The sequence below is a fragment of the Benincasa hispida genome, chromosome 3, assembly GCF_009727055.1.
Source record: "Benincasa hispida cultivar B227 chromosome 3, ASM972705v1, whole genome shotgun sequence".
Lineage (NCBI taxonomy): Eukaryota > Viridiplantae > Streptophyta > Magnoliopsida > Cucurbitales > Cucurbitaceae > Benincasa > Benincasa hispida.
In genome coordinates, this window is record NC_052351.1 from 19,368,434 (window position 1) to 19,440,522 (window position 72,089).

General features: G+C 33.3%; 2 protein-coding genes and 1 long non-coding RNA gene across 6 annotated transcripts in view; 2 read left to right on the top strand and 1 right to left on the bottom strand.

Moving 5' to 3' along the window:
* The first annotated feature begins 29,928 nt into the window (after nucleotides 1-29,928).
* Nucleotides 29,929-31,991, top strand: LOC120074188. The gene has a single exon (XM_039027232.1). It carries the CDS (start codon nucleotides 30,107-30,109, stop codon nucleotides 31,874-31,876), a length of 1,770 nt encoding a protein of 589 aa, XP_038883160.1. The 5' UTR covers nucleotides 29,929-30,106; the 3' UTR covers nucleotides 31,877-31,991.
* Nucleotides 31,992-35,535: 3,544 nt separating this feature from the next.
* LOC120074534 (suppressor of RPS4-RLD 1) lies at nucleotides 35,536-53,022 on the bottom strand. The gene is made up of 24 exons (XM_039027688.1): nucleotides 52,680-53,022; nucleotides 52,449-52,558; nucleotides 51,101-51,765; nucleotides 50,980-51,024; nucleotides 50,735-50,836; nucleotides 50,580-50,660; nucleotides 49,231-49,297; nucleotides 49,027-49,127; nucleotides 48,815-48,922; nucleotides 47,791-47,861; nucleotides 47,593-47,649; nucleotides 44,520-44,628; nucleotides 44,356-44,436; nucleotides 43,715-43,801; nucleotides 42,292-42,498; nucleotides 40,899-41,230; nucleotides 40,649-40,735; nucleotides 40,481-40,580; nucleotides 39,302-39,393; nucleotides 39,182-39,220; nucleotides 38,997-39,087; nucleotides 36,707-36,804; nucleotides 36,321-36,630; nucleotides 35,536-35,824 (listed from the first exon to the last, which is right to left on the bottom strand). The coding sequence occupies exons 1-23, from the start codon at nucleotides 52,799-52,801 to the stop codon at nucleotides 36,342-36,344; spliced, it is 3,141 nt and encodes a 1,046-aa protein (XP_038883616.1). The 5' UTR covers nucleotides 52,802-53,022; the 3' UTR covers nucleotides 35,536-35,824; nucleotides 36,321-36,341.
* Nucleotides 53,023-68,900: 15,878 nt separating this feature from the next.
* The window catches only part of LOC120072870, a 5,582-nt gene continuing 2,393 nt past the window's right edge, over nucleotides 68,901-72,089 (top strand). The window contains exons 1-4 of one of the 4 annotated variants that reach the window (XR_005480616.1): nucleotides 68,901-69,216; nucleotides 69,329-69,503; nucleotides 70,424-70,631; nucleotides 71,504-72,089. The exon at nucleotides 71,504-72,089 is cut by the window's right edge and continues 196 nt beyond it. This is a non-coding gene — a long non-coding RNA (uncharacterized LOC120072870). Of the gene's footprint in view, nucleotides 69,217-69,328; nucleotides 70,632-71,493 lie in introns of all 4 variants that reach the window. The other 3 variants (XR_005480614.1, XR_005480613.1, XR_005480615.1) reach the window with 3 other exon arrangements.

A 72,089-nucleotide genomic window follows, 5' to 3' on the forward strand; every position in this document is an offset into this window, starting at 1 on the left:
TGAAAAATTCTAAGAAACTTAGGAGTCATCGAAGAGGCAAACATATAGAACAAAAATATCATTTGATTCGGGGTGATGTGATTGTCACAAAGATTGCTTTAGAGCACAACATTGCTGATCCGTTTACAAAGGCTCTCACGGCTAAAGTGTTCGAGGGTCATCTAGAAAGTCTGGGTCTACAGGATATGTGACACATTGTCTAGGGCAAGTGGGAGATGTTACTAGGTATAGTGTATGCCCTAATTTATTGTATTTTTGTACTTTATTTGTATTGTACATTAAACTCCCTAAGCTTTAGGACAAGTGAGAGATTTTTGGGATTGGTGTCCTAAATCTCTTTGTAATCTCGTAGTTCGTAAACTTTGTATAAACATATTATTGTTAATAAAATAAGTGTTATTTTATCATCATATACTAAATCCAATAAACTAAGATCTGAGGTTATTTCATGTAATTTAAACAAGTATGTAGAGACATAAAAGTGGAACTTATTTAAATAATAAACTAAACGGTCCGTAGTAGATGGATAAGGCTGGGTACCTTATTCTGGTGATACTACGGATACGACCCATTTTGTAGGTGTTACAAGTGTTGTAAAGTGCTACAAATAATCTAATCCTGATCATTCATGTAGAGACATGTGAGCGGGGGTATCCTATACAAAGAGTTTGTACAAGACCGAACCACGAAATGATTAGTCTCTTTATATAACACAGTTAATAATAGAGACTTACATTTCACTAGGATAACTATAGGTGACATGACCTGAATCCTGAGTGAGACGTGAACTCCTGCCATGAAGGCGGTCCTTTTATTTTGTATGGATGAGAATGGCCAAAATTGCCAACTCAACAAGCCTACCATTTTGGGATTCGTTCTGATTGGGGAGCTGGGAACACAACTAACCCTTCCCTGTTGTAGGGAAAAGTAGATAAATTATTCCCTTAAGGCTGATTTCGGGTCTTGAACATAGTGGCCCACACCCTCTTCTAACCCAAGAGGGATTTGGTCATAGTGGGACTATAGACTTATTTGTTCACTAGAGGAATCAGTGTACTTAAGGAGTTAGATGTAACTACAGGGAAAAATGGTATTTTGGCCCTGTACTTACGATCAATCTGTGAAAGTCATCGCTTCATTGATGATTATATTCAATGGACACAAAAATTTATCTGTAAGATCGAAGAAGTGAACTGGTCGGTCTTTTAGTAGAGTGACCGACAGTTAACGGATGTTGGGTAATTTAATTAAAGAGTTTAATTAATTATCCGAGTACCATTGGAGCTTCAAATCTATAGATCCATAAGGTCCCCTCTGTAGCTCAATAGGGATTTAATTGAGAATTAATTTTAGATTAATTTGAAGTGTTCAAATTAAATTGAGGAAATTAATTATATATAGATATAACTAAATTAAATTATATATGTGAATAGTTAATATAATGTATTTATATTTATAATATGAGATGAATTTGAATATGATTCAAAATATTGATTATATAAATGAGATTCCTGTAATTAATTTAATATAAATATGATTTATATTGAGAGGAATTAAAATTTTGGTATGAATCAAATATCATTTATATGGATGAGATTCATATAAGTGAATTTAATATAAATGTGATTTATATTAAATTTCATGTATGGTTGAGAGAAAATAAAATCTATAGTTTATGTTGTATTTGATGCAATATAAAACTATAGGTTATATGTTATATTTGATATAATAATATATATATATATATATATATATAATATATATATATATATATATATATATTAATATATAACTTTATTAATTTAATTTGAATAAAAAGGGAAAAGAGTTACAATTCCCTCCCCCATTCTCTGAAGTTAACTTACGTGGGATTCAAGAAGTTGAATTAATCATCTTCTTCCTTAATTCACTCAGAGAAAAAAGTGTCTCTCTAAGGAAAAACTCACAAAGAAGAAAAGTTCTTCTCATCCCTCTCCTCTTTCCATATCTTTCACTCTTCCAAGGATTCAAGCAAAGCCTGCAACTCTTGCTTGAATCCTTTATCCCAAGAGAATACAGAGGGTTCTCAAATGGTGGTGTCTAAGTGGAGAAGGAGTTTCGTTCGTGGCTTGTACGAGGGAGTTCTTGAAGAAAGGGTTCTTCAAAGGTAAGGGTTTCTGAAACACTAAGTATTTTATTTAAAGCATGCTATAATTTTAAGTAAATGCATATCTAGTTGTCGTCTACTGTAAAACTTTATATTCAATTAAAATGGAATTTTGGACGATCTTTGCTTCCACTTAAAAGATTTTTTTCGAAAAATTTTCTTCAGTATAGACATATAAGTGGATCATGTTTAAGTGATAATCTAAATGGTTTGTAGTAGATGGATAAGGTTGGGTACCTTATCCTAGTGACACTATGAATATGACCTGCTTTGTAGATGTTACAATTGTTGTAAAGTGCTATAAATGATCTGATCTTGATCATTCATGTAGTGACATGTGAGCGGGGGTGTTCTATACAAAGGGGTTTGTATAAAACCTAAGCATGAAATGATTAGTCTCATTATATAACATTTGTAATACCCCCGGAGTTTTTTTTTTCAAGAATGAACTTTCGAGGACGAAAGTTCTTTGAGGAGGGAAGAATGTAACACCCCACACATTTTTTTAGTAATAATGTAATTTCAGTAACTTTATTATTTGGAATTTCAGTAATTGGTATTAATTGGAGGGCATTTTTGGAATTTTGAACTTCAAGTGTAAGTGCGGGAATTTAATTGTGGCGTGAAATTATTCAAATTGGAAGTTAATGGCAGGAATTAATTTTCTTTTGAAACGAAAAGGAATTTAATAGTATAAAACGGAAAGGAATTAAATGTAATTATATTTATTTTCCTTTTTTGTTTTATTATTATTAATATAGTTGTTGTTGTTGTTGTTTTTTTTTTTTTTTTAAAAAAAAAAAAGTTAAACCCCACCCCCCTTTTCTTTCTCACGTTCGTGAGCCCGTCCGACGCCGTCCAAAGCCGCCCCGTCAGTTTCTTCTTCATGACCTCCGTCCACCACTGCTCAAGTGTCATTCTCTTTTGCTGTCACTGTATCTTTCGATTTGGGTAAGATTTCTGCCGTTTGGGTTTATTTTCGGTTGATTCTTGAATACTCATTTCATTCTGACATAAATTGGTTGATACCCATTGTGTTTCAACTTTGGATTCAAGTTTGTGAAGGTATTGAGATGTTGTTCATTAAAGTTGGAGTTTGTTTTAGCGAGTTTTGGTAAGTTCTATGCTTTGATTACCCTCTTGCGGATTAATTTTGGTTGTTGAGAAATTTTGGTAAAGTCATTTGGAAGTGATTTTTGACGAAGCTACATATGGATAATTTATTTGAGACATTGGTAGTGAGGTATGTATTTGATTCACGCTTTAATCATGTAAACCTAATTTCAAATTATGATTAGGGGGTTGATTTAAGAATTTCATTCAAGATGAAGAAGAGTTTGGTTTGCTAATTATTTGGGCTTAAAATTGGAGGTTTGGAAGGTGAATTCGAATTGGACCACACCTTAGGTAAGGTTATCTAGAAATATTTTGTAATATTTGGGTGTTTGGAATTTGGCCTTAACTATTAATTTTAAAGCTTGGTTATGTTTAGGCTTGATTAAGGATTCAAGAATTTCACAAAGATTCAATTGCTTTTTGGTTTGACCTAATATCAAGGTAAGTAATCTTACTACTGGAACTGCCCACAGGCCAGGCATTAGATGTATGCTAGCATGATAAATGTATGTTATGGCATAATGTTAGCATGGTGGACTGATAGTATAATATGATCAAAGTATGTTTTGAAACGAGATTTGAATTATTTATTTATGCACATAGACACTTGAATGCTAGTATGAGATAGTATGTGCTTCCATATGGTTGTATTTGATATGATGATGTTAAGGTATACATGTATGTTGTAGAACCATGATGTTGAGGTGTATATGTATGTCATAAATTCGTATAGTGGTGATTATGATGTTGAGACTATGTAAATGTCCTTACTGATTAGTTAGATGCCCATTAGATTTTGTGTTTCCTTTGGGATTCATCAGTTTGTGTTTCCTTCGGGATTCACCAATTTGTGTTTTCTTCGGGATTCACCAGTTTGTGTTTCCTTCGGGATTCAAAAATTTGTGTCTCCTTTGGGATTCACCAGTTTGTGTTTCCTTCGGGATTCACCAGTTTGTGTCTCCTTCGGGATTCACCAGAGGTATTGGGCATACTTAACTAAAGTAGGATAGGACTCAGTCTTCTTCTTTCATGTGCATATGTGTCCCATGAGGACTAGAGAAATTTATATGTTTCACCAGAGGTGGGTATCTAGAGGACATAGATACCCAGCCTGACCCCAGTAGTGGGGTTACTTACTGAGTATTTTATACCCATTCTTTCTTATGTTGTTGTTTTAGGTAAGGGTAGAGATGCACCGACGATGGACAAGCGGAATTCGTGATCAAGCCACTGAGACTAGTTTTTACGCTTCCGTATCATGAGACTTAAAGTTCTTTTTATGTTTCTCTTAACTTTTATTTTTGATATTTAAAACTTACATTTAAGAATTTTTTTCAGACTTATTTATTGTCCTTTATGATTTATGGGTACCCTACTATTGTTTTAGTATTTGAATTTAATGAAAGTCTTTCGAACTTACCTTATTTAATTAACATTTATTTCGCCATAACCGAGTGTCGTTTTGAGTTCCATGCATGCATGTATTTAGTGACGGCCTAACTGAAGTCCTAGGGGGTCGGGTCGTTACAACGTCGTTAATAGTAGAGATTTACATTTCACCATGATGATCATAGGTCATATGACGAATCCTGAGTGAGTTGTGAACTTCGGCCTATGAAGGCGATCCTTTGATTTGTATGGATAAGAGTGGCTAGATCGCCGACTCAATAACCCTACCATTTTGAGATTCATCTGATTGGAGAGCTGGAAATAGGGTTGGCAAAAATTCTGTCGAGGCGGGGAATCCCTGGATTGACCAAGAAGGGGGAACATATCCTCGTCCCGATCCCACCCCAAATATATATATATAACAGTAGCTTTAAGCTACTTTTTTTAATTTTTTAATTTTTTTAAAATTTTATTTCATAATATAATTAATTTTAACTTTTTATTAAAATTTAAAATAGTGAATGCTAAAATATTTTTGAACCTTGAACAGGGATTCTCCAACCCCGATCTCGACTCCTCTAAACGGAGAATGAGGCGGCGATAGGGATTAAAAATCCCAGTAGGGACGGGAACGAGAAGTACATCCCCGGCCCCACCCTGCCTCGTTGCTAACCCTAGCTGGGCCCGAGAGGGGTTTGGTCATAGTTGAACTATGACTTATTGTTCATTAAATGAATCAGTGGTACTTAAGGAGTTAGATGTAACTACAAGAGGAAAATGGTAAATTTGGCCCAGCTCTACTTAAGAGAAATTTGTGAAAGGTCATCACATTGTTGACTGGTTATATCCAATGGACCCAGAAATATACTTGTAGTGCGAAGAGTGCAATTGTCGTATTAAGGATATGATTCATTATATTTGGATATGATTCATATATTAATTGTAAGGATTAGATTCATATAATAAGGATATGACCCAGAAAATGGTATTAAGGGAATTAATTATATATGATATAATTAATATAATGTATTTGATACATTATAGTATACAGTTTATTTTGAGAGGAATTAAATATTTGGATATGATTCAAATATTAATTGTAAGGATTAGATTCATATAATTTAGTATAAATGTGACTTATATTAAATACCATAAATGATTGAGAGAATACAAATGATAGATTATATTGTATTTGATACAATATAAAAACTATAGGTTATGTGTTATATTCAATATAAAATATAGTTTAATGTATAATATATGATAAGTTGGTTATCATATATATATATATTTACTAAATTTGTATTATTTAAATTAAAATTTGAATTTAATTTAGGAGAGAGTTATAACTCTTTCCCTCTATTTTTTTTCTCTCTAGTCAGACGTGTGGAATGAGGGAAGTTACATGTAGATGTTCTTCTTCTTTTTGCTTTTTACGCAGAGATATATTCTATCTGTTACCTTTGAGAAAAATACATACTCTCATAGGCTTTTTACTCTCCCTCTCAAATCCTCCCCCTCTCCCAAAATCATAGCAAAACCCACATCTCTTACTAATTCTCTATCCAAATGAGAATACATAAGGTTCAATTTATGGTGGTGTCTCGTTCTTCAGTTCTTGGTTTGAGAGATTGTGATTGTTCGTGACCAATTGGAGAAGAAATTATGTGAAGATTGTTTCTTCAAGGATTAGTAAATCTTAACATTATTTCTTCTCTAATCTATTTTAAAGCATGCTATAAAATTCCTCCCGATATGCATAATGTGAGTTCTGTATTTTAATTACTGTGAAATTTTAAAATTTGTAACAATCCCTACTTCCGCATTGGACCTCACAACCCTTTACATTGGAGCTTCAATCTTAGGTCCATAAGGTCCCCTTGTGAGCTCAATAAGAACCAATGAGAATCAAATTAATTTTGGTTTAATTTAGATTATTCAAATTAATTAAATGGAATTAATTGTATAAGATACAATTAAATAATTTATTTTGATACATTATAATGTATGTATAGCATTATAAAGTATAATGTATGTTGATAATTATATAGTTTTATGTGAGAAATAAATATTTGAATATGCAAATATTATTTATATGAATATGATTTATATAAAAACTATATCTTAAAATTAATATAAATATGATTCATATTAAATTTATGAGAGAAATAAATATTTGAATATGATTCAAATATTATTTATATGAATATGATTTATATAAAAACTATAGGTTAAAACTAATATGAATATGATTCATATTATATTTATATAGTTTTATGAGAGAAACAAATATTTAAATATGATTCAAATATTAATTATATGAATATGATTCATATCAAAACTATATGTCAATATGAGTATGATTCATATTAAAACTATATAGTTTCACGAGAGGGGTTGTTATTTGAATGTGATTCAAATATTAATATATATATATATATATATATATAGTATATTATATATATATATATATAATTTTTTAAATGGATTTTCAATTTTTTTAAATTAAAAAAAAAGAGGGAGTTTTTTCATAACTCCCCCAATCCTCCTTTTTTTAACCACCCTTTCATTAACATGATAAAGAGTGAGAAGATCTTCATCTTCTTGAGAACTCTCTGTATAATTCTCTAAAAAAAAAACATGATTGTTCTCCCTTATACTAAAATTAAGAATTAGAAGCCCACAACTCTCTAATGATTCTCATTCTTAAGAATAACAAGGTCGGTCTCGTGGTGGTGTCTCCTTCCTTGTTGCTGGGTTCGTGGTATCGGGTTCATGAGATTGGGAGAAGAAGATTTGTTATGGAGAAGAAGTGAAGAGACGGTACTTCAAGGATATGTGATATCTTTTTCCTTATTCTCTCTGTACTTTCACAGTATCAGCATGCTTAGGCCTTTATTTATCCTTAGTTTCCGTCACTATATTTTGTATGTTCTATAAAAAAAAAAATAGAGACAACTGCATTCAATTGCTTCGTTGTAGGGAATTCCAATCCCTTCAGTCTACTGAGTGATAACTATAATAACTTCATTGTTACTCCACAACAACAATTACTAAAAATTGTCAAGAGATAAATGAACATAGGAGATTGGTAACCCAGTTTAGTGTAAACCGCTTACGTATGGGGGGCAATGTGCCTAGGAAAGATAACTTCACTAATATCAATGATAAGCAATGACAATATAGTACTTATCTGTAATGATAGCACAATTATAATGACTCTCGAACAACTTTATCACTCAATCGTACACCCAGGCTTCTCCTAGGTTTGAGACTCCCTCTCGCAGAAACTCAGACTCCCCCTAAGTAGTAGTATCAGTAAAAAATGTCTTATGCTTTCCCTAAGATAGAGACTCCCTCTATGCAAGACTCGAGCTCTCCTAAAGTTGTGAGACTCCTTCTCACTTTGAATCGTATCTTTCTTTCTAAGAACAAAGTCCCCTCTGCTCGAATGAATTAGGCTTCCCCTAAGCTTTGAGAATCCCTTCTCAAATGAATCATAATACACTAGTAGTAAGTAGATCGGAGTATGTCTTCAAGTGATGGCACTTTCTCTTTCTTACAAACAGGATCAATACAATTACAGAACTGTAACACAATGTTGTTCAAGCAAAGACAGAACGACCAACCAAAATTGGAGGACTAATTGTCCTTTAAATATGCACAGCGGGAACAAGGAAAAGCAACCGTAACTTCCAAAACAGACACACACTGAAAAAGGAAAAGGATTGAAAAATAATGTTGCACAAGAAAAATCCCGATAAGGAAAGAATTTTGCAGAATCTACACTTCCGAAGAATATCCATTTGCTAGAAAACCACCAATGCAGAGACAATTTAGATAACATTTGTGTCACTTAAACAAATATGCTCAACCACATAATATCTAATATTAACCAATTTGCATAACTTTTTGACAAGGACTAAGCTAACATCAAGAGTTTTCTTGTAAAGTTCTAGAAGAAGAAGAAGAAGAAGAAGAAGAAGAAGAAGTCTCATCATCAAGGAAGACCAAAGCAAACATTGATAAAAAGAATGAAAACGACTAGATCGAAGCTCATAAGAATGAAAAAAAAAAAAACCGAAATGGGAGCGAAAGCAAAACCAAATCTTTATCGAAGCAGAGTAAGAAATCTCTAAATAAAAGCAGATCTAGAGAGAGGATCACACGTTGATAAGTGAAGAAAAGAAATAAGAGAAGGAAAATGGGATAGACAAGTGAGGGAATCAACGACCTACTCTCCTTTTTTAGGCCCAGTCTCTCTCAGTTGTAAATGCGAGAAAGTGAAATCGAAAATGGAAAGAAGGAAGGAATGGAAGAAAGTGTTCTTTGGTCGAAGTGAAATTTCTGGTGATTTACTCACCTCGCCTTCATGATTAGTGTCGAACTAGTAGGAGGTGCAAAAAATGTTAGGATTTATGTTATAAATCTTGTAGTCTATGTAAATTTGTAAAAAAAATATTAATAAATAAATAAAATATTTATTTAATGAATAAAGTATTCTATTTGCATAATTCAAATTCAATAAACTAAGATCTAAGGTTATTTAATGTAACTTGAACAGTATGTTGTTGACATATAATTGGATCGTGTTCAAGGAATAACCCAAAAGGTCTATAGTATATGGATAAGATTAGGTATCTTATCCTAGTCACACTATGGATATGACCCACTTTGTAAATGTTACAATAGTTGTAAGTATTACAAACAATTTGATCCAAAGCATTCGTGTGATATCATGCAAGTGGGAGTATCCTATACAGTGAGTCTGTATAAGACCAAACCACGAAAATAATTTCTCTTTGTAACAATGTTAATTGAAGAAATTCATATTTCAAACGATAACCATATAACTCGATCTCAACCCTGAGTGAATTATGAACTCCTGCTCATAAGCGTCATTCTTTGATTTGTATGGGTGAGAGTGACCTTAGTTGCCGACTCAATATGCCTACCATTTTGGGAACGATACCGAGTGAGGAGTTGGGAACATAGCTACATAATATGAAATTCTCTCCTTCCTGACTTTAGGGAAAGTCAGATTGTTCCCTTAAGTGTTGACCCCGAGACTTGAACAATAAGGCCTCACCCTCTCACTGGCCCAAAAGGAACTTTGTTTATGGTTGGATCGTAAATATAATTATTTACTAAAGGATTAGTGGTACTTAAGGTACAAGAGGTAATTGCAGGGGTAAAACATTAATTTGATCTAGTTGTAATTACGAACAATTTGTAAAGGGTTTGCTTATAAAATATGTTTAATTCAATGGACATATAAATTTACTGCAGTTTCTAGGAGTGCAGCTATGGGTTTTTAGTGGAGTATCCTATAGTTAATGAAGGTTAATTAATATAATTGAAGAGTTCAATTAATTAATCTCGAATCATCAAAGCCTATAACTGTAAGTCTATCAGGTCCCTCTGCTAGCTCACAGTAGGTTAAACAAAGATATTTAGTATTGAAAGAATTTGAAATGTTCAAATTAATTAAGGGAATTAGTATAATGTAGAAGATTCATTATAATATAAAGTTGATTTTTTCAATTTAAAAACTTTATAATATGAAAGTATTAATAGTTGGATATGATTCAAATATTAAATTAATATGAATTAGATTCATATTAAACTATAAGTTAAAATTAATGTGAATTGAATTCATATTAAATCTATAAGTCAAGAGAGAATAGGATTCATATATACATTAAATTAAATATATGATATTTAATTAATTAATTAATTAAATTAGATTTAATTAATAAATAATTAAATTAGATTTATTTAATTAATTAATTAATTTCAATTTAATTTTTATATATTAATTAATTAAAATAATTCCCCGGCAAAGCAGGGGAGTGGTGAGTGGCTTATGGTAAGTGGGGTGGGGAGTTACAGACTCCCCTCGCATATTATATTATGGGATGAGATCCCAAATAAAAGTGCTACAATTTTTGTCCAAAAATATAAAAGCCTCTTAAGTTTTGCTCTCAACATTGCTCTCATTTTTCCTCAAAAGAAAACTCTTTTTTCCTTTCCCTTTCAAGAGTTCCCACAAACTCATTTTTATCCAAGAGAATTGTAAAAGAGTCCTTTTGATGGTGTCTTGACTGTGATAAGAATTCGTGATGGGAAAAAGAGTACATAGCGAGTTCTACAGTTGACCAAGAGAAGCTACTACAAAGTATTCATCAAAGGTAATTTATTTTTCTTCCTTAAAAAATCTCTATATTTATGTTTAATTCTTGATTGTATCATTGTTCTATATGAATTTCCTGTAACAAAATTAGGTAAAAGTGATCATCGCTTCCTCTATGAGATTCAATCCCTTCCAAAAATACATGCATTTTTTTATAAGTCATTTCGTGAAGAACTTCCAGCGCTCGTATTCTCATAGCTCAACACTTGGGATCTGTTAATCCAGAGAGAAGGGACAAGCAATAGAAGGAAGAAGATAACCTTTGGGCTTAGACTTTAAAGAGAATAGAAAAGCGTGAAAATGAAAGAAAAGAGAGAAACATTTCATTTAAGGTTTTTTTGCCTTTTTCCGCTTTCTTTATGAAATTTTGAGCGTTATTTTTGCTTCTTTTTTCTACATTTTTTTCTACCATTTTTAATAGCTTACTTTAGGAAAGACTATCTTCAAAAGCTATAAAAAATGATATTTGTTGTAGTGCTATAAAGAGAGATTAATCGTGGTTTGGTCTTATATAAACTCTTTGTATAGAATGTCCCCACTCGCATGTCTCCACATAAACGATTTACTTATTTGTAACACTTACAACTCTTATAACATTTACAAAGTGTGTCGTATCTATAGTGTCACCAAGATAAGACACTCAACTTTATTCATATACTACAAACCATTTAGGTTATTACTTAAATATGATCCACTAGTATGTCTATCATATAATGTTCAAGTTACATAAAATAATCTTAGATTTTTCTTTAATGGATAATTGAATATATAAAATAACCAACCATTATTTTAAATAACTTATTAACTACGAGGCTTTAAGGGCATGCATCCCAACAGGGGCATGCATAACACATCTTTGTTAAGCATTTGGCCAAGGCCCAAGCTAACCTCTTTTCTTAACCCATCTTGGTCTTAAGTTGCCACTTTCAACTCATATCATGCTTCTTCTTCACTTTATGTTTCTATTTTTGCTAGATATCAACTATACTAATTGATCCAAAATCACCCATAACGACATAACAACTAAATTTCTCTTCATCTCTTCTCCTTCCTCTCACCTTCGAAAACATTTCAAGTACCACAGTAGTATGAAAAAAATTCCTTACAACCTTCATTCATTGTTTGTCATAAAATTAATATTTAAGGATTATGTGGAGTCCATTATCAAATAATTTATTGAACCATTTGATGACATGCCAAATAATGAATGAAAGTAGTAGATATTATAATAGTATGATAAAAATTTCTCGCCGTCTCCCCACGGCAGATGCTGCAACTGGAACTCTTACGAAGTTGTTGTCATTCATGAACATTCATCTTCTTCAGATCTAGAACATCTTTGATGTTTCACGTCTGCTTCATATTTGGACCATCAAGAAGGAGGAACTTTCTCATTTGTCCATATTTACCATTAATGAATTTACCAGTTTATTCACGTGCGTTGTTGATCAATGAAATAAAACTAATGAAATGGAGTTTTATTGCATAATTATCATCCAGTGGGCCTTAATTGTATTTGGGTCTTAACTGGGCTGGATCAATTGATCTCATTCAGAACTTCGGCTTATGAAATGACAAACCGATGGACATAACAAGTAAGCATAATTTTGGCTCATTTCCAAGGCTGAATGAAATAATAAATAAATGGGACTGTTGCAAACCAGTCCAAAATACTTTTAGATATAGCACAATAGGAAATTTTTTTTTACAAATATAATAATATTTAGACTTCAGTTCTTACAATTTATTAGGGATAGAACATATCGCTTCGTAATAGACCATATTGCTATTAAGAAATTGTTTGGGAAATTTGAATGTAGTCAAAATTATTGAGAATCTGAAGGGTATTAGAATGCATGAGTAATAGAATACAGAACGAAAATGAGATCGTAAAATGAGAAAATTATGGGAAAAAAGGTTGGGTTGAAGACAGTGAAAATGGAATGTATTTAGTATTACAAATGGGACTCAAAATCATCAATCAAAACATAGATTTTAGATTACATTATATTACAAACTCATTCAACTACTATCTTCATATAATCTTTAGAAGTCTATCACTAATGGAATTTATTATATTTATAATTTTTTAAAAATCATTAATTCTAAAAGTATTATACATTGCAATCATCTTAAATTAAATGGTAAAAAGAAAAAGAATATTAGAATTTTATATACATATATACATATATATATATATATATATATATATATATCCAACTGTATTTTTGTAACTTACCTGCCCTTGGCTACACCTCACTAGAAATGTGGCCCATTCTTATGGTGCCACATACTAACCCAACTTTTTGTTTATTTTTTATTTACAAACTACTTGAATATTTTCAGGCAGTATACTAATGTCTAAGATCACTATCAATATCAATGTCAATTAAAATATTGAGGTCTCAATTTAGCAGAAAAGTCAATAAAAATATCGACATCATTGATATTTGTAGAAAAATTACAAAAACAAAGATTAAAAAATGATAAATATATTATAAATATTATGATAATAGATGTTCATTAGATGCTCATGCTTAGTATTCATTGGCTAAGTGTCATGCCCGATTTTTCAAAGTGTTGTGCATATATCTCAACGTTACATTATTAGTGTCCATGTAATTCACCTTCTACTTGCCAAATTGCTTATAAATAGTGGCGTTTTGTGGGTTTTGAAAGACACACATTAGGCAAATTCCATGAAAATTGGAGAAAGTAGAGAATTTAGATAAATTTCTTCTTTTACATTTTTCTAATTTTTCTAATTTATTTTATTTTTTTATTTATATATTATGTTTAATTTATTTTATTATTATATTATATTTTATTGCTATTTGTGTTCCCGTTGTGCTCCTCAAGTTCACAACATGTTATCAGCACGAGTTTCTTTCATTTCCCCCGCTGAAGGTAGGTTCTGAAGGTACGTCGGTTTTTCCCTCTTCACTATAATTAATAAATTAAATGTTGTTTTACATATCTTAAATTTCTAATATAAATATAATATTTTGTAATAGTGTTACTAAGAAAAATATTATAAAATTGAAATTTGTAACATTTGATATTAATGGTAATACTTATTTGTCATTACTATTTGATGTAAAAATACACCTGGATGCCATAAAAATGTGACCATCAGAAAACAATTTTTCTTCCTAAAGCTCGTCGTAAATGGATGCACTTGAGGCTCCAAAATTTTAAATCAATATGTTAAAGAATACATTTTTCTACATTTCGGATATGCTCCTACAGTAGCTATATCGAGAGAAATATTTTAAAAGTATTCTGCACTCATCTGATGTCTTCTCGTGGTTGAATGAAATAACGAGTCATTGATTTAAAAAAAAAAAATATGAATCTCAGCCAACTAGAGCAACAACATTCCCTGAAGTGAATGTTGTAAATTTTTATAATCATGGATGAAAAATCATGAACTTCGACCAACTGGAATAACAATATTCCCTGAAGTGAATGTTGTGAATTTTAATAATAATCGTGGTCGAGGTCGTGGTCATGGTCGAGGTCATGACAGTGGCAGAGGAAGAAATAATTATTATTTTCGTGGTGGTCGTTCTAGTCATTCAAATTGCAAAAGAACCACACAAAATGATGATCACGAAGGAAAACTCCACAAGATAAGAGTTCAAAAGTGTTGAAAATAAATGTTTCCTATGTGGAATGACTGACAATTGGTCACGTACTTGTCGTACATCAAAACACTTAGTTGATCTCTATCAAGCATACCTGAAGGAAAAAGAAAAAAAAATGTGGAAGCAAATTTTGCATACCAATATAATGACATATTTGAGTCATCCCATATGACAAATTTGGATGTGGCGAACTTCTTTGAATCTCCTAAAGAGAAAATTGACAGAATTGATGGAACATCAAGTCACTACAAGAATTTTGGTTATTCTCGACGAAACTTTTTTTTATGCCAAAAAAAGCATCGAGCGATCTCATTTCTCCTGACGATACATAGAGGCGTCAGAAGAAAATCCAATCCCGACGGAAAGTTCACTAGCATCGGGATAACCAATCTATCCCAAAGGTCGATAAACCTACCGTCAGACTTGTTGAATTCGCCCGACGGTCCCAAGATCATCGGAAGTTGTTTGGTTTTTAAAAAATGAGAAAACTACAGTCTAATCTTCTCTCGATGGTCGGAACAACACCGTCGGGGAGAAGCTCCTTTGCCCGACAGTTCAGAACCATCGAGAGGTAGCGATATAGAAAATTAAAAAAAAATTATGGGAAAATTGTAAAACTATCCCGACAATCCTCGAGCGACCATCAGGAGTTTCTACTTTCGCCGACGATGATGCAATTGTCGGGTGATTCTTAATTTAAAAAAGAATTTTTTTAGATTTTTTGTTTGCCTATCCCGATGGTTTAGGGAATGTCGTCAGATGAGTTTTAAGTTTTAAAAAATAATAAATATAAATAAAAAAATTATGAAAATTTATCAAGTTTTTCCCGATGGTATGTAAGCACACCGACAAGGTATAGTTGAGTTCGCCCGACGGTATTCGACTGACCGTCGGGAGTTCGTATTTCAGCCGATGGTAATCGAGCGACCACCAAGATATGGGTAATTGTAAAGTTATGCCGCCAGTGTGTAAGAACACAGTCAGAATAAGGTTGAGTTCGTCTGACGATACTCGAGCGACCGTCAGGAGTTTTTAATTAGGCCGATGGTATTTGATTGATCGTCGAGATATGGGTATTTATCCCGACGGCTGACCAAACAACCATCGGAAAAAGATCGTTAGAAAACCCTCCCCGCCACCCATAGTCTCTTCTTTTCCTTCTTCTTCCATTTTTTTCTTCTCCTTCATTCTTTCTTCTCTGAAACCCACAATCAAGATTCACCGTCTTGCCGTTTGCTCATTATCTACTTGCCGTCCGATTTTGGTACCATGAACTTTTTTTCCCTTTTTTTTTCTTTTTCGTTTTTCATTTTTCTTCTTTATTATTTGTTTGTTATTTTCCTTCTTGGTTCATCTATCATGTTTTTACAACTTTAAGCACGAGTTAAGTTTGGTCAAATTAATTTGTGTATTGTTTCTTTTTGTTTGAAAAAAAATAGAAAAGAAAGTGGTTGCTCAATACCACATTGGCTTTGGTGATTGCAAACTAGTTAGTTCTTAGTTTTGGAAACTAGTTTCTTTTTTGCTTTGAAAAAAAAAAAGGAAAGTGATTGTCAAACTAGTTAGTTCTTAGTTAAGTGAGGTGGTTCGGAATAACAACTCACCTAATGCATTTAAAATTTTCACATTTCATGATTGGTTGCATACTATTATCTATTTCAATTTTCTAAGTTGGATTTTTTAGTGCAACAATTACAAAGATGTGAGGGATCATATCTATGATCTCAAAGGAGGGAGTACATGTGTTAATTATTGCTAAGTAGATTGTTTTTCTCTAATTTGGATTTTAAAAGAATTTAAAAATTAGTTGCCACTAGTTACATCTAAATGTGGTTTAAACATATTGATTAATCATCATATTCTTAATTTTTCTTAAAAGTTTTATGTTTGGATTCTAAGGACTCTTCTTTCACTTCAATTATTATTGGGTAAAAGATTCAACCATTACGCTTTTTATTGTGTTATAATTGAATATCCTTTTATTTATTTGTTTTATTCTTTTAGTATATACCATAACTAGTTGAGTTATGTTCAAGTTCAAGTTGGTTTCTACTTTTCGTAAAAGTCATAGAAATATCATATTCTTACTAATAAAGGATTAGCATAGTCAATTGTATAAACCATGATTTATAAAAATAGCAATAAGGGTATGATTTATATTAGGATAATTGTTTTAAATGGGAAAATTGCTAAAAATATTTTTAATTTTAGTAAAATATACTGTTAGACTTCTATCATTGATAAACAGTGACATTTTGTTGAATTTATAAATACGTTGGCTTATTTGTTCTTATTTGAATTTTTGATAAAAGACAATAAATATAGAGCAAGGATTAGGATTATAATTTATTTGTACTTGGGCCTTCAACTACATTGAAGATGGCCTGATGAAAGAAACCTTTTTTGGGCTTTTGGGCCTCTTCTAAATGGATTACATCTTCTACACATATATCAATTATATGATTGTCTAAACTTTTCTAAAATGGAATACAAGACTAGTCAAAGATATAACTAATTATGGAAGAGTAAATAAATACTCACCTAATGCATGTTACAACAACTTAATTAGGACGGGGTTTAAAAAAAATAAACTTCAACTATAATAACTTAATTATGATTATTTTCTATAATGAGCTCGCTAGTAGTAGGCTTTTCAAATTTCCTTCGATGGGATTGAAAGACATAAAATAAGAAGTTTTTAGCTTTTAGGACTCAACGGTCAAACAATGGACCTAGTAGACTTATTTAATCATACACATTCTAAGAGTGACAATTTGTTTGTTAATCCGGCCGCTAATGATGCATATGTAAGTTTTTATTCCACAATATAACTTTATTTATATACAATTGTCATATAATAATTACTCCTAATTATTGATGTAGAGTCGAATTGTCGAGCTGAGAGAAGCCTGCACCCAAGAAGGGTTTGAACCAGTACTAGAAGAAGAAATATGTGAGCAGGTTTTGGGCACAGGAGTGAGCCTTGGTAGGACACCAAAGGGTAAAAAAACAAAAAAAATAAAAAGATAATTGTCCAGTGCATCCTCATCGAAAATTATAGAGGAGCAACAACAGAGATAGAATCCTTAAAGGCTAGATTGGGAAGAGAATAATTTTGAGATGGGATATATGCCATATTGAGTTTCTAAAAAGGGGGGGGGGGGGGGGATGGGGAGTTTAAAATGTGTAAATACGAGTTGGTTTGAATATTAAGTTATTTGTATATTGAGATTGACAATACTTTTGAGATAGGTATATGTTACATTGAGTTTGTGGTTAAAATATAAGTGGGGGGAGGAGAATGAATAAATTTAGGTTTGAGATTGAAATATGTAGATATGAGTTGGTTGGGTTTAAGTTGGCTTTTAAGTTCTATATTAGGTTTGAGATTGAAATATATATATATATGAGTTGGTTGGGTTTAAGTTGGGTTTTAAGTTCTATATTAGGTTTGAGATTGAAACATGTGTATATGAGTTGGTTTGTTTCAATTCTTAATGTTCTCGATTGAGTTTTAGGTTCTATATTGTTGAGAATAAATTTGAGATGGGTATATGCTATTTTGAGTATGTGGTTAAAATAAGTTGGGGGAGGGAACGGGGTGATTGTCTAATTATGTTGAGATTGTTATTTATATATTGAGTTTAAGTTTAAAATGTATAAATACAAGCTGGTTTGAAGTTAAAGTGGGTTTTATTTGTTAATGTTCTTATATTGGTTTTAAAGTTGGTATAGGGGTAAATGTATAATTATGATAAAATTTAAGTCAGGTTTTAAGTTCTACATTGAGTTTGAGATTGAAATATGCAAGTTTGAGTTGGTTTGTTTCAATTCGTTAATGTTCTTAGTTGTGTTTTAAATTCTATATTCATTTTGATATTGTATATGGTATTTTGAGCATTAAATTTATTTAAAATTGTATTTTGTAGGTATCTTGAGATTTATGTTGAAGATACCAACAAGCGTAGTTAAGCTGTAGAATTGTGTTTTATAAACAGTTTGTTATCATGTAATCTTATTTTGGAGTTAAGGAATTGTTTCAATTCAAATATGTTCTCTATATATTATTTACTATTGTAGACATGTACCTGATTTTGGAAATTTTTATTTTAGTTTGATTGATATTTGTAAGATTCAAATAGATATGACATTTGAAAAAAAAAAGTTAAATCCAATGGTTAAATATATAATTCCGACGATTCGAGAGGTCGGGAAAAAAAACATAATTTTATGCATTTTACCTTTTTTCGACTCTAAGAAACCATCCCCCGAAGGTTCAGGGATCGGGAAAAGTCACTAAATCCCGACAATGGGAACACACCGTTTAGGCAAGGCCACTTATCCCGACGATCCTAATTTATAAAGACCATTGGGAGCTAAAACTTCGCTCGATGGTGTAAACACACAGTCGGGTTAAATGAATATAGCCTGACGGTGACACTAATTTGTCACCGTCGGAAGATATTTAGCTCTCGACGATCTTTATAAATTAGGACCATAGGAGGTTGGCCGTTTATCCCGTCAGCTTTGTTTAGTGTCGGTAAGAAAGTCCCATCCTCCATTCGTCGAGGTAACTTTTTTTCCCTACGACATGGATTATATATCGTCAGGGAAGGTTTCACCAACGAAGCTTTCCCAACGATTTGGCCGATGATTGTGGGACCATCGGGAAAGGTTTGGCTTATAGTTTTTTGGACTAATGCGGATAGTTTTCAGCGTCGAGAAAGACCTAAATTATTGAAGTGAGTGTTTCCTTTGATTTTGAATATATCTTGGTTTAATGTAATTTTTTTTCCTCTTAGTAAATGTTAACCTTTATATATTAAAATGTTGTTTTTCTTATTGGAATTATTTTCTTTTAATGAAGAAACCTAGATCATTTTCATATGTTGGGTGACTCAAAAATGAGTAAAGAAGATTTATATCTGATAGACAGTGCAACTACACATATAATACTTACAAGTATAAAATATTTTTCCAAATTGACAATGTTGGAAGCAAAAATCAATACAATATTAGGTTCTGCAAACCTGATTGAAGGATTTGAAAAAGCAAATATTATTTTGCCTAGAGGAACAACATTTACAATTGACAATGCATTGTTCTCTAGTCAATCAATACTTTGTTTTAAAGATATACGTTACAATACTTGTCATATTGAGACTGATATAAAGTATAATATGAGTATCTTTATATCATATCTACTGTCTCATATGAAAAACATATATTGGAAGATTTGTCTGTTTTATCTTCTGGATTATATTGTACTCATATACGAGTAATTGAATCATATGTAACAATGAACCTGAAATTCATAAATCCATACATATTTACAATGTGGCATGACCAATTAGGTCATCCAAGATTTAGAATGAAATGGACATCTATTGAAGAACCAAAAGATTCTTCAATCTAATGAATTATCATGTGATGCTTGCTCTCAAGGCAAATTAATAATAAGACTATCACTAGCTAGAGTGGGAATTGAATCCCCTGAATCCAGACATATTTACAATCTGGCATGACACTAGCATTTAAATATTTTATGGTATTAATAGACGCATCCAACAGATGGTCACACATGTGTTTATTATCAAGTTGAAATCTTGTATTTGCAAGATTACTTGCTCAAATAATTAAGTTAAGAGCATCTTGAAGCTCATGTTCATATACAAAATAGTTTAGCATAATCATTCATAAAATGTTTGCAATTAATTACAAGACCATTGCTTTTGAGAGATTAATTTCCTTCATCTATATGGTGACATGATATTTTGAATGCAGCGTCACTTGTACACATTAGGCCAGTAACTTATCATAAATACTTACCATTACAATTAGCTTATGACCATGAACAAAATATTTCCCATCTGAGAATTTTTTGATGTGCGATATATGTTCCAATTGCTCCACCACAATGTACTAAGATGGGTTCTCAAAGGAGGTTAGGAATATATATTGGATATGATTCCTCATCAATTATTAAATATCTTGAAACCCTGACGGGTGATGTATTTATCGCACGATTTGATTATTGCCATTTTAATGAGACAGGTTTTCCACATTAAGGGGGGAATTAAGAAGTTGGAAAAAGAAATTACATGGAATGCATCATTATTGTCTCATTTAGATCCTCGTACAGATCAATGTGAACTTGAAATTCAGAAGATGATTCATTTGTAAAATATAGCAAACCAGTTATCATATGCATTTATAGATGCAAAGAAAGTAACTAAATCACATATACTAACTACAAATGTTCCCTAAAAAATTGATATCCCAACATAGTAAGTTGTCACTAATGAGTCTGGAAGACTAGAAGCGTGGTAGATCAGTGGGTTCCAAAGATAAAAATCCTCGAAAAATAAAAATAATAAATAGTAAAAAAGACTTAGTTGAGGATGCAAAATACCCATGAAGAAATCATTGACATGACTACAAAGGAATGTGAAATACCTAAAGATAATAATGAGATTTCAATAAATTATGTCATGACAGGAAAAAGGTGGAACCGAACTCATGTAATTATTGACAACATTTTTGCGTACAATGTTGTTCTTGATATATATTTGAAAATGAGGATTTTGAACCAAAATTTGTTGAAGAATGTCGACATGGAAAAGATTGGCTTTAACGGAAAGAAGCAATCGAGGCAGAATTAAACTCACTTTCAAATATTAGATTTTTAGACCAGCAGTCCAAACACTTGAAGGTGTCAAACATGTGGGATACAAATGGATATTTGTGAGAAAAAGAAATGAAATAATGTGGTCATAAGATATAAAGCAAGACTAGTTGCACAAAGTTTCTCACAAAGACCTGGTATTAATTATGAGGAGACATATTCTCCAATGGTGGATGCAATTACACTAATATATTTAATTGGGCTGACTGTGTATGAAAATATGGACATGCATCTTATGGATGTAGTCACAACATATTTATATAGATATTTTGATAATGATATTTATATGAGAATCCCAAAAGGATTTAAGGTACTTGAAACATATAAATAAAATTCTCGAGAATTATATTCAATAAAGTTACAGAGATCATTATATGGATTGAAACAATCAAGACGAATGTGGTACAATTGCCTAAGTGGATATTTGTTAAAAGAATAATATCAAAATAATCCAAAATATCCATGTATTTTTATAAAGAAATCACAATTGGGATTTGCTATTATAACTGTATATGTTGATGATTTAAATATAATTGGAACTCTTGAAAGCTTTCAAAGGCAATAGAATATCTTAAGAAAGAATTAAGATGAAAGATCTCGAAGAAACAAAATTTTGCCTTGGTTTACAAATTGCATTTAGCAGATGGGATATTTGTTCGTTAGTCAACTTATACAAGAAATTTTTTTAAAAGAATTTATATAGACAAAGCACATCCACTGAACATTCCAATGGAAGTTCGTTCATTAGATGTGAGGAAAGATATATTTGATCTCAAGATGATAATGAAGAAGTCTTTGGTCCCGAAATACCATATCTTAGTACAATTGGTGTACTTATAATCTTGCTAATAATACAAGACTAGATATTGAATTTTCAATAAATTTATTAGTAAAATATAGTTCTTCTCCAATAAAAAGACATTGGAACGAAATTAAGCATATACTTCATTATCTCCGAGGAATAATTGATATGGGTTTGTTTTATTCAAATAAATCAAATTTTGATCTAGTTGATTATGTAGATTTTGGATATTTATCTGATACACACAAAGCTAGATCTCAAACAAGTTATCTATTCACATGTGGAGGAACTGTTGTATTATGGCGGCCAGTGAAACAGACCATAACGGCTACTTCCTTAAATCATGCTAAAATTCTCACAATTCACAAGGCTAGCAGAGAATGTGTATGCTAAGATCAATGACTCAGCACATTCGTGAAATATATGGCTTGTTTTCTAATAAAAATCTTCCAACAATATTATACGAAGACAACACAACATGCATATCTCAAATTAAAGGATGATATATTAAAGGAGATAGAACAAAGCATATTTCACCAAAGTTTTTCACACTCGTGATCTTGAAGAAAATGATAACATCACTGTACAACAAGTTTGTTTGAAAGATAACCTAGCAGACTTATTTATAAAGGCATTACCTATCGCAATCTTTGAAAAACTGGTGCACAACATTGGAATGCAGCAACTCAAAGATCAAGTGATGTATCCATGAGGGGGAGTAAATATACTTTTTAGAAGTATAAATTATATGAAATATGTACTATTTTCCCTTCATTAGGATTTTTTTCTCATTAGGTTTTTTCTTAGTAAGGTTTTAACGAGACATATTTCATATATAAAATGAGCATCTAAGGGTAAGTTGTTGGATTTTATGTCCTAAAACTTGTAGTTTGTAATATCATATTCTTGTTCAATAAAGCTGTTATTGAAAATCTTTAGTAAATTTAAATTATATATTCATGAATCCAATAAACTAAGGTTTCGAGGCTATTAAGTTTAAGTTTGAACTTTATGTAGTGACATAAATGTGGATCAAGTTCAAATATATATAGCCAAAATGGCCTATAATATATGAATAAGGTTGAGCGCCTTATTCCGGGGACACTATGGATGCGGCCCATTTTGTAGTTAGTACAAACGATGTGATCCTAAACCGTTCATGTGGAGACATGAAAATGGGGGTATCCTATGTAAAGAGTTTACATAAGACTGAACCATGAAATAGCCACTTGTTTCGTTTTAAATGTCGTTTAATGTATAAAACTGACTATTTCGTTAATTGATGACCTAGGTAATTTAATCTTAATCCTGAGCTAACTATGAACTCTTGTTCACTCGGAATTATCCTTAGATCTACATAGGTGAGGGCAGCTCATTATCACTGGCCCAATAAGCCTCTCATTTCAGGGGTAAGATCAGGTGGATAGCTGGGAACATAGGATACAAGACGGAATTCACTCCTACCCATTATAGGGATAGTAGATAGGTTGTTCCCTTTAGTACTAAATCCAAGTCTTGAACAAGGGGCCCCACCCTCTCATTGGCCCGAGAGGGGTTCGGTTTATAGGTTGGACCTTAAACCAATTGTTTATTAGAGGATTTGTGAAACTTAAGGAATAAGATGTAGTCTCGGGGGTAAAACGGTTTTTATGACCCAGCCGAGATTACGAACAACCTGTGAAGGATTAACTTACTAATCATGATTCTATCATATGGACACAAATATATCTATAGTGAGGGGAGTGCAACTACGAGACTATAGTGGAATGACCCGTGAGTTAACGAATGTTGATTAGCTTCATCTAAAGAGTTTAGCCAGCTAATCTCGGATCGTTGGAGCCCATGATCTATAGGTCCATTAGGTTCCCCTACTAGCTCATATAGAATAAACTTAGTACAACATGATAGAATAATTCGAATTGTTCAAATTAGGTGAAGAGAGAGAAACCGACAAGTATATATGCTATAGTGGTTGGTTTTTTAATTTAGAGATACAGCTTTAATATTTAAATGTGATTTAAATATCAAGAATATAAATACGTTCATATTCGGAAGCTCAGAAATAATGGAAATAGTCAAAGATGTAAAAAGTCAAAGAGTTGACTTTTGACTTTGAAAAGTCAAACTTTGACCGACCTTATATTCAAATGTGATTTAAATTTCGAGAAAATGAATGCAGATTCATGCTCGGGAGGTCAAAATTAGTCAATACGAAAAAATCATAAAAAGTCAAAACGTTGACTTTCTGTCAAAGTTTGACTTTGACAAAATGACTATTTTGCCCTTTAACTAAAGTTAGTGGGAAAATCCAAACTTTTGTTGGATAATTTCACTAACAAAATAGTGGTCTAGGTGTTGCCTTATAGTGGAGACATTAAGCCCACTTAGATAGTGGATTTTAGGTGTTGGATTTTTATGAAGTTATTTCATGCAATTTTGCATGGTTCTTTTCTATAAATATGGGCTTGTCATTTTGGATTAAAAACTTTTGGACATTTTACAAAATTGAGATTTTAAAAATAGGGCTGAAAAAATCCAAACCCAACCCAAATTTCACTCTACTATTTCCATCTCTTTTTCTCTCTCGGATTCTTCATCCATCGGGTCCCACAACCCGGTTCTGAGTCCAGAGGATAGTAAGTCAGCTCTAGTGGTTGTTCGGTTTGTGTTCGAGTGGAGATAGGCGAGTTTCGGGAGCTTCAAAGGTAATGTTTCTAAAAAACCCTAATTAACTAATTTAGGGTTGTATGTTTAATTTATGCAATTAGAGTAAAACTGATCCTCAATTCCGCTTCGCATGCCTACTTTTCCATCAGAAGTATTATAAATATTATGATAATAGATGTCCATTACATGCTCATGTTTAGTGTCTATTGATCATGTGTGTTATATCCCGTTTTTCAAAGTGTTGTCCATGTGTCTCAACATTACACATTATTATTTAGGGTTGGCAACAAGGCTAGGCCGGGGCGAGGGACTCCCCATCCCCGGCCCCGCGGGGGGTATTTCCCACCATCCCTATTGGGAAACAGGTCCCCGCGGGGACCCATCCCCTTATATATATATATATTAAAAATAAAAAAATTAATTGGGGAAGGGGATGGAGGAGGGGCGGGGATACCCTCCCCGTCCCCGACAGAGGACTCGATTAGGATTCCCAATTTAATCCCAATCCCGGTCAAACCAGGGATTCCCCGCCCCGATCAGGGTGGGGACCTGCAAGATTTTTGCCAACCCTATTATTAGTTTCCATGTAATCTATCTCATACTTGCTAAATTGCTCATAAATAGTGATATTTGGTGGGTTTTTGAAGACACACATTGGACAAATTCCATGAAAATTGGAGAAAACGAAGAATTTAGATAAATTTCTTATTTTATATTTTACTAATTTATTCTATTTTGTTTATTTATATATTATGTTTAATTTATTTTAATATCTATTTATTTTATTATTATATTATATTACATTTATTTTAATATTATATTTTATTGGTATCCATGTTTCCATTGTGCTCTTCAAGTTCACAACAGAATAAACATTTATATTTTTTAAACAACATATATATTATATTTATTACGACATAATAGAGATATTTATTTATCTCTTATAGCGATGTCAAATTTACAAAAATATGAAACATATCAATAGAAACATCGATATATCGATAAAAATTTAATATCATGATTATCACGTGTAACATCTCAAATTTTAGAAAAAATTTAAGTTAATTATCTAAAATTATTGAGTTTAAATTTTCCTTTCATTTGAAAATTTGAGGTTAAATTGAAATAATTGAAAAACTTTTATTGAATAAATTGAATTTAATTGATTAGATATTTAAACTGATTATCTTGAAAATATTGAATTTTGTTTCCCTTTGATTTTGGATTTTATGGCCAACTTAAAATAAAAATTAAAGAGATAATCAATTTCATGGTTTAATTGATTTAAATATTTGGAAGGATTTAATTTGTATCAAATGGATGGATCTTTTGCCCTTTAATTTTGGTTTTTGAAGTCTGAATTAAGATAATTTGAAAAGTTAATTGATTTCTAAATTTAATAGAATTTTTGGAGATTTTGGAGATATTTTGATAAATTATTTTATTTATCTTTTCAAAATTTGAAAAAAAATAAAAGAATTGAGATTTTTTTTCGAAATCAAACGAGAGTGAAAAGAGGTCAAAAATTGGGGAGAAAGCAATTCGATTTTTCAGCGACAGCTTGCACAAAATTGTTGATTGCTGAAGTTTGAACCGTTGGATCGTGCTCAAATTTGATCAGTCTAGTTGAGACATATAGAGTTTCATTTTGAACGGTTGATCATTGTTTGAAGCTCTGGTTTGTTCGTAATCACTGTTGAATAAAATCTGTAAAACTAGAAATTCTCTTCTCCCTCACTCTCGCAAACCCTCCTCATACAAAACTCTCACTACTATTAGCGAGCCTAAACAATTTATGTCGTCCGACAGAAACACCCGCTGCCTATCTATGGTAGCCACGAGCCGACGCGCCATCTACCGCCACTGCCCGATCTTTGTCGGAATCTTGAGAAAAACCTTGGGTAAGACTTATTTTCCTTATAATTTGGAAGGTGAAATTCACCCATTTGATTTTGGGTTAAATCAGTAACCTCTCTTTGGTGTGAAACTTAGATTCAAGATTTAGAAGTTTTGAGGCATTGACCATCAAGCTAGAGACCATTTTGTTTTGCAGAAAATTGGTGAAGATCGGTAAGTTTTGTAAGTTGTTGGATAGTTATTCTTTTGGATTGAAAGTAATAGTGGAAAATTAAGTTATTGACTTTGGATTTAATTCTTGATCAGATTGGCTAATTGAATCAAATTTTGGAATTTGTCTTAGACCAAGCCACAACTTTAGGTTGATTCAAGTGTGCTAAAGAAGTTCTAAGGAGAATTTGTTTTGCATTTTTTTACCAAGTTGAGATAAGTGATACTATTACCGGTGCCTTCGTGTCAAACGACCTAGATTAGACCTATAAAGTTACTTGGTGGACTCTGAAGCATGATTTTGTTTGTCATTATGATTGCGTGTTGCATGGTAGTTACAAGTATTATGAGCATGTTCAAATTTCTAATTAGTACTGATATTATGTATGTGATGCATGAATAGACCAGTAGAGTGGTTTATTGTCTCGCCTTGACGCATGTTTTATTTCAGAAGACCTACGGGTCTAGTTTTATGTTTGAAGGTGTGCCTACGGGCCGCTAGACATGCGTGAACCGACAGGTTTACGTTTATGTTATTATCATGTTTGACGGTGTTCCTACGGGCCACTAGACATACGTGAGCCGACAGGTTTACGTTCATGTTATTATCATGTTTGACGGTGTGCCTACGGCGACGAGCCTACGGGCTACTAGACATGCGTGAGTCGACGAGTTCACGTTCATGTTATTATCATGTTTGACGATGTGCCTACGAGCTGCTAGACATGCATTTCAAGGTAAGATAGTATGTCTTTTGGTTTTCCTTTCATCATCAAAAACCGATGTAGCTGTATGAGCCACGGGCTATTTTTCTTTGCTTGTGGATGCATAGCATGATCCCGGTAATGGGGTCACTTACTGAATATTTTATACTCAATCTTTCTTAATTTATGTTTTTCAGGTAAGGATAAGAACGGACCGGCGGGTGACGAGAGAGACCTGTGATCGTGCCATATGGGATATGTAAATCGCTTCCGCTCAGTTTATGTTTTCAAGCTATTTAAAAGTTTTGATTTGAAACTCGATGTTGGTCAAAATTTATCGTTTAAGTCATTTTTTCTTCATTATTTTAGGGGCCCCGAACAAAGGTTTTACTTATTTGTTAATTATTTTGGAAAACTGTCTTTATTATTTTAATAAAATTTATTTTCCTCAATGATCAAAATGTTTTGAATGTAAATATGTAATTATGAGTAACGACCCTTATCAGAGTACTCAAAAGATCAGGTCGTTACTAATACCTTCTCATGAATATAGTTTTCTTTTTGCTTTTAATTAAAAAAAAAGTTACTTTATGAATATACTTCGAGGTGCATGCGATTTTCTTGAGACTCAACCCCATTGTACTTTCATTCCTTTTTTATAATTTGTGATACATATACACATATATTAGGGATTGCTTTGCTTTTTCAATGCCTTAGAATTTAGATCTTAATTTGACTTTTTTTTTTTTCCATCTTTTTTCACTTTTACTTCTCGAGCCAATTTTTGCTTAATGCTAAATTTTAATTCGTACATTATGTTTTAAAAATTTATAGCATCAAGACTAAAAAATAGAAAATTAACCATAAATTAATGGTATAGGACAATAGGTAATTTTAAGATTTAGTACAAATATATTGATTAAATAAAATTTACACATGTGAAAGTACATGAATTAAAATATAACAAAAGTTGAATTGCTTATTTCTTTAACCTCTCTTTTAGTTACCTTTTTACTATATATTATCATTACTAATGGTTTGATCAAGTTTCTTTCATCTTTCAAAAAGTTGTATCAAACTCATTTTTAATTTCACTTCATTGGTTGTTGTAATGTAGAAAATGGGATTCATCATCACAACTCTCTTGTTCTTAATTAATTATTTCCAACTTTTTACATGCCTATAGTCTATAAAATCATACACAAAACCAAGTTGCAATATATACTCTCTTTTTTTCCCCCCTATGTTTTGTTGATCATTATTGCATGTTTTCTCTCTAGTTTCTGCATATTTGGATGGTTGGGTACATTTAACCATATAAAGCCATCTTTTAGAATTTGTTCATGTTTTAATTCTCATTGGTTGTGCTACTGCTAACCATGTGGAAAATGAGGCTATTAGAATTAGATTACCCAAATTGTTTTTTTCAAGTTTGAACTCACTGAAAAAGTTCATAGTACAGCTTTTAAACAATATAGGCTTTCAAATATATACACACCACATTCATATATTAAAAAGTATATATATATATATAGTAACATAGATAAAAGAAATAAAGAATGTGGATTTTTTAAAGAAAATATTTCATTGAACAGAACAAAAGATGGGTACAATCAACACTCCCACAAATTAGAGAAGAGAACCAAGGGAGAACACAGAGAACCAAAAGAAATAAGCTTCTAGAAGCCTTTTGATCATTTTAAAGTTAGCAGCTTAAGTCACTTCTATTAAGCAAAATGTTCTTCCAAGAAGCTTAATAGCTAGACCTATGAGTGAGTCAGTTTTTTTTTTTAATCAAAATTTTGGAGCGAATTAAGAACGGATTCAAATCAAACTAATCTATTTTTTAAATAAGGGAACCAATCCTATGTCCAAAATGAAGGATAAAATTAATAGATTGTTTCTATTCGGTTCACTTTATTGTTGGTTTGGTTCTTGGTATTAGATTTTTCTTTTTTCTTCCACAATATTGAAATTGGATATTTTTGTTTCTTTTGTTGGTTTTTTTTTCAAAATAATAAACGTGTATGCACCATAATAATTTATTTTTTTTTCTAAATAACAAGTTACATGCACTATAATAATTAAGATACTAAAGATGGATTTGAGTTTATTTTTAAGAGTACTCTCAATAGTTTGGTGCGGTTTTGAATAATTTCTCGAATAAAAAAATCGGTCCAAACCAAGGATTTTTTTGTTTTTTTGTTTTTTTGTTTTTTTTTTAAATATAAAGCTGTCCAATTATATACTAAAAAACCAAAAAAAAAAACCTGATTTGGTTCGTTTTTTGGTTTTGTGTTGGACTCCTAGCCTAGACCCCTCTCTAATTACATAGTTGCTTAAATTCTATTTGATGCGTTTGACATTTGAAATACTCCTCTTGAATTGATTTTTCGTGAGGTTGAATTTAGTAGTTAGTAGCCTTTAGGGTTTAGATACAAAACCCAAAATATTGAATGAATTATTTTAAAAAGACGACCCAAAATCTTAAGTTGGGGAGTTTGGGCTGACAAAAAGCAAGAATGTTCTAACTTTTTTGAATATTATTAAAGCTTATTTGATTTCTGAATTTCTCAAGGCATTAACAAACAAAGGATCACTTCTCCTTTCTCTGTTTCTCTCTTTAAAAACCATCCCATTTTTAGTTTCTTTTTCAAGCGAAAGCTTCTTAATCCTTCGTCTCTTCCGCCATGAAAGCTCTTCGCCACAAGAAAGATCACCCCACCAAATCGCTTAATTGCGCAGTTCCTTTCTGTTTCTTCTGCACGATGAACGAAACAGACCCATTTCTCAGAACCTTCAAAATCACTGAATGCTTCAAAGAAATGCCATTGAGAGATGATCCAGAGTCCGTTCTTGCACTGAGTGGACTATGGAACATTGCCATGACCCGACCCGATAACTCGGAATTTCCAGAGCTTGGGATTTTTGAGTGTATGGCAAAGCTTATTTGCAGAGGAATTAGAGACAGGGAATGGCTGTTTGAAGACCAGAATGTTTATATTCCTTATTATGCTGCCCATATTATTGGGTCCTACGTCATGAACAGAGCTGAATTTGCACAAATTGCTGTTGAATCTGGAGTGATTCCGCCATTAATGGAGCTTTTGAGAGGAAAAATCAGCTGGGTCGAGCAGAGAGTGGCAATTCGAGCTCTTGGTCATTTAGCAAGCCATGAAAGGACGTTTGAATCAGTTGCTAAGATTGGAGGTGAGACCGTGGAATTGGCAATGGAAATTGCTTCAACATTTGTCGAAAATGTCTACACTCAATTCCTCTGTATCAAACAGAGATTGAAATATCAACGAACTTTGCTCACGAGAGGCCTTGGAGGGGTCGAAATTGAGAACAGAAAAGCAGAGGAATGGGCCATTCAAACACAGTGTTGGTCTCTTTATCTTATCAATTGTTTCGCTCGCAAAGAGAGGCATCTAAATTTAATCTGTAAAACGAATTTCTTGAAGAATTTGTGTGGAATTTGGGGTGGATTGATAAACCCAGAAGCCCCTGGGGGAATTGGGCTTTTGAGGACTCTCTGTAAAACAGAGACTGGAAGAAAAGCTGTGGCCGACTTGGAAGAAGTCTTGAATTATCTCTGTGTTCTTGCAAGATCCTCGCATGAATGGCAGATTATGGCAATTGAATGCCTTTTGAGTTTGATTAAAGACCCAGAAACAAGATACAGAGTTCTCGAAACCTCTGTTTTTTCTCTTGCTGATTTGGTAGAACTTGAAATTAGCAGAAATCAAAGGAGGCCAAAATTGGGAGACACTTTAACACGAACATTGTTGCAAGATTACCACAAAATCAAATACGGAAATAAAAGGCTTCACAGTGAAAGAGCAGAGAGAGCATTAGGGGAAATTTGGGATTTGAAAGTTGAGAAGAAGAGGAAAGAGAAATTAGTGTCAGAGAAAGAGGTGAAAAAGAGGACACTCTTAGTGGGTATTCTCAAAAGACAGGGGAATCACAAATTTAGGAGTGGAGAGATTGAAAATGCTGCAATGAAATACACAGAAGCTTTGAATATAAGCTTACCCAAAATGAGAAAACAGAGATTAGTACTTCATAGCAACAGAGCTCAATGTTTTCTACTGCTGAGGGACCCAGAAGCCGCCATTAGTGACACGACTCGAGCTCTGTGCTTGTCGAAACAGGGGACTCCTCACATGAGAAGCCTGTGGAGAAGATCACAAGCTTACGATATGATGGGATTGGGTAAAGAAAGTTTAATGGACTGTTTGGTTTTTGTTAGTTGCAGAATTAAGTTGAAACACAAGATTCCGTATTATGCGGCTCGGATGATCAACAAGCAGGTGAATGCGACGTGGGTATTTGGTTCTGTGAAATTAAGAACATTAAACAGAGATGAAGAGCTTGCTCGAGAATCGCCAATGGGGGAATGTGAAGACGGGAGGATGTTGATGAGGAAGATGAAGGAGAAGAAGAATGGCTACTGAACATTGTGTTTAATTAATGTGGGGTTGTAATAATTCTTGGGAGGTGGCAGTGGTACATATTAATTAATGGAGGGATTGAAGAGAGAATGTGATGGTCCGCTTTGAAATTCATGTAACTAGTCTCATTTTGGGTAATTTTGATTTAAATTCTTGTTCATTTTCGCATTTTTAATGTTTTGGGTTTTTCTCTCCGTTAGAAGAAAATTTTATTGGAGTTTTTTTTAGGATGACTCAAATTTTAGGGAAAAATAAATTTTGTTTTTAAAATGAATTCACGTTAGGAAAAACTCATTTCAATCTCTTCACTTATAGATCGTTCTCGTTTCTCTTGTCGTTTTGTTTTCTTATCCTCTCACTCTCGCTCTTTCTCGCTTTCTCGTTCACTTGCCCTCAAGTTTTGTTGAAATTGGTCGGAGTTACTCTCTTCTTTCGCAGTCGAAATTGGTGAGACCATAGAAGAAGAGGGAAAGAGGAAAAAAAGAAAGAAATTTGAAGAAATGGCAAATGCGTAACTTCACTCGTCGACATCAACGGAACATTACTTATCATTAATTTAAAAAAAGTGAGTCATTTTTCATTTTGGACAAGTGAAATAGGTCAATTTCTCAATTTTATTGTGACAATTTAGAGAAGACGATGAAGGAAAAATATGTCGAGTAATAGATCTCTTTCCAATCCCATCTCCCAATCCCATACCAAATTGAGAGACAACAATGTGACAGTTTTGAACAAGTTACATATATAGATTTAGGGTAAAAAAATTTTGAATTTGAATGGACAGGCATTAGAGTTAGAAGCATACAAACAAAAATCTGGAAAATACGAAATTAAATGGGATAGTCATGTATTTTATGTTTTTATTATTTATAAATATGTTTGGCATTCTATTTAAAAATGGGATCTAATGTAAAAGTTGTTCAAAATGTGTTGACAATATGTTTATAAACAATAAAAATGGTTTCGTTTTCTCTTTTTTCTAATATAACGAGTAGGAGGGATTTCTACCCATTACGATTGAGTTATACTTATTTTGACAATAATAAAAGTATGTATGCTTACGAACTAAATATTTGTAACTTATAACCGTACTTTATGTTATAAATTTTTATAAGTATTATTACATAATATGTTATGTTAGACATGTTCTAATAGTAACAAAGTTTATAATGTAAAATTGTATAGTTATCAAAAGAAAAATATTTAACCATGCATTTTAAAATTGAAAATATAGATGCAATGAGAAAATAAAGACATTTTCAAATTTTCCACATGTCTTGATTATTCAATCTAACAACAAAAACAAAATAGAAAATTTATGCTAAACATTCAAACAAGTTATACATTTAACATAGTACCCACCCAAACCTACTTTGTAGACCAGCTGAAAACATATTTTTGATTTTGTATTTCATGTTTTTTTATGTGTTTGGTAATAAATCCGTCGATTAAATTCTAATTTAAACAAATTTTCAAAATATGTTTAATGATATATTTATAAATTATAAAACTAATAATAGTTACTAAATATTAGATTAAATATAAATTATCACTAATTAATTTAGGAACTTATTTAATATTCAAATTTTTATATAATAATTATTTTGTAATATCGTATAATACATAATATTTATAGGGTTGTATTCAAATGTAAGAAAATGGATCAATTTAATTATAAATATGTCATCTATCAATGATAGACATTGATAGATGTTTCAGTGTTTGTCATTATCTATCACGAATAAACATTGACATTTTACCATATTTAGGAATATATCCCGCAGATTTTCCATTTAAACCAATTACCCTATATTATATAATACATATTTTAAATTTACAAAAATAAATGAGTTCTTAATCTGAGATACAATATTTATTATTGTTTTTATCTTTTCTAATACAATGCTGTCTTTTTAAATTTAAAATTTAAAATCTAAATACATAGAAAAAATAAAAACGTTGTTATCAGAATTCATCGATGTCGACTAGTGGAGCTAACCTTAGCTCTCGATAACCAATTGAGTTTTTCTCAAGTTTAAAGAAAAAAAAGGATCGAAATCTATAAAATGAATTGGCCAACTACACATTTTCGATAATTTGACAGTGATTTTCCCTATTCTATTTTTTATTCAGAAAAATCTGTAATGATATTGAAATTGGGAAAATTGGGCCGTAAACACTTGTGTTACGTTGTAAAATGCATAAGTTGGTTAAAGTTGCAATAATCTTATTTTATTTGCAAATGGGAAAGACTCTGAATGAAGACGAAACTTACAAAAATCTTTCGACACCATAATCAAATTTCAGATCCTACCTAACACAGCAAAACACAAGCTATTTAGGTAGGCCATATCTAACAAAACCATTATAAAATTACCAAAAATAAATCTATTCACTGAATTACAGCATCGTCATGTATATCTTTTAGTTGACAAAAATTAGAATTGAAGGGGTTATGGACTTTATAGCCAACTCCAATTATAGAAATTATCAACATAAGTGGTTAGTTGTCCCTTTTTCTCTCTCTCTCTCTCTCTCTCTTTTTTAGTGTAAATATAAAAATGAAAAAATAGGTATGAGTTCCATTTGCAGATCTAAAGATCTTGTCCATGATGTTTGAACATAACAAAATTTGATAGCCCCCCTTAATCTCTTAGTCTTGATCCATTTCTTTTACGAAACATCTCTTTTCAAATCTCATCGACACATCGTCTGTGTGTTTCCGTTGCTTCAAAAAACAAATTTTATGATATCCAGATATCATTGATATGAAACTACCTTGCAATTTCAAAGATGTCATCATCTCTTTTTCAAAAAAAGAAATTAAGTTCTTCCATTTGAGAGTAAGAATGTGATCTAAATTTCTATATGCTGGGTGAAAATGGCTCACAAAGATGCCCATCAACTGACGTTAAGAATTTAAATAAAGCCCGAGTACGATATACATATAAACATGAAAATTCAGATCAAAACCAACATAGAAGTCTAACAGATGGTAAGATCCCACTTGAAATTGAATCAAAGTGCGTGCTCTTTCCCAAAATTAATAATAATAATAATAATAATAATATACTTTTAGTATTGAGCCAATTTAATATAAATTATGTCATATTCTCTAAGATATGCAATAAGGCTATAGTATGGAATAATTAGTTCTAAGAAATCTCCATAAGAATTTTATAACTCAGTACAATAATTAAATTCTTAACCAAATTTCAAAAACAAAAACTTTTTAGAAACTACCTATTTTAGTTTTCAAATTTAACTTTAGTTTTTTAAATTATTGGTAAAAGACAAATAACTAAGAAAGTTGAAGATAAAAGTAAGGTCTATAGGCTTAATTTTTAAAAACAAAAGTCAAAAACTAAATTATTACCAAACGGGACTTTAATAATTTGTTTTCAAATGCGAATCTATACTTGTACAATCACATGAGAAGAAAAAAAACATATCCAGTCTTAATTTATCAAAAGGTTTGGTTAAAAATCTTGTAATCCCTATAAAATCACAATTATATATTTCTGAAAACCAAGATTTAAACGATTTGTGAAATAATAATTTTAAAAAAATAGAAAGAAAACGAACTACGTAGAGTTTGTTAACGACCATACCTGCCAAGCAATAGACAAACAGATACTAGAATCATGAAGATCTAAACAGGATTTACCCATGAATACAGGGTACATCTGCAAATTTTATTACCAAAAGTTAACTGTACCGTAAGTAAATATAATGAATTTTACACAAGAAAAATGAAGGGAAACTCAGAGAGAGAGAGTCAGTCTAGAATGTTATACTCCTGTAGGGGCTTTAACGACCAAATTTGCGTGTATGTGCTTTCAGTTTCTAGCTACAGATGCTGAGCCATATGTCTACTTGATTGACACAGAACGTACGGTTGATTAAAATTCAAAAGAAACGAGTCTGAATTACAAAATCACATCAGCGTTCCTGCACGGGGTCAAATCTGGTCAGATATCTTACGGTTTGGAGTACTGGTTAGAATAGGTGCATTTAGAAAAAGAGTGCAGATTCTTCATAATTGAAACATTTCAAACAAACATATCATAACTCATAAGGCGTTCTTACAGATACCTTCAGCAGAATACAGAAACAAAAGGGGCAGATATAAGAACGTGTATTGTTTCTAAATTCTACTATAGTTCCACCTTGAAAAAACTAAAAAAAGAAGAGAAAGCAAAACATAAGAACGGAGGAAAGAAAAAAAACGAAAAACAGTGCGTGGATTCCCAACTAAATCGTTGTGCCACAGTTGTACATGTGGCACCCAGTGGGAACTACCGTCAAGTCCATTGCAAGTAAATTTTTTTACATATAACAAACTGCCCTTGGAAAATAAAAAGGAGAGCTACCTGTATTTTTTTCTTAGATAAAGAAAAGAGCTTTTTCATGGAGAAAAATTAAAAAAACACAACGGACAACTCACCATAATTAAACCTTGAGGAGCTCAACCATCATAAGAGCTCAGAGCAGCAACAACTGACCCCGTTGTTTTAAGAGTTGATGTCACATCTGGATATTCTTTCCACGATGTTGTCATCTTGAGAGATGGATACAACCAGCTCTTCACAGAATCAACAAAAGAATTTGGATCGAAATTCAACATGGCTTCCCAATCCACTTGCAGTCCTTGCGGAATGTTCCCACAGAACTCCATGTTAGCTGCAAGAAGCAATCCAAGCAAAACAACAAATCCGACAGCAGCAGAGCCCCTTGATAGTGGCATAAAATTGTACCTAAAATGCAGTTGAGTTTTTAGAACCCTGCTAAATTGACAATCGAACTAGTACCACAACAGCAGAAATATTATACCAGTAATAGACCATCCTTAGAATTGCATCCCTCACAGGTTCTAGAGTACTAAAATCCATAGATCCATAGTTTTCTCCGCAATAAGCATTGCATATGCTCTGAAAAATCAAGTTGTGAGAATAGTACACTTAAATTCATTATTGAAAATAAATAAATAAATACACACACACACTGCACACACACATATTGGCTTTCACCATGCAGAGTTTACACTAGTCTTAGCTAGATCAAAATCAGAGTTAAGAAATTGGGGGCCCTGATTAGATAATTGAATCAATTCCAATGCTCTGATATGTAAAATATTCCCTCATAAATCAAATTTAACTCGAGAATTATGTGGTTAAATGTGATGCCAGACTAGGAAGAAGGAGCCACCATGCTGTTCACCAATTAACGTTCATGTGTTTGTGCCATTGAAGTCATTGCATGTAAGAACATAAAAATTTCGATTATCTACTTGGAGAAAGAAAAAGCATATTCTCTCTTCTGATATGCCGATCATTTATGCACCACAGAACAAGATAGAGAAGTGGGACCTTAGATTTTTAGTTAGCATGTGGGCCCTACTAGTAACTAATGTAATGATGTAGGCAAATGGGGAGCATCATGAAAAGTAAAATAGTATTAGCTTGATAGAGTTGACGCGAGAGGATATCTAGTTGGTCAGTGTAATATGGTATTTTGGGATAGGTAAGGAAGTTGTTGAGTCATTCTTGGGCTTGTATCCATTGTTTATATTAGATAACATGGATTCCATCTCAAACCTAATTGACAATGAGAGGAGTACATCATCAATCTTATAAAGAGAATGAGGTCCCTTGATTTTTTCAATATGGGATACTCAACATCCCCCATCAAGATGGTACCTCGTTTGGGTTCACCATTCTTAAATCAAATCCCATTTTTTTTATTGGACCAAACACCCATTTGGACTATAGGCTCTGATATCTTATTAGATAGCGTCAAATTCCATCTCAAAACCAATTGGCAATGAGGAGTAACCCATGTGGGGTCCCTTGATTTTTCAAATGTGGGATCCTCAACGGTTAATAAATAATATTATCTAGCTATATCATCATCTTATAATCAATTTGTCAATGTGAGGGGACGGGACTGAGGCTAAAAACATGACATGAGACCCTGGAAGGTAGAATTCCGAAGATATTCCCAACGAAAAGGCATAAGTGTTGAAGATCATGAAAATTCTGAAGGTATATAAAGCGCCGAAAACCAAACTTACATATAGTAGAAACATTTTTCTTCTTTTTTTCCACAAATGTAATAAATGCAAGTAAAGTTATATCAACATGTCTAAGGTGGCATATTCCATAAAAATCTTACGCTATGTTTTCATGGTTACATCAAAAAGAAGGGGAAATGTCAAAGGTCCGAAACAGACACATGCTAGGAAGGGTACAAAAGGTCACTGAGAGTCTGTTAGAAGAGTAAGAACGTATAATTATAGGGAGTTTCAGAGACGCAGACTGTAGGCAATCTTTTGTTGGAGCTAAAGATGGCTGCATAAACTCTTGGAGAGTGGGATACAGGAAGATGAAATTCTTTTGTTCTATATTTCTTTAGGTAATCGGTTTCTACCAACAAGGCACAGCATAGGAAGGAGGTGGCTCAAAAGGAAACGGATAGCAAGGGGGGAAGGAATAGAGAAGGAAATGGAAGAGTAAGTCATGGAGCATCCAACTCAAAATGTGGTTTTTTTTTTCTTCTTCAAATATCCGTGAGTGTGCAGGCCAACTTGCACACACTTTGACTAATCCCGACAAAATGTGGCTTGTCTGTTGGTTGCTCTCAATGATATGCACAAAACCATGGCTACAATTACCAGTTACAAGACTTGGTGGAAGGGGAAATGATTCGATGCTATAGATATATAGAAAGCCCTCAGATATTGGTTCAGCAAGGAAACACCGTAGAAAAACCAAACTAGAGGAACAGAATGCAAATAGTGTTCCTAGGGATTACGTGTAATGTAGAGACTAGCTCTGACATCAGCACGGCAGGCACAAAACTGAAAGGTGGTGGAGAGATGGAAATGACGACATCGATTCAAGCTTCAAGGATATCTGACAATATATTTAAAGAAACCCGAAGCAAAAGAAATTCACCCACAAGTCTCCCAAAATCTAAAATTACCAAGAAGTATACCCATTTTCCAATGTTTTTTTTTACCATCCTAAAAAGTTCATAATCTCTATGCAGTCGGTTCATGTTCATATCATCAGGTAAATATCAATGGCAACAGGCTCATACAAGAGGTCTACAGCTAACATACTTCCCATGCCATCGTCATCTCAACATCAAATTCTTCCCATCTGGAAGGTGTACATGGAGTTCTGATTGCAAAATCAAATCCATGCTCTCCCCTGAAATGGTAATATTGGAGAGTGAAAAGGTTAGAATAAGATAACATAAAGCATAAAAATTACAAATAAAGCAGTAAAGATGCGACTAATTTACATCTTGACTAGTGTAATCCTTGTTCCTTCAAGTTGCTTCCTGAAACAAGAATGAAATGACAGAAAATAGGCATTAGAAGACATTTAAAGAGTTCAAGGCAATTATTTGCAGGTAGATTACCCCTCAAAAGCAGTACTGTTGCACCACGTAGCCAACCAAAAATCCTCACCAACCACTTCATAAAGATCAGAGCACGACTTTGCTTGCATAATCTGCAATAAATGAACATTACTAACATGTGTTATCTTCTTCTTTTAACTGGATAACTAACATGTTATCTGAGGAGGCAACAAATTTCGGTCAGAATGGAAATGAAGAAAGTAAATTCAGTACATAACAGAACTTTCTTCCTTTTGGAGTATCTGTTATAAAGAATCTTGTAATCGGTGATTTTTTGCATATTAATGCCAATTGGAAATCCTTTTTGTAACCCTTGGCTTTTTGGGTATATCTCATCTCCCATCTTTTACATATGCCTTTCTATCTAAATACAATTCTCAGCTTCTTATCAAAGAATAAAAAATAGATGATATGAGGATGTACTCTAAATAATTACAAAAGAAAATGGGAAAAAAAGTTGGGAGTCTTGTACACTATCAAGGGGCTAGATCAAAAGAGAGAGTATATTCTTTTGACATTTGTTCTCAAATTGCAGAACATGCCGAGATTCCTAATCCACAAATATCTTATTAGAATTCTTAATATCGTTCTGAGTTTTTCATGTTCGTTGTCTATGCTACTATAAAATATGAGAAACTTCCAAAGAGGCAACAGAGTGATATACTCATTATTTCTAAACTGCAATGTAATACCTTGACCCAACCAAAAACACCTTCGGGATGCAGGGCCATACAGGGAGATACCAAGTTATTAAAACTTCTCAACACATTTTGCTTGGTTACACTCTAAACCTTGAAGGTTATATTTTTCACAACCCACTAATCAAGAAAAGTATTGTCTCCCGCCAAGTCCTTTTCCATGAAAATGTCTTCCCTTAGTCCACTCTACCACACCTACTCCCACCTCTTCCTCTAACCTCATCTCCCTACTTTCTACTCTGTTTCACCTTCAGCACTCTACATCGGTCCCTTCCTCCTCCCGATCCACAAACAGAAAGGCGTTCTAAAATAAAAAAGGGCCAAAATTTACAAATGAAAAATATTATATCTTATAAATGAAAAATAAGAAAATAATCACTGGATTCTACTAAACATTCAGTACAGAGAACTGCGAGATAGTCAGAAATCCCGTTGAAATTTTTGAAATTTTTCAAAAAAAAAATGAGCATAAAAAACTCACATTTTGTAATTTTCCATCCTCACTCAGGTCCACCATCATGTCTGACTTGTTGTACACAAAGGATTTGTGCTTAATAACCATTTTCGCAACTTCTAATGTCCTGTAGACCCAACAATTATTAGTGCAGGCCAGCAATATTTGTAGGAAGAACCACTATTTTCTTTTTACCTCTCAAAATTTGGAAAGTAACGAACCACTTTTGCTTGGCCAAGAATCATCGGTGTATGAGATCCAAATCCACAATTGAACTCTTCACTAAAATAACATAACATCCAAAATTTACACTGCTATAACAGTGAATTGGTGTTCCACATTCACAACAAGACATGAATAAAATATTGTTTTTTTTTTTCTTTTCTAAAATAGCATATTGTTAGTTAAGTGCAAACAAATTACAGGGACATTTGTTGAGGAATACCTGAGTTTGTTAATCCACACAACAGGATCACAAGGTTCAGAAATTTGTCTCCACTTGACAGCTACAGAGAAGATATCTTGCCATGAAATAAAATTATGACCAGATAATCTATCTTCTAGCTGGGAACTTGAAGATGTTTCTGAAAAGCTACTAGTACTACAACCTGCACCACCTCTATTCTGGCTGGATATACTGGGCCTTTCTCTTCTCCGAGCTCTTTTACCATGCTTGGAGTTACTTTTATTGGAACATTTCCATTCTGCTTGCAGTGAACGCCAAGTTCTCGAAACCTTTTGAGCAACATCAATGACAGCTAATCCTGCCATGCGATGCTGGTAAACAGAGAGATCAGATTTATACTTCTTTGGAACAAGATTCTTTTTAATTAATTCAGAGAAGTGACATGCATTAGAAGAGAGAACAATGGAAGTAGCAAGTGTGGATAACCCAAAATACATAAGTGAAATCAGAAAAGAGATGCATACACAAAACTAGGTGAATACAATTGAATCTAGATGTTGAAATTTATTTGAAATTTATCATTTTATTTCTAAATATCAAATGAGTGAGACTACTTTCTTGTAAATCTGAATTTGATTTCAAGATTAAACACTGCAGCCATTTATTGGATGGTGGAGATATCAACTCCAGCACATCCATGTATAAACAACATGAGTTTGAAGACTTTCCATTAATAAAATGAGAAGAGATTAATGCTCAAAGTACAATGAAATGAAAATAAGACAAAAACAAATAGTCATTACAACCAAAATAATATTCCCACCACTGAAGATTAGCATTAGCTTCATATTATTTACTTTTATATCTTAAAAATTAATTGTCATCAGTCAACCAACAACCTTTGTGCCATCTTTATTTTCAAGTAATGTTTGTCGCATACACATCTGGGTCACAATAAAATCAGAGATGATAGTAGCAAAAGGCACATGAAGTCATATCTTTCTAATTATAATGAGTGAAAGTGATACATGATGATAACATAATACAAAATATAGCTCTTCTTACTCTGATGTATTTTTTTAAAGGAAACAACACTTTTCATTGATATAATGAAAAGAGTTGAAGCTCAAGATACAATATTACATGAAACAAAGATTACAAGAGAAATAAATATCTAGGCTGAAAAGATAAGTGCACTACAATTCAAACATATATCTTGAATAGAAAAAAAATTAGCAAATAATTTAGAGAGAACACCAGGATAAGGCCTTGTTCAGAACTTTCAAGAAGCAATAAAAAAAAAACAGTATGATTTTGTAGAGAAATTTAGCAATCAGTATGACATAAATGTTTAGTGGAATAGGTTGGAATATCAGATATGCTGTTGGACATTTTCATATAATTTTCAAATTTATTCTTCACACTGAATCACCTGACGCCGGTTTGACAAGAATCCAGGACAATCATACTGGATTTTTCTCCCAGTAGTATCGGCAGCCAATAGAAGAGATATCTTCTGCTTTGTCATCCCATGTTCTTGCTTTCTAAGTCTACCTTTCTTTAAAGACTCGTGTATTGGAGGTTGTCTGAAAACCTTTTTACAAACATCCTTTGGATGCAATCGTTTGCACCAATACTCCTAATATGCAAAAAAAAAGAGACATGACCGCCGCGAGTTAAGAAATTGTGTCAAACTTAAATGCACAGCCCAGATGCATAGAATCTGAAAATCAGTTTTGCACATTTGAAATATTTCCTATTAAGTAAACTATACCAAGTAAAAGTTACAAACTGATAGGCAACAATTTCCATCACTTCAGGAATACATCATTAGTATTTCTACTTCATGATACAAACATATTATCTAAGGAATACCAGATCACCAAAAAAGATAATTAATGTAAATTAATAGGAGGTGGTACTGCAAGGATATAGAATTTACTATTAAATATACAAAAGATGAAAAGCATCTGCTACAGTTCTGCTATTTTTTATTCTTACAATGTATCATTTCAAAATCACTATCCTCAAGGACAAGAACAATCTTCGGTGTCTTAAGTCTGCAGAGAACTAAGTTCAAACATTCACTTCCTCCAAGAGAACTTTGCGACTGTTGAAACCTCGCCCTAACTAACTTAAAAAGGAGACATGAAGTAAGTTGGATGTTCATTTCGTGCAGTAATTTGGTAACAGATGAACCAAAGACAGACTTGATGGGGTCACCACCAATGGTACTCTTTTCGGTGAGTTAATAATTAATAGTTCCTGAACATATTTTGTTGACAAAATCTATTTAATATTTTTTTTTATATATATATAAAAGAGAGAGAGAGAGACAAAAGGGAATAATCTAACTAAAAAACTAATAGGTTTAATAGAAGAGGCCGTAACCCTTTTCTAAGGTCTAAGAATATAATAGATCAAATTAAAAGTTTAAGGACGGCGACACTGTAACTTCAGGGTGGATTTTGCAAATAATTCCCAATGTAAGAAGATAGCCTTTTCTTGTTTCCTTCTTAAAAAATAAAATATATAATAATAATAATAATAATAATAAAACTAAAAATAAAATAAAATAAGACCCAAGAAGATAGCCTCTACTAACTTCCGTTGACATGTTTATCAGAAATAAACTTTGTATTAGGTTACTTCTAGCTATCCATGTGCCTTTACAAAAGTGAGTAAGAAGTCATGATGTTGGAAAACTTGCAAGCCTATGAAAACTTAATTAAAGCTTCAATGTACTGAAGCTGATAAGGAGATGATTTTTAAAGGCACGACAAGAAGACATAAAGAAATAATTCAGTACAACAAAAGAAAAAAAAAAACCAAATATAATTGAGAAGGAATTGCACCTTGAATAGTGGATCAATATCCCCATCAATATCAAACCAACAAAATTCACTATTGCTTTTAGATGCGGTGTACAAAGCAATTTCCTTCTGCAATTAGTGAAAACAAAGAAAAATTATATACTTCAAATATTAAACTTGTCGAATGTGTTTAAAAGGAAAATCAATCTTATTTGAAAAGCATTTTTTTTCCAAAGTTATTCCAAACGCACTATAAATAAACCAAACAATTAATCTATAAGTAATCAATTTTATTTCAAAAGCATTTGGCTGTTTGGGTCGTTGGTTCGGTTGATAGAGTGGCTTCTCCCTATATATTGGGAGCCTTATTTGTAAACAGGGAGTTTTTTTTTCCCTCAATGAAGAATTTTTCCAGCTAGCTGATTGCACTACTCTAGCTGGCCGTACTTCATGAAGCTAGAGACAAGGGTTCTAAGGAAATGTTTGTATCAATGCCCGTCTCAACCTTGTTCTACCCATATCCTAAGTGAGGATAAAGGCAACCAAACTTTTCAAAGCAATAAATCTCTCACCCTTTTTCCTATTTACGAGGTAGAAAATAAGAAATTGCCACCTATTTCTACAATACGGTCGTGGAAATTCTGGGAAGAATTGCCATCCCTAGAATTCATCTAGAAATCAACCTGATAGAATGCCAGGCATTGAAGCACAAATTTCTCCATGGAATCTAGATCCAAATCCAAGGTAGCATCATAGTCCTTGACCTGCCATAAATAGGACACCAAGTAAGACAAAATGGCAAGATCAATTGAAAATGAAAATGAAATAAAGCAATTGATTACTGTACCGCAAATCCATATTCTCCAATAGCGTGGTAGCAGGAAGCTCGCAAATACAAACACTCGATGTTGGCATTCTCAATTTTCAACCCAGTAGACAAATCCTTGATAGCCTTTCTGCATGTGTCGACTAGGTAATAGATTAGAAAAGATGCAAAAGTAACATGATGACTAGACAATCTTACAACATGTCACATTTGTTTTCAGTACCCAGAAAATTCAGGTTATCACATAACGAGTCAAAAAATTGAAAGCTGAGATGTCACAACAGGTTAAGAGAATTGATGTTCATATTTTATGCTTCGGCAAGCCTGTTGGCAAATAGGTAAACTGTCCATTCCAGCAAGTTCATTTTTTATTTTCCAGTGTCTGTTCTTGGTTGGTTTTATTTTATTAATTGGGATTTAAGCTAATTTACCACCCACGGGCATGAAGCAGTAGACTGTTAAATTGCGTCATACCACCAATTAGCAAACTTACAAATTTGAAAGGTAGCAGTAAGAACCAGAGTACTCAAATATATTAGGATCAAAATTGCATCCTATTAAAAATCATTTGTATATGAGCAACGTTTAATTTCATAAAGCTTTATCCCTAAGCATAGAAGGAATTATATGCCAAATAGAAAGTCTAATCAGAAATGACCTCAAAATTCAAAATCATAATCCCTTATGCTTTCAGGTCTGAATCTCACTAGGAGCAAGTTTACATTTCCACTGGCTCGAAGGTATGAAGTAGCTGATGGTGGTGGAAGCCTTATTTATAGTTTCAGCATTCGTTCGCAAGCTCTCAAGTTTTTTTTTAATGTTTATTTATTTTCATCGCTAATCTCTTTATGGTTGTATTTTCTATCTTTGTTTTTTCTCTTTTCACTCCATCTAGAAGTTTGTTTAATGCCAAAGTTCATGAGGGGTACATAAATGAATTGAAATTGATATCACATCCGAATGAGAGGAATCCTGAGGACATGAAAGTATGGTTAAGAAAGACTTCAAAGAATTGAATGTTACTACCTAACTCAACAAGGTGCACCTTGCTTTTCGGTAGCTCAATCATAGGAACTCAAAAACTAAGCATGGTTTGCTTGGAGCAATCCTATGTTGGGTCCTAGAAAGCATGTGAATGAAGACAAAGCATGCTGAAAGGCTTGTGTTAGTTTGTCTTTTACTCTTGGAAGCAGTTTAAGACAAGTAGATAGCGAGGCTAGGTTGCGGAGGATGCAAGGGAATGTCGGGCGATTGGTTACAACCCATTTTCAGTGCAGAGATTTTTCTAAAAATATGTAACTTCAGAATCATTATGATTTAAGAGAGTTAGAGATTAACCCTGAAAGTGACCAAAAATTTGGAGAAACATTTGGGAAATTTTCTGTGGAAAGGCAGCAAAGAGGTGAAGGGTTATCGCCTCCTAAAATGGGATGCTGTCAAGATTTGATTGAGGCTGGTGGACTAGAGAATAAAGATATTAAACAGTAATATTTCTCCTTTTGGCAAAGCGGTTGCCATTATCATAAAGAAACGAAGGCCCTATGCATGGTTGGTTATTGCTACAAAGGCTGGACAACCATCCAGATACAAAATCCTTAAGCTCATATAAAGGCCCACAAAACCCCTTCTTTTGAAAGGACGTGTAGATTGGGAGAACAAGCCTCCAATATCAATTCCATGTTTATATCATCTCTCTCTCAACAATCACGCAGACTCCTGAAATCTCCACTTGAGAAGAAACCTTAGAGAGAATGAAATTGCAGATTGGTCGTCTTATCCTCTCTTTTGATGCCCTTTAATGCTTCTGTCAGAGAGGATGGTGCTGGAACATAGAATCAGATTGCTCTTTTTCAACAAATTCACTGTGCAAGGCCTTACCTCTACAGCTTTACTGAACAAAGCTTAAAAACAGACTTTTGTCATCATGTGTTGTCAGGACACTACCCAAAAAAGGTTAGGCTTTTTACTTGGGAGCTTAACCATTCATGCATTAACACTTTCATCGAGTTACAAAGGAGATCTCCCTGGCTTTACATTTCTCCTAGCAGCTGCCCCATGTGTTCCCTGTTCATCTAATAATGAAACACAAATCCACCTTCTCAGCCACTGCATCTTCACCATGAAATACTAGAATTATCTTCAAGGCACTTTTGGATGGGAATCTCCAAGACCCATTAATATCAACTTTCTGATCTCCCTGTTATATACGGGTTATCCTTCCAAAAAGGATAAAAATACCCTTTGGCTTAATCAAGTTTGAGCCTTCTTTCCAAACTTAACACAGCACTTGCATTTTCTCAGACAAGATTTGCAACATCAATTGCTTTATTGAACCTACATCACTTTTAGCTATCTCATGGAGCAAATTGTCCCCTCCTTTTTATAATGGGATAGTTGCAAATATAGTAAACAGGCTCAAAATATTAGCAAATATAACACAATGCAAAAGAATTTGCAGATATAGCAAAATTTAGATTCAACTCTCAGAGTCTATTAGTGATAGACTATATCGCTAATAGGAGTCTATCAGCGATTCAGTCTATCATGGAAGATTATGCTATATTTGCAATTGTTTAAAAATGTTACTATACACTTAAATATTATCTAGTTTCGTAATAATTGGAGGTGTTTTGGTCACCCATAGGACTTTCTTTTGTATCCATTTTCATCATATTGATGAATGAATTGTTTGTCTCCTATAAAAATATTAATATATTTTTTTTTTTATTGTATTAAAAAAAAAAGAAAGAAAAATCGGTAGTTTGGCCTCTATCTGAGTCTTAAACTTCTCTATGAACTTTCTATTAATACATACAAGTGTGTGTGTAACTCTCTATAATAAAAAACTTTCTATTATATCTGATTTACATATATGTTTTTCTTTATCCTTGATTTCCAGAACCTTTCTTGCAACTCTTTTTTTTTTTTCTTTTTGCTTTGGCCCATGTTTTTGGTTGATCTTTTTGTACTCTTTGACTATTCTTGATGAAAGTGGTTTTCTTCCAAAAAGAACTCTTAAAACTGCAAAAGAATAAAGGAGAAAATAACTACTCTACATGAATTTCTAAAAAGATGGATGACACAGAGCATATACCTGTGTTCCCCCATCCCATGATAAATTAGCCCACGCAAATGATATGCTTTTGCGAACCTATCAATCAGACATTATAACTTTTTAGACGGTTTCCCCTTTAGAAATCAATACTCTGAAAAGGGTATTAATGAAAAATAAAGCTAAATATTGAAGAACAGTCAAAAACATGATTAGAAAGGAACGAGGAACAAAACTAACGTGCTGTCAATCTGAAGAACTTGATGAAGACATTCCAAAGCCTTAGTTGAATTTGCCAAATCTTGATAGAACTGTATAATTAAGTATTATAATTAACCATACTTTATAGCTTAGAAAAAGAAGGGCAGGGAAAAGCAAACAATATGCAAACAATAAAAAATAATCCAACTTGCAATCCAAAAAGGAATTGTTTGTCCTTACAATTTCTAATGGAATTACACACATCATCACAAATAAAACAAAATTCGATTATAGTCTGCTCAAGAGACTAAAACATATGTCCCTTTCATAGCTAGCTTGCATGGTTTTTTCTTCTTTAATTTTAACTAAGAGGAATCACAGTATTATTAAGTGTTAGCAGCGATAGAAGGAATATAATTTAGACTAGGAAGGCCTCCGAAACTCAGGGATCACAAGAAGATAGATTGAGTATTTACATGCTACCCGTTTGAGAAGGCTTGAAACAATAAACAAAAAGAATAGGTATTACGACTGGTGAGCCATGTGAACAATTTTTAACTTTCATGGCTTCATAGAGGGCTTATTGATAGCTAGCTTATGGGTTCGAACATGGAAAGAATAATTGGAAATACAAGATCTAACTAGAAGAAAACATTGCTGAGAAGGTAAAGAACTTCAGGAACTTTGCATTAAAGGAATTCCTGTAATCCGTAAAGAAAGCCCAGTTAAACTATAATTCAGAAAGAAAAAATAAAAAATACTTCCCCCTGACATCAGTTCATGAATTGGTAGATAAGTAGTTTCCACCAATCGTAGCAAAAGGCTAAAAAAATTTCTCTCAAATATGTAGAAGGTTCTAACTTCAAAGAGTACTATTCTTATTGGTAAAAGAGAAACTCACAAGTCACAAGCCTGATTGAACAAAGATAATTCACAATTGATCACTGTAACCTTGCATTGGCTAATTAACTGGATGTCTGGAATACCATTTTAACATTATGTAGCTATTCATGATCGAGTAGTCTATTCACCTATGTAAAACAGAGTAGTTGATCATCAGTACCTGAGTTAGATGGCTCCATGCCTCGAGGAAATTTCTATCTAATTGAATAGATTTCAAGTGTGCCTCCTCGGCCCTTTTGTAATCACCAATTGAAGACAATGCCAAGCCCTGGGAACCAAATTTGCAGCTTAGTCCAGACCATTGGGATTTTTCCCAGAAGGTCTATAATTATATGCTAGACTCCAATATGATCAGGCAAGTATGATATTCACCAAGTATGTGTATGCAGATGTATTGGACCCATCAAGCTTCAGGCATTCAGACAAGTCCTCCACGGCAGCATAGAAGTCCTTGAATTTGAAATTAACAATTCCTACATTCAAGTGATAAAAACTCTGAAGAACAGGGAAGAAACTTTTTGGCTAACAACTGAAAAGGCAAAATGATGTAATAAGAGCAAGTTTCAGATAGATTACCCCTTTCATGTAAAATATCTGCAGAATTCGGTTCAAGCTCTAACGCCTTAGTTAAATCTTCAATTGCCTAAATCAAGAAGGAATTAATTACAAATGAATGTATGTCAAGAATATGGCAACACGGAAGATTGTTAGCAACTTAAGGAGATAATTCTTGGAAACACAATCTAACTGAACCTAAGTTCCTAAATCCTAATGCTCAATCATAAAATTTTGTAATAAATGATAGAGGGAAAGGAATAGATTTTCCTTGAACTTAGCAGTGCACCAATTTCCACCCTAGACTTTCAATTTCATCGAATTAAACCCTAGGTTTGGACAAGTGTAGCAATTTTTACCTTTAGTTCATTTCCACCGTATTCATTAACTAATTTTTACAAAAAGCACAGTATAATTTTTTAGCTAATTTCAATGAAAATCAAGCCGAGCACAAAAATAAGTCTAATCAATGAACCAGATTGACCATTGAATCAATCTTCCAAAACTCACAACCACAAATTTCAACAGAAGTCCGGCTCTAGATCATATTTTATAAGTCCCAACTTCGGTATTGTTTTTCAATCCCAATTAGTTTCATACTAATCATAAATTTTATACTCCATAGAATGCACATGAAAATGCTTTTTTTCCCATAATTTTTAAACATATGTAAATTGCAAAATAAAAATTGCAATACTTGTTCAAGTTTAAAATAGAAATTGCAAAACTTATCTAAGTTCAGGTTCAATATAAGCACATTGAAAATTGTAAAAAATTAATGCACTTTGCAAATTTTAGGTTAATTTTCTTCACTAGAAAGTATACAATACGTGCCTAGAACATGCATTAATTACAATACGATATTGCTTCAATCAAAAGGTTGATTTTAAAAATATTGAAATAAAACAATCAAAGGGTAGCAAGAGTTTATGGCCTTGAATTTTCCACTAAAAAATAATTGGACAGTTACGGATGAACGAGGAATATATATAGGCTCCATACCAATGGAATCGAATCCAATTGTGGTTTTCAATGGTGTCTTTCCATAGAAGCCTATGTCCCAATGTGTTTCATGCAAACTTTCTCAAATCATAAATATAAATATATAATTTACAAATTTATCATCCCAATCCCTGCCATGGCAATCCAAATGGTAATATGGCATACATAAAATAATAATAGGAAAAAATCAAACAGGCTACTAGCTTCGACGAAAAGGTTGCATTAACCTTTTTTTGAAATGGAAACAAGACGAAAAGGTTGCATTAACTTTGAAATCATGATCATGGGATCGTTCTTAAATAAACAAGGAAGAGGATTGTTGAATCGTTGACCAAGACATAAATTCAAACACTTTATACTGAACTTACCTCAGCAGATGCCCCTAATGCAGCCCGAGCCTGCCCTCTTCGTTTCCATGCCTCACCAGCAAATGGGTTTGATTCTAAAGCCTGATATTTGATTAGATTAACAAAACTTTAATCAATAAATCATATTTCCCTTTCACATCTTATCATCCAAATACCTTTGTAAAATCACTAATAGCAGCATCCAATTCTCTTTGAAATGCATAAGCTGTTCCTCTTCCAATTAATGCTTCAGGATAACTAGGATCTTCCTTCAATATCTGTGGGAAACCAAAATAGTCCTTAACATTCTCAAGACATTGATACTTAGGCTTACTCTGCTACCCATTTGGCATAAATAAATTCATATATAATGAATGGTGAAAGTAGAAGAGAGAACCACTTGCTAAAAACCAGAAATTACCTGGTCAAAGATCGAAATAGCATTAGCATATTTCCCTTCATTGACCTGCCAAAGATTAGGATGTGAGTCTTCAGCATATTTATCTTCTATACCATATGAACTAGAAATATAGAGTAGACACCTCAGCTATGCCTCTTGATAGTCGGAAGTCTACACTTATTGACTTAGTCTTTGAAATTTTAGCAACAGAGAATTTTTTGGTTCTCCTGGCTTCATCACTTATATTACCTCGTCCATCTGACATTTTACTTGACTTACTTAAAATGTCAGTAGAATCACTTGATTTGCTATGAAAAGCAGTTAATTTGGATTTATTACAAAACTCAGGCATATCACTTCTTAAATCATGCAATTTGGAAGTATCACTTAATCTATCATCATTGTCAGTACACCCATTGCTTTCACACTTAATATCACTACTTGGACCAACTTCTTCAGTTCCGCCTTCACATACTACAAGATTGTCACTTGAGATGCTGCAAACTTCAGATGAATCACTTGGCTTCATGCAGAAATCAGGGCGTTCCATTAGTTTACCTACATTATTATTTGTTTCTCTAAAGTTTCTGCTAACAGATGTAACTCCTGATTCAAGAACAACGGTTGAAAATCCAGATTCCACTTCTCCATTTTCCACATTGTTATTGTCTTGTTTTTCTCTCGTCAGAAGCTCTTCCAGTTCTAGCAATTGCTTCAGGTCTGTAGATTGACACAGAGCATACTGGTAACCTCTCTCCCAAATAGAAAGAGCGTCTCCTTTCTTTCCCAAGGCAAAGTATGCATGACCTAAACAACAAGAATTCCAGACTGATCTCAACAAATTTGTCCATAAATCTCTCAATAATTCTATTTCAACAAGGAACAAAAAATCATAAGTAACCCCAGTGTGAGTTATTCAAAAACGTCAGCTCTTTTTGAAGATAAAAACTCAAAAGAACAATTTCCAAAAATATTTCGAAAATGCTCTATATCTGGTATGTTGAAGAGCAGCAACTATATGTTACTAAGGCAGTTCTGCTACATGAACGTTCTTATTGTTCGATAATACGTTCATTTGGAACTCTAACGTTAATTAGGAAACCAACAGTACAGAATCCATCAGAAATTTATAGGGTCGCTGAACGTTAGGAACACACCCCTGTGAAACGAACAAACATAATGAATCCCACCCCTCAAGCCCCCCGACCCAATGTTCCTAGACCATTTGTTGACACCGGATGCTGCAGTGCAGGGCCAGAAGACGCACGGTTCATGCCTCAGTTAGGTTTTAATCTCTTCGAATTCACCTCTTGCTCTCATTCACTCGTCATGAGAAATAAATAAAGGAAATGAATAACTAAAATCTAGAGCCCTCAAATTGACTTACCAGTGGGTTCCGGAAGTGTGAGAATTTAGGCAACAGCTAAAACTTTTTATCTCATCAATAATATCAGCAAACTACAAGATAAGGGAGCTAATTGAACAAGTACCTTTGAGCACATAAGCTTGAAGAAGCGAGGGATCCAGTTGAAGCGCCCTATCGCAGTCCTTAATTACATGCTTGTGAAGCTCCAATTGGCTGTAACAAAATGCTCTATTGCTGCAAAACCGTTATTCCGATAGTTAGGCTTGAATCAACCCACCAGTCCTTTCAAAAGATTGACGAAAATCGAAAGACAACGAGTCAAAGAGAAGTGAGCAAGAATGGAAAAAAAAAAAACCATATGTCTTGAACGGTGCAGGACTTTGCTATGAGCGAGTCGAGGACTCTGATGGCTTTGGACCAGTCCTTAGAGCGACAAAAATTGGCCAGCTCGACTCTCTCGGAGATGGCCGGAGCCATGAATTCAGCTCGACGGAAAAAGACACGTCCAAGAGATCAGCCGATGGCGAATTCTTTTCTAGTATATGCAGTTTGTTTCGTTTATATCCACCAGCCCCTGCTTGGCTCTTCAAACAGAAGTGTGGAATGGGATGATCGGAGCGCCCATACTCGACCTGTATCGAGCTGGAAACGGGAAACGTCAAGAAACTGAGACTTTCGGAAAACGGCGTTGATAATATATCGATTGAAGAACGGTGTGCACTCGCCGCTAATATACGTGCGTTTCACACGTGTGGAGAAATGCATTGCGTGATATTAGAAAAAAATACTTTTGTGTTGGGGGTATTCTAGATTTTCATAGAGTAGTATCCGGATTATCGCTTATCGCATTTACTTTGTGGTAACGAAAGATTTCCTAACATCTGTAGATTTCCAGCATCTAGAATATTTTCATAGGAGAGTTCTTCATACCCTTCTAAAACATGGATTTTTTAGATTTTTGAATTGAGGGTATTCCAAATTACATTTTTGTCCTTTTTTTTTTATAATTTTACATATATATATTAATCTTTATACATTATATAATTAAAATAAATGTTATCAATCATGTATATCATTTTTTTTGTCATATCGTAATTCTTATTATTTTTTAGCAAGATATTCAAATTTAAATTAATATTTATTTTATAAAAAATCTTAAATTATGATATATTATTTTGTTGAAAAAAATAACATAAAAAAATAATCTAAATTGTATTAGTTTAAACATAAATTTAATTTGAAAAAAACAAATATGTTACGGAAGTTCAAATTAATTATAAATTAATAAATAGTCATGAGTGCATTTTTGGAACATTATGCAAATTTAAAACATTATTGAGTATAATTTCTACGAAACAAACACAATTATCAAAATATTTTCAAATATTTGCAAAAATATTCCTACAAAACAAACATGATAGTTTTAAAATGTCGGATATCTATAATTTCGTATATCTATAATTATGGACATATAAGATTTTGATTATCTACATTCCAAAAAATCTTTAGGTGCATCTCAAGTATCATCTATTTTTGTGCATCTCACCAATTTATTTAATTATAATTTGTCATATGTCAAATTTCTTTTATTTTTTTTTTCTAAAATATTTTAATTCCTTTTTATGAATGATAAGAAAGGAATGTATAATGGGTACATCCAAGTATCACGGTGATATAATTGGCCGAGTGCAATAACGTGTACATGAAAACAGCTTTCTCAAAATTTGGTTTTGTGGGTTCAAATCATCTAATTAGCTTATTTTTTTTCATAAAATGTACAAGATTTTTAAAGAATCTCTCTTTTTCCTAATTTTTTTAAAAGTTTTCACTCAAATGTTCGGATACGTTTGATTTTCAGTACAATAATTGCGAAGAAAGAAATGGAATTTTTAGGAAGAAGTGTATGTTAATTTACCTTCTCTTTTTTTTTTTTTTTTCTTTCAATGACGTGCAATTGACACATTGTGTGCTAAGATATTATGGATAAAATAACAATTTAGTGGGACATAAAATTTTCGCAAACCAAATTTAACGAGAAAAATTGAAAATTAATCTACTTGAGAAATCTTAATACATTAAAGATAAGTTTAAGAAATTTAAAATATCAATGACCAACATGAAAATCTCCTAGTTGATATTTTATGTGAGTTCTCATAAGAATCATTTTGTTTTTATTTTTTTTTTCTAGAAACAGAACTACGTTAAGGGACTATTGCATATTTAAGTTGTACTCTAACTTAAAATGAAAATATTTGCCAAAATGAGTATAGATCAACTAATAAAATGTTTGTACTATCAACCTCGAGATTAGAGATTCAATCTTCTCAATTGACATGGATTATCCTTTTAAGATGGTGATATTATGAATGTCATACCATTTTTTCAATAGCACGATTAAATTAACTCTATTCATAGATCATCATTTTTTTTTTAAAGGAAAAAGCCAAATATTAAGAAAGCTCTCATAGGCCACATAAAATAGTTCTGATAGCATCGATATGTAAAAGGCACCCTATAGGGGAGAAACTATTTGGGTCAATTTTATCATTTTATTTTTAATTGTTTGCTAAGTTTGTCCTCAAATTTTAAGCTAGACCTATCTTTTCAGAAAAATTGTATGGATGACCCATTTTTGGGCCCAAAATGTCAAATGACCGATTTTTTAAAAATAATGTCAAATGATCCTCTACTGACATCATCATCATACCAGATCACGTAAATTGCCCTCACAAGTGCCTCACGCTATAAGTCTCGCTCTCGTCTAGTCAAACACTCTCGCTCTCACTTTAAATTTCCTGGTTTGATGTGATTATTCATCAGTGTACGAATGATTTGACAATTTTCACGATTGAAGCCTCAAATCAATAATACCTAAACACAATACAATTGTGATTTCTAAACTCCAATTAACGGCGATTACTTCCCTGGTTTTCAACGACCTTTTTTTTAATGGAGTTTTTTCAAACGGGCATTTTCAAGGCGAGGCTTTTTCATAATGGAACAGGTTTTTCAGAAACTGTGTTTCATTATTTAGGTGTCTATTTCATTATTTTTGTTGTGTTATTTTTGAAAAGGTAGGAATTGAGCATTACGAAATTTTGTATTGGGAAAGAGAGCGAGAAAGAAAACGAGTGTGAGAGAGAGTAAGAGTAAGAGAGAGCGAGATTAAGAGAGAGAGCAAGATTAAGAGAGAGTGTGTGAGATTAAGAGAGAAAGTGAGAGTACACTTTAATTGCTTGTACAACTTATTGACAAATGTTCTCTTGCTTTGTAGAATGACAGGAAAGAGTCTACTTATTCGATATGGAGGTGATTGGGATGAGAATGAAAGTTTATATATTGGGGGCGAGCTGACAGGAATCATTGTGCCTATTATATTGAAGTATGAAAAACTTAAATCTCATATCTACAGGGTTACAAATGTCAATTCTTTAGAGTTTGATCTTATAATGAGAATTAAATATAAGTTTCGAAGCCCCTCCACAATATATAAGGAACGATGATGATGTTCGCTTCCTTCTTTTCCGGAAAGAGCTTAGTAGACTTTAGTTATCTGTAATGCTAAAATCAAATCACGACGAAAATATTAGAATGGGCTTTAGAAATGTGAGTTATGATGATATGACTGTGAACAGACAATAGGAGGAATCATATGGGTTTCGTCGAGAAGAGGATGATATTCCATTGTCTACCAACACTGTAACATCAACATTATCACTAGACAACTACCGCACTAATCTAGCTGAATTGAATTCAATGAATTATGGTGATACAAAATTGGGCAGTACTTCAGTTGTTGGTAATGAGAGATCATCTAGACTAGATTATACGGATTGTGATCATTTAGATAAACGTTATTGTCCTTCAGTGGATGGTTATAAGCAACCAACAAGATTGAATGAAATGGATCGTGATCATAGAAATGTGTGTTGTTCTACAATAGCTTCAGTGGTTCCAGCATCTGTGTCTTCAAGTCATAGAGAAGAGTTGATTATGCCTAGTACCCTTTCATCTGGGACAGACATTGAAGTTGGTCAACTATTTTTTAGTAAAAAGAACTCAAAAATATGATTATCTATTTTGTCCATCAACAAAAAATTTGAATTTAGGGTAAGGAAGTCAATCAAATCTTTGTTCACTTTTAAATGTATTGAGGAGACTTGTAAGTGGAACCTTCGTGCAGTGAAAATGAAAGGGTGTGATATATTCAAGATCACAAAGTACTCACGTTCGCACACATGTTCCAACGGAATTCTAAATCACGACCATAGATAAGCAACTGCTACAGTTATTGGTCAATTGATTAAAGATAAGTTTACAAGCATAGGACATATTTATATACCTCGTCATATTGTTGAGGATATGAGGAGAGATTACGATGTGAACATAAGTTATGATAAAGCGTGGCGTGCAAGGGAAGCCGCATATGATCTCAGTAGATGTACTCCATAATACTCATATGCCATATACATGCTTATGGGGAAGCATTAAAAATAGAGAATTCAAGTACAGTGTTTGAGATCGAACTTGAAGATGATGTGCATTTCAAGTATATGTTTATGGCATTAGAGCCTTGTATTAGAGGTTTCGCAAGCTGTCAACCTGTGATAATTGTTGATGGGTCGCACCTGAAAGGAAAGTACAAAGGGACCATGTTGGTTGCAGTTTCTATAGACAGGAACAATCAATTATACCCACTAGCATATGCAATAATGGATAATGAAACTGATCGATCATGGAAATGGTTTATGTCAAATTTGAAATACACTATCGGAGAACCCGATAATCTAGTATTTTTGTCCGATCGGATAGTATCTATCAACAATGCTATTCGTGCATTTTTTTCCCATCGCACTTCATGGATTGTGCACGTGACGCATAGAACATAATCTTATTACAAACTTTAAGGACAGTACGGCTGTTGGGATGTTTAAAGATGCAACAAGGGCATTGCGCATGACAGAGTTTCAGACAAAATGGGACGAACTTCATAATTTTCAAGACGGTGTTGTCACGAAATATTTGGAAGACATCGGTCTTCAAATTTGGGCACGAGTTTACCAAATAAAACAAAAATATAATAACATGACGTCAAATAGTGTGGAGTGTTTCAATTCGTTAACTAAAGAGTATCGACTATTGCCCATAATATGCTTGATCGAACATTTAGAGGAATGCTCCAATCGTGGTTCTACGAAGGAAGGAATTACTGGGCATCTCAAACAACATTGCACTCTGACTATTGTGAAACCCGATTGACAAGTGAGGCCGATAAGGGCAGATGATATTGGGTTGAGTCTATTGATTGTTATCGGGTCCACGTGTGAGACAATATATTGAACGGTATTGTGAATCTTCACACGAAGGAATGTACGTGTAAGAAATTCAACACACTTGGTATCCCATGTTCACATGCAATTGTGGCTGCCAGGGAACGAAACATACCCATCTAGAGTCTTTGTAGTTGATTTTATACAAACTCTTTAATGACTACGTATGTAGAGCTTATAAATCCACTCGGGGCACATATATGAATGGAAGAGACCTCCTGGATACAGAAAAGACTATCATTCCTCCAAAGTTTGTGGCACAAGTCGGACGACAAAGAGTGAGAAGAATACCATTAAGAGGAGAATTTTGCAAACAAATAAAATGTGGTAGGTGTGAGAATTATGGGCATAACAGACAAAATTGTAGCAAACCGCTCACAACTGTGCGATGTACTGAAAATGACAGAACTGACTCAAATGTTGGTCAAGGTTGATTGTCTAAATATATTCCCAAATAGCACTTTAATTATCTCAATGTACTCACTCTATATGTCTCGATCTCTCAAAATGTCACTCATACTCTTATTATATACACTCTTACAATGTCACTCATGCTTATGCATAGACTGATGCATTATGTATAGACTCTTAGAATGTCACTCTCTCTCAAAATCTTGTTCTCTCAATTTATCACTCTCTCCATAAGTATTTCTCTCCCTGAAAGTCTCGCTCTCTCTCAAAGTCTCGCTCTTTAAATATATATAGTCAAAATAAGTAACAGATTCCAATGAAGTTTTATATGCATAAAAAATATATGTTTTACATACATAAAAAATACATGTTTTATACACATAAAAAATACTAAGTGTTTGCCTACAACTAATATGCTAATTGCATCATATATTCACTTATTCTCTCTTGAGTGATTATGGAAGGACCAACACCAGTCACCAAATGTTCTAGTAATTTTACTGCAAAGATGTCACAATCAAGCGACCCATGTTGTATGTTGACGTTGACAGGTCGGGTGATTTTCCAGTGGGATGTGGATAGGTTCGGCTTTGAACGTTTCACGTCACAGTAGTGAACTAGGGATGGTACTATGACAGTCAATGGCTCCAGCCAATTCCCCAGCTTCGTCATTGGTGTGTACGACGGAAGTGAATCGAACACAAATATATGGCCTCTGTTAATATCCATTGTAAGGACCATCTAGTGCTCACTGATGTTCATTGTCGTATACACGAAATCCACATTTGTCCATTTGACATCGAATTTACCAATGACGTATTCTTTATATGTGTCTTCATCCTCCCATACTAGGGCAGCCTCCAGTCTCTACTTATTCTTTATCCGTTTAAATACCCCGCTACGAGCATTAAGGTGACTCTGCAAAATAAAATGAGAAGTTAAGTAACGAAATATATCATAGTAAAATGACTCTACACAATATATATATATATATAAAGATTATACAATTAAATCATGGATCCATAAACTATACATTTTCGATTTGATCCTCATTTTTATAAACAAATACNAGTTTTTCGTTACTCCAATTGGCAAGATGGTGAACTTGTGGATGCACATGTCAAGTCGGTTATAAAAATTTTCTTTCATAAAATGAAATAAAGTATTTACGGTTTGCACAAAAAATTACTATGTCAGTCAAAGTACAAGATATCCAATTGTAAAGAATTCAAGACTAGGAAACTTACATCGCACTCAACCCACGAACTCGATTCAATCAATTTCTTGAAAAATTGCTTCGATAATGGCTTAAAGGAATTCTCTCGAACCTCGTTATCTGTATTCTCATCGGTGATCCAGCCCATCATTTCTGTAAAGACAGTAAGTGGAACGTCATGTGCTATGTTGTACCCGACAATCGCTCTAAATAGTGACGTAGGCACACTCGGGAGAGGATATTTAGCCTTTTGACTTTCAGACGAAAGGTGTACCCTAGTTTCGTCATCTTTTGTTATTTTCTTCTTTAGTTGAGCTGGAGGTATATATTTATCAACACCTTTCCTCTTACGACTATTTCGTCAAGATTCCTACATAAACAGATAACAAAAAATTACTCATAAAGAAATATAAAAAAAATATAATTTTAAATCACGAAATATAAACAAAGATTACCAATCAATAAATTATTCACCAATATAACTCCTTACGTGGTCGTAACAATATTAGAAGTGTCAGCCTCTGGGATGTCAGATGTGTCGACCTTTGTATGTGGCATAGTGAGTAAGTCAGACGTGTCGGCCTCTAGATGTGGGATGTCAATGGGTGAGGTAAACACGTCAGGCTGTGTATGTGGGACGTCGGCCTCTATAGGTTGGACGTTAGTGGTTGATGTTGTGGTATCAGGCTCTAGAGAAGGGATGAGAGTAGGTGTAGTGGTGGTATTTGGAGGCTCTAGAGAAGGGATGGGAGTATGAGAGGCAGTCACATCAGTGGTATCGGGATCATTAAGTGGGATGAGTGACATCGTGGCATCAACATCTGTATGTGGGATGGGTGACCTTTTCGTCTTATCAATCACTGTGGAACCCTTCAATTAGTAAACATAAAATGATGAGTTCACAAACACGGAAAAACTAAATATAAAATAACGATAGTAAATGCAAACCTTGCACATAGACCGTAACAGTGACTGGATGGCTATAGGTCTTCAAATTGTTCATTTGAAAAAATTGAAACCCTTATTATTGGAAATTGTGCTTTCATGTTTGTCATGTTTTCCTCGATCATGGAAACACGACTATCTAAACTCTATATACGACCATCCAACCTCGATAGTGAGCTATCAATGCTCCGTAGGTATGAATAAACAGAATCGTTGGGATTGGCTCCCTTCTTGTCGCCAGCACACTTAGAATACTCCTCATCCATAAATCGCTCTCTATGGGAATCCGTAGGATAGACATCAGGTGAGTTCAACTCATCTTTATCGCATACATCCCCCACCACATCATGGAACATATCATCACTAGGTGCGTATATCCCTCCCTCCACCCTTCCACATTCAGCATGTTCGTGTTCATCATTGTCCATAATGATCATCACTATCGCTTTTAGAACTACCTCCACTACTTGACCTATTGCCATTTTCAGCACTATCATCATTGGCACCTAGATCGAATATAGTTTTCTGTCCATTGGGGATCCCAAAACTCTCTCTCAGTGTCAGTCATGTTAAGAACCTCTTTAACCTTTGTCTACATTAACATCCCAGTAAAATTATTAGTGTCGATTTAACAACCAAATAAACATATTAAGCATAGAGTACACTTACATTGTTAGACTCAAATGTGTCTCTCTCGAGTTCTTTGAAGGACACTGAGCGGAAGCATGACCATTGTAATATACGAGGCAAAGCCAACTTGCTCCTTCGCTCAGTAATGTTCCTAGCTATCGATGTTGTTAGGATCTCGTACGTCCATACCTAAATAAGATTTAACATATATTAAGAACAATAGTAATATTAAATCAAACAATACTATTATTATGTTAAGCAAATTTACCTGCAATGCTTGTGGAAATCCACGCGAAGAGTACTTTACGACATAATTTTTATTTCCTTTCACCTTCTCTTGTATAAACTAATCTTATCATTCCATGCAGTCTTTAGGGCATCAAGTGTCCTCACCCAAATAATGGTACCTTAGTCTAGACTATTGTAATACTCTATGTTCTCGACGTCCTTAAATCGTTTAAGTTCCACTGCACTTTTCTGCTTGTTCTTTCCCATATTGCAACCTCTATGTAGCTAAGATGATCTTCACAGCATCCTTATCATCTTCGAACTCCAACTCCTTGTATCTTTCTTCTAGTAGATTGATATGTAATGTGTTCTTCGTAACTCGATTACCAAAATACTTGATTGCAAATTCATATAAGGACTCTTCATTCTGACAAACTCACGTAGGGGATCGCCACAAACCAGTCATTAACAAAAAATCATCCTTCGAAAACGTGACGGCATTTCTGCCAATAGAGAATTCCATTGAGTCAGCTCTCATGCTTTTCACTTCTCTCAACAACATATGATAGATAATTGGGTTGTTGAACACCATGTCAATGTCTACAAATCGCCCAAAAACTATTCTCTTGAACATCTCTAACTACCGTGGGGTAAGTTTCTCCTTCACAGTTTTATTCACATTAACAACGTGGGCCAAGCTCATTACTTGATCGGGAAATTGGTCGACTATAGGTATTATGAAACATACATCTTAAATCACTCCTACATGAAATAAAGATTCAATCAGTAATTCATTCAGGAAAAACATTGTAAACACAACATTCTGTTTAAGTCTCGCTAGAACCACTATTGCTAGACATTGTCTCGTTAATATCGCTCTCTCTAGTGTTACTCTCTCTAGTATCCTCTCTTTAGTGTTGCTCTCTCTAGTATCACTCTCTCCGATTTCACTCTCAATTATCTCACTCACGTTCTCTCTTTTTACTCATCTTCAACCTCAGAATACATCGAAAACAGAAAAAAAACAAACAAAAAAACCATAGGTTTTCAGTATTTCTAAACCCTAGAATGACCCACCCTTTCCGATGTTGCTCTCTCTAGTATCACTCTCGCCGATTTTGCTCTCACTTATCTCACTCACATTCTCTCTTTTTACCTGTCTTCAACCTTAGAACACATCGAAAACCAAAAAAACAAACAAAGAAAAAATCATAGGTTCACAATATTTCTAAACCCCATAACGACCCACCCTTTCCCCATTACCGATCAGTTTAAGACATAATCGGCATATATTGAAATCACTTACCGATCATATTCGATTTTTCGGAGGCAATGGAAGATTTTGCAAGCCCAAATGATGGATTTCAAACGCAACAAGACTGTCCGGAGCTTATGAGCGATACGAAGCCGTTACCTTTGAAGAGTTTTTAGTTTTTGTTGGTTTTCAGTAAGAGGGTAAAAAGACAAAGAGTTGAGGGCATTTATGTAATCTGATATGGCGATAATATTAGCAGAGGGTCAATTGACATTATTTTTAAAAAATAGTTCATTTTGACATTTTGGGCCCAAAAAATGGGTCATCCGTACAAATTTCCCCATCTTTTCCTTAATTGAAGCTTATCCTTTGAAAAGGTTGTTACAAGAAGAGTATAAAAGGCAACCAAAGAAACTATTGTTATTCAATATGAGAAACGATGAGAATAATAGTAATAGCCTTTGAAAAAAAAAAAGGAAAAAAGAGAGGAAAAAAAAAAAAGAAAAAAAAGGTTCACAATAAGGTTTGAAATATCAAAGTCTCGATTTTATGGAAAAATCAATGGAAATATCGATGTCGATGAAAAACTTGTAAAACTTCATGAAAATTGATGGAAATCGTTATAATTAGTTAATGAAACTTTGGTTGTGGTTGAGTTATACTATAATTGACCATTTTTAATCATCATTTCTATAAAGTAAGACAATATTTAGATATATATTATTAAATGTCGATGCGAGAGCATAAATTTTAAAAAATAAATGGCAAAATAACTACAAAATAATATCAAATATTGGTAATTAAATACAAAATTAAAATACATTAAATAGTTGCATATAAAATAATTGTAAATTGTTTATTTTAAAATGAAATGGAAACAATATCTAAAAAGCATACTATTAAACTTACATAATATAAAACAACAAGGACATAAAAATCATAACATTAAACATAGAAGAGATAAAAAAATATATATAACACGATATAGAGGAATATTAGAGAACTCACATCAATTCAAGTTTGAGGTGAATTGATGTGAAAATTTATTAAAAAAATATTTTAATGAAGTTAAAAATAAATATATGTTATTTTTATCAGATTTGATTTTTTGAAAATGAAATGATGGTAAAAGAAACAAAAACTTGCATTAATTCAATTTTGAGGTGAAATGATGTGAAAATTCAATGGAAAAGGTGTAGATTAAGTTAAAATAAATATATATTATTTTTTTCAATTTTGATTTCTTGAAAATGAAAGCTTTAGATAGTAAAAGAAATAAAATTTAGATCAATTCAATCTTGAGTTGAAATGATGTAAAAATTCAATGAAGAAAAGTTTGAATGAAGTTAAAAACCAATAGTTGGTTTCTTGAAAATTTTCAAATAATTATGGTAAAAAAATAATTGAGCTAGCATAGTTAATTGCCAAAAGAATAATAAAAAAAACAATAAAAACAAATATAAAAACAAAACAAAAAAAATTCAAAGTTTCGATGGAATTTTTGAATGTTCGAAAATTAGGGGAAAATAAAAATCCTCCCCTACCAAAATTTTGAAATTTCAACCGAAATTTTCCACCAAGGTTGACGTGACAGTGTCATGAGCTAAAATAAACCATTTTAAAATTCCAGACACTTAGGGTCAGGGCCTGTTTGCGAAAACCTTTTCCTATTAACTCATTTTCTAAAAACCGTTTTCTTTAAAACAGGGGTGGAGGTTGTGTGCCATCGGCGATTCAAATTCGAATTGGCTGACTTGTTCTTCAGTGGGAACAAGTGTCGCATAATCACTAAGTGAAGCTTTCGAAAGGGCGATTCTAACATCTGGCCTCTATATGTATTTTAGTCTTTTAAATTTGTAAAAGTAAAGTTAAAACATCTGATTTCGCAAATGTATGAAAGCATGATTTGATCAAAAAAAGATTATAGTAGGCTAAAAAGAATAAGCAACAACAACGGCTTTATAGCATACCACTCTGGGTATGAGGTTATGATGATTAATCTTACCTTCATATAGTGCATTCTGAACAAAAAGACATCTGCCACCTTGTATATAGAAACATGAAAGCAGTCATATACTAAGAAAAGTACATAGAAAGTAAACTAACTAGTAAAATGAAACACATAGAATGAAAGCGTGGTAAAAAGAGGTAGAGGCAGATATGTGACCATGGGCAACATGCCCTATTAAGCATGACCGTGACATTTTCCCCCACTCAATTGGTTGACGTCCCCGTCAACCGAATTTGTCCGAACTCAGCAAATTGTTGAGCAGTTTCCTCGAAGCCTTTTGTGCACTCCCAAAGAACTTATTTGTCTTCGAGGCTTTTCCACCTCTCTAGGAATTCTTCTTAACCTTGTCCTGGCCTTCTAACTATGTTGCTTCTTCCAACAAGTCTCTCATTGACCTCTTCCTCTGTTGTCTCTTCGTCGCGGTAGGCGGACATATCACAACACTACATCGCTCATCAGCATGGTCAGGGTGATAAGATTTCAATCTATTAACGTGGATGATAGGAAGAATCTCCATCCACGACGATAATTGCACTCGATAAGAGGCTTTCCCAACCTTTTTGATGACTTCCACCAGTCCTTCATATATCCTCACGAGGTGACATTCTCTTTGTCCTTACAACTGAAACTAATCTAGTCGCTTACCCGAACTTTGTCCCCTGGTAGGAACTCTCGACGTCTGGGCTTCGTTTTCCTCCTCTTTGGAGGCGGGGACTTATGTAAGTTGTTCGACCCGACAACACGACACTTTTCCAAGACATATAGAATGTCTTGAAGGGCTTTCCTCTCCATGGTTTCAACTGACTTGTGGGTAAGGTTCTTCTCCAACTAAGGCTCGAGATCGTCTTTATCTCATTCGGCTGTTTGATCCTAGTATGCACAACGGTGGGTGTAGACCTTGTGATCACTAAGAATTTGGCAAGAAGTATCGGGTATTACCTTATGCTCATGCAAGAATTACATCCCCAACACCACGTCAAAGTCGTCCATTTTAACGATCACAAAATCAGTAGGGTCACTCCAATCCACCAACTTTACGACTGTTCTTTTTACCATTTATGTAATAGGAAAAACCACAGAGTTCACTGCTTTCATTTTCCCTACCCCTCCTAGATTCAACAGTTTGGCTTTTGTTTTAGACATAAAATTATGGGTGGCTCTAGAGTCGACCATGGTACTCTTGGCCAATCTATGGTTGATCCAAGCAACTACATACATCAATCCGCCTTTTTAGGGTTCCTTTGTTTCTCCCACATTCCTCTAGAGGGCAACTAAGAATCTTAGGGTCCCAACTCGTGGGGTTTCATCTTCCTCAGCTTGTATATTCTCATCTTCTTATGGACAACTTTACCTTTCAAGTCCAAGGCTAATGAGGCTTGAAAGACGTTAAAGGATGCTCATTTCGAACACTTGCTTGCCTTATGTTTCCCCTTGCATATATAACAGAATGGGGGCCAATAAAGATTTTATTTGATTTGGCCCTCGCCATGTATTTCCAATCTTCTTTTAAAGTGGTTTGCCATCCCCATTAGTGTCTCTGTCTCCCCCACTATTTCTTGATGGGCTTGAACAGTTGCTCTTACTCCCTCTAGCTGGGGATCTCAAGTGTTGCCTCATCCCAACTAATGTCTTTATCTCCCCCACTATTTCTCGTCGGTCGCCGCGTACGTGGCTGAAAGATCATGTACTCTCTATTCATATAATTTTGTTTTTTCCCACGATTCTAGACCTTCGATAAAACATAAAACTTTGTCTTTTTCGGACATATCCTGTATGTCTAACATCGGCCCGAAAAATTGTTTCACATAGTCCTTAATAGTGCCAGTATGATTCAATTCTCGTAGCTTACGTCTTGCCAAAATTTCAACATTTTTGGGGAAGAACTGAGAACACAACTCTTGTTTCAGTCTTTCCCACGTGTCGATGGTGCACCGACCTTTTTAGATGTCAGGAAATGGGACCTCCACCATAACTTGACATCCTCTACAAGATGCATCGTCGCCAAAGTGATCTTTGACTTTTGAGTAGCTATGTTCGTAGCTCTGAAATACTGCTCCAAATCAAAGATAAATTTTTCTAGCACTTTCGTGTCATGAGTCCCACAAAAGGGCTTAGGCTCGGGTACTTTTACCCTGTTGAATTGGACTGCGCCCCTTGCTAGGGTCTGGTTTCCCATCGTTCTCATGGTAAGATTAACTCGTACACTGATATCCGGGATCTCTGTCTGGACTAAAGGAATCGAATTTCCACGACACCTTGCATTTAGACATTCGTTTTTTATGGAAACAAAAAAGTAAGATAAAACATACATTTATAGGATAAACATTCAAACAAAACCATAAGCAAGCTATAAAAGAGGAAGATGAGAAGAAATCAAAATTCACCTTTGTTGATTCCTTTAGCTTTCCTCTTCCACCGTTATCAACGATCTCGAACTTCTCCAAGAAGAAGGACACCACCAACAAAGTTACCTTACTATTCTCTAGGATTCCAAAGAACTTGGAAGAGTGGTCTCTAAGAACTTTTGAGGAGGGAAATAGTAGAGAATTTTCAGAGAGAAATTAGAGAGAAGGTAGAGGCTTGGAGGCTAGGTTTTTGTGTAATAAAAAACTTCTTGCTCTAAATGGGTTATAAGGATACATTTATATGGAGAAGGGTTAATCTCTTCTCCAAGAATTTCTTTTATACCTTTAGTGCTAATTAATTAAATAATCATTATTTAATTTATTGACACATTAATTAAATAACCATATATTAAATCCTATTTAATATACATTTAATTAATTATCATAAATATCATATATTTATACTAACCTCCAATCTCCATTATTTCTTAATTAATTAATTAACTATTAATTAATCAATTAATAACTATATTAAATCATATTTAATATGGAGTTAGTTAACATATAACTATCACATATTTATATGTGTACATCTCATTATGAATCCAATTCATATAAATCTAATATTTGAATCTTATTTAAATATATTTCTCTTACATAATTTGGATTATAGAGCATATCTATATTAATCATTATATATTAATCTCATTGATATAAAATTCTCTCATTTGATTTGAACAATTTAAATCATTCCTCATTACTATCCTTTAGTGAGCTAACAAGGAGACCTTATGAGCCTACAGATTAAATGCTCCAATGATATGAGATTAATTGATTAAACTTCTTTAATCCAATTAATCAATATTCATTAACTATCAATCACTCCGCTAAAGACCGATAACTGCATTCTTTGCATTGTAGATATATTTTTGTAACCATGGATATAACCAATCAACAGAGAGATGACTCTTCACAAATGCTCATAACTAAAGTTGGGTCAAAATACTCGTTTTACCCCTACAATTACATTTAACTTCTTAAGTACCACTGATTTCTCTAATGAACAAATAATTTATAGTCCAACTATAAACAAACACCTCTTGTGCTAGTGAGAGGTTGAGACTTCATTGTTCAAGACCCGAAACCAGCTATTAAGGGAGCAATTTATCTACTTTTCTAAGGAATGGAATGAGTGGATTCCATCTTGTGTAGCTATATTTCCAGCTCCCTAATAAGACAAATCATCAAAATGGTAGGCTTATTAAGTCGGCTATCATGGCCACTCTCACCCATACAGATCAAAGGACCGTCATCATAAACAGAAGTTCACAACTCACTCATGATTAAGGTCAAGTCTCCTATGGTCATCCTAGTGAAATATTAGTTTCTTCAATTAACGGTGTTATAAAGAGACTAATTATTTTGTGGTTCGGTCTATGTATAAACTTCTTTATATAGGATATCCCCACTCACATGGTTCATATAGTTTGTAACACTTACATCTCATGTAACAATTACAAAGTGGGTCGTATCTGCAGTGTTACCAGGATAAGGCACCCAACTTTCATCCATTTACTGAAGACTTTTTAAGTTATTACTTGAACATGAACCACATGTATGTCAACCATATACTATTCAAGTGACATCATATAACCTTGGATCTTAGTTTATTGGATTGAATCAATGCTATCTAAATGTCAAATAAAATACCTATGATTTTATTAGATAAATCATTTGTGTTAACAAAACTACAAACCATGAGATATACTAGATTTAGGACATCAATCCTAACACAGATGATAGGGGTGTTCAAAAAAATCAAAGACTCGAAAAAATCGAGTAACCCAACCCAACCCAGCTGGTTTGGGTTGGTTAAAAAAATGGTTTGGTTTGGTTTTTTTTAATGAACCCGAACAGGTCGGTTCGGTTCTTGGGTTCAGAGAAAAACAGTTTGGTTCGAACCAAACCGACCCAGTATTTAGTATTTGTTTTAATTTAATTTGTATGTAGATACTATGTATTGTAGACCCAGCCCAGATCAGCCTAATAGCAGAAGGCCCAGCTCACTTCCCAGTTCCCACTTCTCGAGGCTGAAGGATGAAATGTGAACCATTCTCTTATCGACACATGGCTCGTGGAGATTGGATATCTTTTTGACTTCCTTCTTCTCCACGTTTCAACTTCCCTAGACGGCAGAGTGCAGACGCAGACAATACCCTACCTACTACAAGACTCGGACTCAGTGCGACGATTGGATGTCTTTTTTATTTCCTTCTTCGTCACTCGTCTAGGTCTAGTCGTCTATTTCGTCGAGTCATCGCTCGGGCATCCCTTTTCCGATTTTCGTTTTTGTCATCGGCCATCCCTTTTTTTCGTTTTCATCACTCGGGCTCGGGCACCCCTTTTCGTTTTTTTGTTTTTGTCACTCGTCATGCCAGACCCAGTCGGCAGTCGCCATGAGTAACTTCATGTTAGCCACTATTTTCTTCCGCTTTCTGATTTTCGTCACTCGCCAGTTGTCGTAAGTGTGATACTAAACTATTTTTTTATATACATTTTTAATTATTTTATTTATTTCTCATGGCCTATGCTCACTTTTTATTTTTATTTTTCTGTATTTGTTAATATTGTAGATGGAAAATAGTGAGTTGATCGATATCGACAACGAAAATGAATCACCACCTATAAATATTTCCGTTCCCGAGGCATGTTCTAAACCATCTAAAGTCATTGGCAAGAGAAAACCAACTAGACCATCATCTTCAGTGTGGGATCACTTTACAAAGATGGAAAGATCTAACACCGAAGGTATAAGATGCAAATGTAATTATTGTGATAAAAATTATGCTTGTGACACTTCTTCATGTGGAACAAGTACCTTATGGAAACATTTACGAAAACAATGCAAAAATTATCCATTTAGAGAGAACCTAAAGGGAAAACCATATTAAAATTTCAACCGAATGAAAGTGATGCAAAAGGTGCTATCAATATGAATTTTTTGTCTACTGCCTTTAGTCAACAAAGAGTTAGAAATACATGTGCTAAGATGCAAGTATTGTCTGAGGTACCATTTAGATTTGTAGAGATAGAGGGGTTTAAAGAATTTTGTAATATTACATGTCCTAAGTTTGATATTCCTTCAAGAATCACAATTGCTAGGGATATTTATCAGTTGTATGTGGATGAAAAAAAATTGTTGAAATCAACTTTAATCAAAAGTGGTCAAAGAGTGAGCCTAACAACATATACTTGGGCTTCCTTACAAAACATCAATTATATGGTTCTTACAGCACATTTTATTGATTCTAAATGGAATTTACAGAAAACAATATTGAATTTTTGTCAAGTGCCTGATCATAAGGGAGAGACAATTGGTAAAGTAATTGAATGTTGTTTATTGGATTGGGGTATTGATAAAGTTTTTTTTCAATTACTGTTGATAATGCAACTTCAAATGATTTAGCAATCTCATATATGAAGAGAAAACTAAAGATTTGGAAGTCTCTTATTTTGGATGGTGAATTATTGCATATGAGATGTTGTGCTCATGTTATGAACTTGATTGTCAATGATAGATTGGAAGAATTGCATGATTTGATAGCTAGTGTTCGAAATGTTGTAAGATATGTTAGATTTTCTCCTAGGCGATTAAAAAAAATTTTAGATTGTGTTGGACATGAAAAGATTGAATCTAAAGCCCTTGTTTGCCTGGATGTGTCTACAAGATGGAATTCAACATATTTGATGCTTGATCATGCTTTAAAATTTGAAAAGGCTTTTCAATGCTTAGAAGAAGAGGATGAAGATTTTTTACATCACTTTACTGAAGATGAGAATGGAAAGAAAAGAAAGGACCACCAACCTTAGCCGATTGGAACCATGTTCGAACATTTGTCAAATTTTTTGAAGATGTTTTATGATCTTACATTGAAGGTTAGTTGCTCAACTTATGTCACTTCTAATACATTTTTTCATGAACTTTGTGGGATTCAATGACGTTTAATAGGTTGGAGCCAAAATGTAAATGTATATACTATGGCTTCCAATATGAGAATGAAATTTGATAAGTATTAGGGATCTCTTGACAAGATGAACAAAGTGTTGTTTCTAGCTATTGTGCTTGATCCACGATATAAGTTAGATTATGTGTCCTTTTAATTCATAAGTATCTATGGGGATGGAGTTGCTAGAACAATGACTAATGAAATGAAAGTTAGTTTGATGCAATTGTATGAGTTTTATAAGATAGGTGATTCAAGTGGTCATGCTTTTGAACAACCATGTCACATAGTTGAAATAAGTGAGGATTGTGATGACATGGAAATGGATTTACAGTTGGAATACAAACAAAGAAGAAAAGAGAAAAATTTGAATGAAACAAGAAATGATGTGGAGAGATATTTGTCAGAACCTAATGAAGATCTGATAGAAAATTTTGATATTTTGAATTGGTGAAAATTAAATGCTCCTAAATACAAAGTTTTGTCAGAAGTTGCTCGAGATGTCTTACCTGTACCAGTGTCAACAGTTGCTTCTGAATCAACATTTAGTAAATGAGGTAGAATACTTGCCTCTTTTAGAAGTTCTTTAAGTCCTAAGATGGTGGAGGCTTTAATATGTACACAAAATTGGCTACGTGTGAAGCCAACGTTATTAGATCTTACTCCACAAACTGAAGAATTGGAAACTTGTGATCAAATTTTATCAGTTAGTGTTATCTTTTATATATTTACTCTATAATCTATATTAATATATTGAAATTATGATAGTATTCTTATATAATTTATTGTTTAAGTCTTGTTTAGGGTTCTTCAAGGAGCAAGTTTTGTCAGGATCATGAATGAGTCGTTGAAATCTATTGGATTTTGAAGACTTTTGTAGACATTACAATATCGTCTTACTTATGGATTTTGTAGACATTACATTATAATCTTACTTATGGATTTTGTAGACATTTGAAAACATCGTTGCCTATATTATTGATTTTGTAATTTGAAAACATTGTGGAATCTTATTTGTTCACTACTATAGAATTTGGATTAACAGAAATGCGGACGACCAAGGGTTTGGGGAATGTGAGAAATGGAGAAAATGAAGTTATAAATCTAGGGCTTTTCATTAAAGTAAGAAAAATAATTATTAGGTAATTTTTTTTTATATATTTTACTTGACACTAACAAAATGTCAAGTAAAGGTTCGCGTTAAAATATTAATAAACAAACAAAGACTAGACGATCACTTAACAAGTCCAAATGATCATTTACAAAAATACTATACGATTGCTTAGCTTCGCTACACGATCGTTGAGTAACAAAATGTTATACGATCGCCTACCCAGTTCTAGACGATTGTCTATCAAATGCTACACGATCGCTGAGCTCGGTTAAACGA

Coding starts and splice junctions, on each gene's coding strand:
- LOC120074534 (XM_039027688.1), bottom strand. CDS start 52,801: ATGGCTCCGGCCATCTCCGAGAGAGTCGAGCTGGCCAATTTTTGTCGC. Junction 43,802..44,355: donor AATGCCTGGCATTCTATCAG/GTTGATTTCTAG, acceptor CACTAATTGCAG/AAGGAAATTGCTTTGTACAC. Junction 39,088..39,181: donor AGGATTACACTAGTCAAGAT/GTAAATTAGTCG, acceptor TTACCATTTCAG/GGGAGAGCATGGATTTGATT.
- LOC120074188 (XM_039027232.1), top strand. CDS start 30,107: ATGAAAGCTCTTCGCCACAAGAAAGATCACCCCACCAAATCGCTTAAT.